Source organism: Phoxinus phoxinus (genome assembly GCF_949152265.1).
Source record: "Phoxinus phoxinus genome assembly, chromosome: 1".
Classification (NCBI taxonomy): Eukaryota; Metazoa; Chordata; class Actinopteri; order Cypriniformes; family Leuciscidae; genus Phoxinus; species Phoxinus phoxinus.
In genome coordinates, this window is record NC_136876.1 from 48672590 (window position 1) to 48744678 (window position 72089).

Below are 72089 nucleotides of genomic sequence, written 5' to 3' on the forward strand. Positions count from 1 at the left end.
GGATGTCAGTCAGACAGGTTTCAGCGCAGCCAGCACGCCCCCAGCGTTTGAGAGCAGAGACCACTGCTCATTTTTTCAAGATTTTGATAGCTTATTTTTTGTACTTGCCGGCTTTTTTATCATTCAAATTTGGCTGGGTGGCTAATAACACATTTTTATGTGACATGACAAACTCAGAACACATACTTAATTTTGACTTTACAGGGACTTTAAATTCAGCTTCACTACACTGAAGCTATACCTCCCTGGGAAATGTAAAGCTTAGCTTTACAAAAGCTTAGCTTTACAAAAGCTTAGCAAAAGCTCAGCAAAAGCTTAGCAAAAACCTTAGCAAAGGTAGCTTACTACATCTAAGATATTATTTTTTATAATTCATTTGATCATTTTTAAACATCATGTCAGTCAAACAGATAGGCAGGCATCATTTACCAATTGTTTATTCACAAACTGTTCCAAACCAATAAAAAAATAAAATAAAATAAAAACATAAATATTTAAAACCATATAACTACGGTATATAAAACTATAACAAAACCAGGTGTCGAGAGTGTGTGCATCTTTCCATTAAGCAAATTTCTCACGTGTCAGCCCAAGGATTGAGATTGGTACGTGATGTCCATGTCTGGAGCAAAATGTGTTGGTAATGCCTAATGCACCTAAAAGCTGGTTGTAGGGCCCTATGAAATTATTATTTATTAATTTTTTCACATTCCAAATTAAAAAACATTTTCCATTAAAATTGTTCTGTATTCTGTTTTTATCTGTTTTAATATTTTGGACTCCCATTTTAATGGTTAAATAAAATTTTAGTTTAACCCTAAACCATGAAACTTATACAATTTAACAATCATCTATTAAAATATTAAAATTAATTAAATTTAGGGCACTGTGACTTTTAAAAAAGAATTTACCAAATTTTGTATTCTTTTTGTTTTGTTTTGTTTTCTTGGTTCCATTTTAATGGTTTAATTACATTGAAGAAAGTTTTGCTAAAATCATTACATTTTAAATCATAAAAAAAGTTATTACAAAGGTTAAACCAACCTTTTATTTTGACGGGTTGCCGTGTAGACCTGTGTGTTTTTATGATATGACGATAGTTTTTCTCAAATCAAGCTAAAATGCTGCTGAAGTGACTCTCAGAGCGGCTGTGTAGATAAAGTTCATGCATTAATGTCCTCATAGGCTGAAAACATTGCGAGCGTCATGCATGCCTCAGTGTGTGGTAAATGAAACCGCGCGTTCATTCAGGGACACGCAGAACATGCATGATTCCGATTTAAATACTCTTTATGCGAATATTCACAAACACTATCGCGATTTTATTTCAATTTAGTGGCCTACTTTTCATCCAAGATATGACAATTCCGTGAATTTCCGCGTTATACAGTAAATTATGTTTTTATGCCTGGATTCCGTGATTCTGTCCGTGTTTTTCCGCATCGTGGGAATGAGATATGGTCCTATTGCCAATCGCCGTAAAAAACATGAAGTCATCATCACTTACTGATTCAGGATCAGTGATACTTAGCAGTTGTATTTCCAATTTGAGCTTGAACTTTAGAAATGCTTGGGAAAATGTAGCTTGTGTGTAGTGTGAAGCGCTACCGAGCTTCGCTACTGAAAAGCTATTTGATTCAGAAAACAGCAATGCTACCACCACGCTACTGGTAAATGTAGTTAAACTAGTAGTGTCACTACTTGTAGCGACGTTACTGCCCAACACTGCACACACGTCAGTGTAATTCACTGCGCGGTTCGCCAAGCTTTAATTTGCTTGCATGTATGGCGGTAAATAATACGGTGATATGATCATGCAGTAACTACAGGTATTTATTATAAACAAATAGTGTTATAACATAACCAATTAAAAACTCAAAATGTCAGCTCTATTACAAATAATTTCGATCGGTTTGAAAGGGGTGGTTTATCAAGAGAACATTTGATCGATTGAAAACTGAAGCTGAAAGGACGACGTAGCCTATGACGCGCTGAACAAGCTATTCTGTGTTGCTATGCAGTTGCTAAGGTACTCATGGTGGTTGCTAAGGTGTTGCAATGCAGATGGGTATTATATTCCTAGCATTGAAGTCAATTGGGGCCCATCAACTGTTTACCAACATTCTTCATAATATCTTATTTTGTGTTCAGCAGAAGAGAGAAATTCATACAGTTTTAGTTCAACTTCAGGGTGAGTAAATGATGACAAAATGTTCATTTTTGTAAGTAAACATTTTTATTCAGTTGTTGTGGGCACTACAACAATCCAGTTTTTTTATAGTCAAACTCGTTTCTATGTTGAAATAATGAAGATGTATGGCTCCTGTCTGGCCACTCCTATGAAAATATCCACTGTAAAAAATAAAACATAGATTTTATTTATATTGAATTAATTAAAATGAGGCAACAGATTACAAGCAATATTATTAATTAAATTTAACAAATTTGAATTGAGTAATAATTAATAAAATTAATTCCTTAAATGTTAACCATTTAAAATGAGTAAATTTTACAAAATATATGTTATTGCCAATATTGAAGACACCTGATGTTAACAAGCAGAATCACTGAAGGAGAAAACCATAATTAAAGTCACCATTATAGAGATCATTTTGTGTTTTAGTTGGGCTCTTCACCCTTAACTTATTAACTTTAAGTTTTGTTTGGCTGGTATACATGAGTTATAACAGCCAGAAGAACAAACAGTGATCTGATGGTGTTGGTTGTGATTTAACATAATCATTAATTCACAATCATTTGACCTGAACTGCTCTGCCATTGGTTGAGAGTGAGAATGTGTTGCTCACTCACAGTGTATAAATATGAGCAAATGACTGACATCTGTTCAAGAGTGTTTCCTCATTCCACAGGAGAAGTGTCTCAGAAACTTGAGAGTGTTTCTGTCACTATTGAACATGTACCTGCACTGGATAATGTTTGCTCTTGTCTTAATGAGTAAGTACATATATTTGTCAATGATACAACTCTACAATAAGGTTACATTTGTTAACATTAATTAAAGAATAAGGCATCACAAATTACATCAAAAAACTTTTTTTTACATTTGTTAATCTAGATAATGTTAATTTTGTAGATATTGTTCATTCATGTCTATTAATAATATAACCAACGATAATTTCAACGATCTTTTTGAAATTATAAAAATGTATTAGTATAGTATTAAATGCTGCAGAAGCACTGCCTAGATAGCAAGCAAACATTCCCGGCAAACACAGGTGACGTCCTATATGGGGAGGCTGCAGACCTGGAGCCGGTAGATATACGACCCAAGCAGTTTTACGCCCCTGTTGATCCTGATGCGTCCAGTAGAGGGATATACTGTGAAATAGATGCAGCTATTCAGTCGGGGTTCACTCTCTTCACTCAGCCTACATAAGACTATTTGTTTTTGTGAATTGAAAAATTAAAAATACACATAGTTGGATCAACTACGTGTTATGACAAGTAATGATATTACCTACTGCAGTCATAGGCCTATTCACCGTAGGTTTTTATATGGAGACTAAGTGAAATATGTTGTGAATTTATATAAAGTTACATTTAGATATTAACCATATTTAGACCATTAGACATACAGTACCGTGTAATCATATGGATCCTCGATTTAATATCTGCTGTACTATTCTCTATTGGTCGTCATACAGCTACAAAACAGTGTCCTACATACGTGGTAAGATAAATTTAAGCCAGATCGTCCTGAACTTTTTGGTAAATTCTGGGCAAGTTTCATCTGCATAAAGACAGAACCATCCAATGTCAAAACCTTTAAACTCAAAGGTTTCTAAAACAAATAATATCCTTGAGTCTGTCGTAAAGAACCTTGAATTTTTTATTGACAAAATGTAATATTGTATTGATTTGTGTAGCCTAATTCAATCTCTTTTGATGTCCGTATACCCCCCCCCCCTTGGTTTTTTTTCCCTCTTCTCACTGTTAATGTCTGTATCCTTTCATTTGCAATACAATATAAATAAATAAATTGATTAATTATTGAAAAAAAAAAGATTAAAACATACCTCAATTCGTGTCGCTGTACAGCCTCCCCCTACTAGACGCATCAGAAACAACAGGGGCGTAAAACTGCCAGGGGCGTAAAACTGTTTGGGTTGTATATCTACCGGCTCCAGGTCTGCAGCCTCCCCCTACTCGTGACGTCAGGAAAACGTTGGACTCCAACTAATCCAACGTCAGTCAGACATTATATTTAGGTTGAAAATGAAAGTCAGGTTGACGTCTAAACCCAACGTTTGTTTGGCGTCAAGCTCCAACGTCAGACAGATGGTGAATTTTGGTTGGAATAAGCACCGCAAAAAATGTGACATGCATGGCAGCTAGGGCTGGGCGATATAGCGGAGCGCGGGGCACAACCTAACGCGGGGCTAAATGTAACACGGACCTTTCATGTAGTTACTCAGGGTCACGCGGGTTGTGTTTACGCTCTTTTTCTCTCGCTGCCAGAAGACGGTCTCCCGTGGATTTGTGAAAAGTTTTGGTAATATTTTGTGAAGATACGGGACAAAGAGTGTTTTGACACCATCTAAGTATTTTTTTTCATCATACGTATTTTTCTGTTTCTGAGTTGTGTGTGTACGTCACCAAATCTAACTTTATATTGCCTTAATCACTGTCTTGTTGGCTAAAACATGGCACCATTTTGAAACATGTCAGCAACTCCTAGCAACTGTTAGCTAGGTTTAAAATATTTTTTACACAGCAGGGTTAGTTGTAGCACAGTGTTACAACTAAGCCGCCAAGTGTTCACGATATTGTAGGCTATGGGATTTGTTTACTATATTGATCACTTGTTTATTTATTAAAAATATTGCCTGTTTTCATGTAATAAACACGTTAAAATGTGATTTTAAGCTTGTTTTTATTATTACTGTTACTATTAATAATAATAATAATTTTGCATGCAAAACTGTGCAGCCCTTTCCAATATCTCTATCCATGATATTGATCCATAATAGAAGGATGATTGGATGAGGGATGTATGGATATCTATCTATACAGATGTACAAACAATATCAAACTATACAGATAAAATAGTACTGAATTATGTGTGTTACACACAAGTGTTACAACTAACCCCGCATATGGGGTAAGTTGTAACATTTGCACTTCTGTCACTTTCAGTGCAACTGTACGAAAATGGAAGGTCCTAGAAAAAAACTTTAAGTGTTCATTTGTAGCAGAGATGTGTATGTTTCTTGTGTAAAAAAAAGATTAATCTAACCTAATTATTTTTTTAAATAATTGAGCCAAAACCAAAATGCGTTAGGTTGTGCCCCGCTCTCCCCTATCGCATGACATTAGCTGCGTTTACATGGACCCTTATAATCGGATTGAAGGCTCAATCGGATTGAAAAACCTTCATGTAAACACCTTAATTGATCCGATTGAGCTCGATCCGATTGAAATTTCGATCGAATTGAAAGGGGTGGTTTATTCCTTTTGTAATCCGATCAAGAGAACATGTAAACACTTAATCGGACTGAAAACCAAATCTGAAAGGAATGCGCATGTGCAATGACAGCTACCGAGTTTATACAGTAGCCTACGATTGCGACTCGCATTGTCAATGGTATTGGTGCTCTCACCCATGGGCGTCAGTTTGGTTTGAAATGTGCTGGGGACAGAGACGCATATTTTTTTTCTTTAAACACTTGCATTTTCCTATCAACAGTGGAAACAACTTTAAATACTCAATCTTTTCTGGTCATACAGAAAGGACCAGAGTAGGTCGCAAGTACTTTTATTTGGGTAAACTCACAAGAAAACGTTTTGCTTTTGTAAAATAAAATAAAACAAACAGGGCGCGCTATAATTATCTCCATGCGTGAACTGGAGCGCGTCTCAATAATGAACTGAAATACAGTGTATAGCCTCAAAAATATGATGAATATTTCTATATAAAGCTCGAAATGTCCACTTTTAAACTAAAAAATTTGAATCGAAAGCAAATACCGGCTGATTAGGCTGCAATCCATATGAAAGGTGCATTTCTCTCTAAAGGCGCATCCACTTTACAGCGGAGATGTATATAGATATGTTTGGAGCCGACACTGATTTAGAAATATATATTTTATTAATAAACAATAAAAATGCCTCATTGTTTTTTCAGACATATTATCATTAGTCTGCTTTTGCTGTTGTGGCAAGATTTGTGCTTGAGCGCGGAATAGGCTATATTCCTCCATGCACTCAGTATTTAAGCAGAAATTAATATAAACGTGAGAAAAAATAAAACAAGCTCCACAGAACATAAAATATTAATTTTATTTTATTTTTCGTGTTCGCATTTATGAGGAAAAAACGATGTTACGGACGTGACAGTTCTCGGTTACGGACGTGACTGCTCTGAAATCGGCACTAAAAGATGCTTTAAAACATTCACAGACCTCAATCAGAAAGCACAAAGCCTTTCTTTAAAGTGAATTTCGTTTTGTATTAATTGTATCTTAATTTTAATCAATGTTTCATCAACCAATTGCCTGGATTTAATAAATAATAAGTAAAGCAAATAATAGCTATATCACGCTCGTCGTCTCCTAATTAGCAGCTGGAGTACGTAAATGTTAAATCTGATAAAAAAAAATAAAAAAAAAGCAATGGTAAGAGGGTGGCTGTTATGCGCATCGTGGAACGGCGGCGGGAATCGTCTAGTGGACTGATTGTGCGTAACTGCGCATGTCTAAAACGATCAAATCAGATGTAAAGCTTGTGACATGTAAACTCGCACATCAACCCGATTACTTTATTTGTCGTCCATGTAAACACCTTGTTCGGATTCTTTAATCGGATTGATTTCATTCGGATTGAGCCATGTAAACGCAGCTAGTGTTAGGCGCATCTCGTCAGTAAAGCCGGTTCCTTGATTAGTAGTAAATCACCATCACCTGCTTTCAGATGTAGTGGCATTTACTACACAGAGCCGTAGTTAACTGACAAGCTGAGCAATATCGCATAATTATCGCGGACGTATCGCCTGCGATAATTAATGCGATATGGCTCAGCTTGTCAGTTAACTACGGCTCTGTGTTGTACAGGGGTCCTCAACTCTGGAGCGCGAGATCCACTTTCCTGCAGACTTTATCTCCAACCCTAATCTAACACACCTGAACAAGCTAATCAAGCTCTTAATGATTAATACAACGTTACAGGTAGCCTACACAACAAAATCCACAATGTTAAATCAACATTGCTCAAGTACATATTGTCCAATTCTACAGAGTGTTATTAAATGTTGATGTCTTATTGGTAAAAATATAATGCCACCATTATAGAGATCAGTGTTTGCTTTTAGTTGGCCTGTTGACCCGTCACTCTCAATATTATATTATATTCTGCAACAACGTATATGATGATTTAAAAGCAGTAAAATCTGAATATGTTAGCATATCATTGGAACCTGAACTTATTGAATGTATAATCACTAATCAGTGTTTTGTCATTACTACATTTGAGGGGTTTGCATTGTCTACCCTTTGAAACTACAGCATGGGAAATAAGTTCGGCATCCATCATTTATCGTGTGGAATTTTAAAGCTGTTAAGTGCATACAATATTTTATTCTGCAGTTTTTACCGAACTCACAAACAGCAAAAATCAGCATACGAATCTCAACAATGGTGAGAATAAACAAAAAGTTTCATGATGCAATGCATGCTGGGTATCACAATTTGAAAAAAATCCCAGCATGCACTGCAGTATGGATAATTATTGTCACCACTGTTGAGGATTGTATGGTAAGGGTTGATATAGTTGTGCATTTTTAGCACTGACAATTAATTATTATACCTTTTTTTTTACACAATTACTATACCTGAACATCAGTCAATAACCAAAATGAAATAATTTTGTGACAAATGACCTTTAACTAATCTCTTCATGAGTTTCATTAAAAAGTCTTGCACGCAGAAAAGCATATTTGTATTTTGAACTTTTTGTTCAGCAAAGCTCAAATGTTTATCATGTTACACTATTGCAAATGCTTAAAGAAACTTGCTTTGGACATGAAATGGGTCACGAGACCAACTAAAGCAAACATTGACCACCATAATGGTAGCACACTTTTTTGATCACTTAAATATCAATTCCGTAGACTTGTGACAAAAATAAAGTCAGTCTGGTTATTAATAAGTGAAGTTGGTAATGCTGTTTGTGGAGTTTATTCCTCTTCTGCTGATATCTTCACAGATTTAATGTTTTCTTCATTTGATTTCAACTAAGGCTGTGGCTGAAGTCAGTTGTAGTTCTTGTGTTCCTCTTTTCTTCAGTGATTCTGCTTGTTAACATCAGGTGTTCATCACTAATGCTCGAACATCACTTAATTAATCATATAATTATCTCATTAACTTTAACACTCCATAGATTGTCACAATATGTACTTGAGCAATGTTGATTTAACATTGGGGATTTTGTTGTGTACCTGTAATGTTGTATTAATCATTAAGAGCTTGATTAGCTTGTTCAGGTGTGTTTGATTAGGGTTGGAGCTAAACTCTGCAGGAGAGTGGATCTCGTGGTCCAGAGTTGAGGACTTCTGGTGTAGTAAATGCCGCTACATCTGAAAGCAGCTGATGGAGATGTACTACTAATCAAGGAACCGGCTTTACTGATGAGATGCGCCTAACAATGTCATGCGATATATCGCCCAGCCCTAATGGCAGCACATTAAATCTCTGAAGATCTCAGCAGAGGAGGAGTCAACAACTCAAACAGCATTACCAGCTTATTACTAACCAGATTTACTTTATTTAATATCCGTTTTAATGAAATAAAGTTGTATTTTAAAGTCACCATGACGGTGGATAGCATTTGCTTTAGTTGGGCTCTTGACCCTTAACTTTATAATACATATTTTACTCTGGCTGCTTTATTTTTATGTTGATAAAGCACATTTGATGTGGCAAAATAGTCTAGAGAAAATGACATCAAACACTGAAGCTTCGCACAGACATGCCCCTTCAAACAGAGCATTCAAATCGGAGTCTAAAATCAGACTAAGACAAATGCCTTAATTCTAAATTATCATACTATCATTATAAGGGTTCTACAGGAAACATTATAAAAAAATAAAATAATCCAGTCTATGACCCCTTTAACAACACTAATATTCATGTTGATGTTTTATAGAATGTGAGTTTAGTTTGAAGTCACCATTATGGCGATTGTAAAATAATGCGACTGACAAAGAGCTTCAGTACCGAGCCAACTTTAATTTTTTGTTACATGAATGGAAGTTGATATTGTGAGCTAGCAGGAATTTCAAGTGCAAAGAGTTCATTTAAAGTTTGTCATTTCACTGTTTTTACTCAATGTAGTTTCAGCTATATAAAGTATTTAAATGCAGTGTAAAGTTTAATTGTGTATTAAGAACTATCATTGTTTTAGTGGACTCGATTAAAATAAGTTTAGAGTACTCATAACTATTGTTTTTTTATAAACTTAATTGAATTGAGGTAATCAGTTTCCTCAAATAAAATGAGTTAGCTTAACTTGTTGGGTTTTACAGTGTTGTGCTGTAACTTTTAGGTGATAGCGGATCTAAACTAGTTTTTTTTAGTACAGGCTTAACAACAGCATGTTTAAAAAAAAATAGGAACAACACCAGTTAAAAGTGAAGTATTAAGCATCTCAACAATACAGGGGTCAATGGAGTCAAAAGCTTGTACAAATAGCACAGTAGGGACAACATCCACATGACAAGATGAGGGTTTCATAGAATGTAACAGAGAGATGATATCATGAGGTCACAGGTGTAAAAGTGGACCAACATTGAGCAGAAGACAAGTCACAGGCAGAGTTCTGAGACAGTGATGATGAGATGTTTGCCCGAACATGTCTGATCTTATTAATAAAAAAGTGAGATCTGATTTAGATAACACAGTTGCTTGAGGGCTAGAAGGACAGTCTATTTGATTAATGGTGTCAAGTAATATTCTGGGATTGTGCTTATTATAAGCTGAGAAAAGAAGCAAGTTCTCACCTTTCTCAGCATCTCATTCAAGGTAACCCTTAGTTCTTTAAGGTGGAGCCTATGAACCTTGAATGTAGACGCTCCACACAGCAAAATCCCCAGTGTTAAGGGGGATTATAAACTCTCAGAGTTTATATGAGTCCACACTCAGAGTGTTATAAGTAACACTGAAGCAGTGTTAAAGTTAATGAGATAATTAAGTGATTAATTGAGTTATGATTGAGCATTATTGAAAACACCTGATATTAACAAGCAGAATCACTGAAGGAGAAAACCGTAATTGGTATGTGACCATTATGGTGATCGGTTTTTGCTTTAGTTGAGCTGTTGACCCTGAAGTCACGAATGTTTAATTTGTTTGGCTGCTGTACTCGAGATATTACAGCCAGATGAACATATAGAAAAAGTCATCTGAATGTTGTGTTTTAAAGTAATTATTATTTCACAATAATTTAAACTGTATCACTGAACTCATACAGGCCCCAATTATTGAGTCAGATTTACTTTATTAATCATAGCAGCACTATACTTGAAAAGCATAATATTGTTTAAAGCATAATATTCCCATCATGCACAAAATGAGCTTATGTTCAGAGTTGATCTGTTAATCACCATTGTTGAGATTTATACGCTAATTATTGATGTCTGTGTGTGCCTTCCTGACATATTGTTTAAAAAAAATTTTCGTAATAGATTTGATCTTTTGAATTTCATTGAAAAGGCTAAACTGTTATGTTCTACAAGAACAGTGCTATTATAATCCATAAAATAAGCTTAACACAGAAATTTTGCTCTCAATGATTCAGGCCAACTAATGATTACAAACACAACCAAGATCCACCTGATCAAATTCTCTCTTTTTTCATCTGGCTGTTATAACTGAGTTTCAGCAGCCAAACTAAATCTAAAGTCAAAAAATGTAAGGGTCAAGAGCCCAACTGAAGCAAACACTGATCACCATAACGGTGTCTTAAAAAAATAGATTTTCTCCCTCAGTGATTTTGCTTATTAACATCAGGTGTCTTCAATAAAGGTCAATCATCACTCAATGAATCACTTAATTATCGCATTAACATTAACACTGCTTCAGTGTTACTTATAACACTCTGAGTGTGGACTCATATAAACACTGAGCAGTGTTAATTTAACACTGGGGATTTTGCTGTGACAATTTCTCCTAAAATTCTGGACTGCTTCATCAATCCAAGGACAAGTTTTTTCTTTTGGAGACAGTGCTTAATTTAACTGGTGCTACTTTATCTAAAATAGATTCACTGCTCCAATGCTCATTGCTGTGTAGATCTGGCTCAGATTGCCGCCATCATCATCTTGGTCCTCTTCAGAGGGGGCGTCCTCTTTTCATGCACACTTTAGCAAAGTGATTGGGGGTGCCGCACGAGCAGCATGCTTTCCCAAAAGCGGGTCACTGGTCCCGCCCACGTCTGTGTTGAGTGCCACAGTATCTGCACTCGCCTGTCCCTCTCATGCTCTGTGCAGGTTTGATGGTCTGCTCAAATGGCCTGCTGGTAGGCCGCCGTCGCTGTCTCTCTGCCACAATAAGGCTTTCCCCAGGCCTAGAGGTGTCTAGCGCCACAGTTTTCAACTTACTGTCCATAATCTCTGCAGCCTGGCAAATCTAAACTGCCATTGCCATTGCCAAGTCAACAACTCCAGGAGACCACTTGTGACTGCCGGGGTGTGGTTGCACCCTTACTTCATCTCCAGGCTTCAGTGCTGCACAAGGGTCGTAGTAAAACTTCTGAATGCTTTTGCTTTCGTCTAGCCGCCGTTTATCTTTGAGAGGGTCGTACGCTGCTGGTGTGAGCAACAGACGAGCAGCAGGCAGGTTGTTACGGGGGTGTCTGCCCATGAGTATTTGAGCCTACTGACTCAATTGACCCTTCGCAGGGAGCTTGATTGACAGTTTATCTGTTTATCTGACCAATCATACTTCGCCATCCGCCATTTTGTTCGACAAAACAGTCAGGAGAGTTAGCAGATTAACATGGGACGATTTGAACTTGAGAAGCGGAGTGTACTGACGCCTTTCCGCGGTTAAAACAACATTCCTCCTGATGTTCATTCATGTTTATTTGATGCTATAAATGAACTAGAAGGAAGATATGATCGGTTCACGAGCAGTTTTAACTGAGGCTCTACAGCGATCTGTCAGACACATTAAAGAGCCACAAAACGGTATTTATGGTTTAAATTTCATAGCTTGTCGGACATAGCGACAGTAACTAAGAGGGGCGGGTCTTTGCGAACAGTCAATTGGCATTGTTCTGTACTGTTAACCCTTGCTGTAAAAAAAGGCCAATTTCTGACAATGTAATACCATTTTCCATTAAAACAGTAATATACAGGAATATACCTACAGGAATATACTGTGAGTTAACAGCGCTCAAAGTCGACACTCAGAGGCAGTTTTCCCAATCTCACCCTATACCCTCATTCACTATTCCCTACACTAGTTCACTAATATAGTCCACTTGACAGAGTGAATGAAAAGAAGTGAGTGAATTGAGACACTGATGAAACACCTGATCAGCAGAATCACTGAAGGACAGAGAAACAAGAACAGAAAAAAAGAGAAACACAAGAACTCATTTTCAAAAACTATTATTTATTTCATACATGTAAGGTCTTGTTGAGAATTAACAGATATTTAGTTGTTCATGTTTTATTGAATATAATAAAGTTTGTAGTCGTCATGATGAAGATCAGTGTTTGCTTTAGTTGGGCTCTTGACTTTTCGATTTAAGTTACACTCCGTCTGCTGTAACTGTGAGTTAGTAAAACACATTTGTGATGGCAAGAAAAAGTCAAAAGAAAGTTAATCAGGTGTTTATGGCTCTTGTGATGATACTGTGATCGTCCTAGGAAGTTTCAGACCCATTGTTCTCTTCCTGTGAATTTTACTGGGATTTTATGTTCATTAATCATATATCTGCGATACAATATTAAATGCAACAATATAACCGTAATCATTTATTATGAAGAATATTGAAATTCTATAGTGAATTTAATGATTTTGAACTCCTGCTTGACACACACAGACATCAACAATCAGCGTATGAATCTCAACAATGCTGACAATAAAAAGTGTCATGTCGCAATGCATGCTGGGTTCCAGGATAGTTTAAAACTCCTAGCATGCACTGCAGTATGAATAAATTAATATTGTCACCATTGTTGAGAGACGTGCTGTTTTTTATATCTCTGTGTTTCTACAAAGACAGTGTAGTTCAGATTATTTTAGTTGTACATGAGATGTTAAATAAATAATCATAGTTACTCATTGCTGTAGTTTCACAGTGCTGTTAAAGGTGGGGTATGTGATTTGCAAAACGGCCGGCAGATTTTGAAAATACACAACTCAAATTGTCCTACCTTCTTTCCTTTGACTCCACCCATTCAAAGAACATGAACATGAACATGGACATGGACATGGAGGGGGGGATGGTACGACCGATTGATTGACGCACTTACTGTCCAATGATTCTAGGTGGTCTTGGAAATAATTGGCTGGATTTTTTCGAGTCCTTCCCGTTCCACAGATGATTAAATTGCTTAATTTGTATATCAGTGCTTCTAACTCAGTGGCTGTAAGTGGGATAGGAATAGGATTTTAAGTGATTTTGAAAAAATGCCCAAAAAAGAGAATTACATACCCCACCTTTAATACAACACTGGTAATACAGAGTTAAACTCTGAATTAGAGTAATGAATGAACCGGCTTTATGATCATTGTGTCATCATATTCAATTTAACAAGTAACATGAGTAACCCCAGAGTGCAGTCTGGACGATGGGGTGGGGCGACACTTCGGGGCGGGGCGACACGTGTCGCTCCGCCCACCAACAATTTCATTGGTTTATAATACAGCAATCTTATTGGAGTAGACACTTGAGGCATGAGCATTTCTTTATGTACGAGTTTATGAATGATCTTCTACGCAGTTTGGCCGTAGGCTACTACGCATGGCGATTTCAGTAACGATCAATTAAATAATGTTTTAATACGAGTTAAACAGTTAATACGACTTAAGTTAAATGAAGTTACTGTACAACAAACAATCCCTTCAATGCAGACCGCCGTGTAATATAGCCTATACGTGCTGCTAAATCTGGGGAACGAATTCTTCATTCGTGTCCACGATATATACCTAGGTCTATATCAAGTGAAGTCAAGTCAAAAATGTTTGTATAGCGCTCAATTCACATCGTTTTATAGCAGCTTTACAAAAAGTAATAGGCCTAAGCATTAATATTGAGCAGTTTTAGAGCTGGTCGATATAAAGAAATATGTTGCTGATATAAATCATATGATGTTTTAGATTTAGCTAAATTATATTTATTAATTTACCGAGCAGATAAGTCAATGCCACTTTAAGTGAGCAATGATCATGACTGCATTACATTACTAGCATTGCAAGGAGAGATAGATAGTAGACAATATTTTCCGAATGTCATGCAGGGCTCCGTAATTTTACATCATTAATTTATGCTTCTTCATTTTCCCATTAGGATTGGTGAATAAAAACAAACTCGGGGTTGTACACTACATAGTGATAATTCACTGTATTTCAGTAAGACACAGTTCCGAAAGTGACAATTAAGACAATAATAGGCTACCAAATAATACAAGCCCTGGCCATTGTTTTTTTTTTTTTTTTTTTTTTTTTTTTTTTTTGCGTAGCCTACCATCCCAGTCAACACTTTGATCTCACAGTGATCTCTCCATATGATCACAATGTGAGGTCACAGTGAGTTAAAAGTGTAACCGCACTGTGCACTCACTGTGTGCTCATATTATGGTCACAATATGAGCTCATCCCAGCTAAAAATGTTATTGGACGTGGACTCCAACATCATTCAGATGTCAAATTTTGGTTGAAAATTAAAATTGGGTTGACGTCTAAACATTTTTCTGATGTCAGGATCCAACTTTATTAAACAACTCCACAAATAGCATTACTAGCTTCACTTATTACAAAAAAAAGAAAAGAAAATTTGAGAAAATCTCAAATTGTAAGCCACCATTATGGAGATTAGTGTTTGCTTTAGTTGGGCTCTTGACCCTTATATTATTAACTTTAGATTATGCTTGTCTGCTGTTACTGATTAATAACAGTCAAACGGACAAAGAGAAATTGTGATCTGATGGTGTAGGTTATGTTTTGGCATAATCATATTGTGATCTGAAATGATCAAAACATATTTAGATAGTTTGGTTTAACTTGTTAATACAGCGGCATGTTTCTAAATCACATGATTTTCAGTATTTTTTATATAATCCAACTATAATTGTTCTGATCAAAAACACAGACATCAATAACCAGCCTGTGAATCTCAACAATGGTGACAAGAATAAAGCATGTTGCAGTGGCTGCCACCAATCAACTCATTAATGGCTCCCATCATGCATTGCGGAATTAATAAATTATGATCTGATTTGTCGAAGTAATTTCCTTTTCCTAATTGAATATTTTGCTCATCACCATTGTTGAGATGCATAGACTGAATCTTCATGTCTGTGTGTGCCTAAAAGGAAGGTTCTTTTTTTTTCAAAACAACTTTAAAATAAATTATTCCGTATTTATTTATCAAAAAATCTTGATATTTATGTAGAATCACAGTTATGCTGTAATGAACAACTTAAAACTAAATCAGAAATAAGGGTTCAGTGATCAAGTTCAAATTATGATTGTCATAACATAACCAATAGATCACTTTTTTTCTTTATTCATCTGTCTGTTATAATAACAACAGGCACACAAAATCTAAAGTTAATAATATAAGGGTCAAGAGCCCAACTAAAGCAAACACCGATCTCCATAATGGTGGCTTACAATTATAATAATGTTAGGGGATAATGTTCTATCAATGTAATCACTAAACATTTTTAAAATGTTTTACTTTTTAGGAGAACATTCTGGTAACAAAAATAAAATTAGCTACAGAAACCATAACATAATATAATGCTCTCAAAACATTCATAGAACAATAACATTTCTAGCTGGGATGAGCTCATATTGCGGCCATGAGCACACAGTGAGTGCGCTGTGAGGTTACACTTTTAGCTCACTGTGAACTCACATTGCTCACGTTGTGACCACATGATGAGATCACTGTGAGATCACCGTGTTGACTGGGATGGGAATTTAAAAACCTGCAGTGCTGAAAAGTGAAAAAAAAAAATCTACTAAAACAGATATTATTATGTCGATCTATAGCAAATATGATTATTTATGTGCTCAATTTAAGTAAGTAATTATTTGAAGTAGGCTACTGTTAGGCTATAGGCCTATGCACAGATTTACAGCGGTGATTTTTTTTAAATAGTTAGGCTACAGCTATAGCCTATGCCAGTGTTAATATTTGAAACTATTTTTAACAGGTAAACATCAAGGAAATATGAGTTTGCCATTAAACATTTTATTTGCACTTTGCGCCAAAAAATGCAAGCATTGGAGAACAAATCTCGTTAAAAAAATCAACAAAAAAACGGTTGTGCTTTAAATAAAAAAAAATTAAATTTAAAATGTAAAATCAGCTGCTTGCGTTCGGGTTTGTCCGATGTCTTTCCTTTAATACAGCGATTTATCATAATTTGCGTAAAATCCCGAGTTTGAGCTGATCCACCGACCCTGATGGAAATATGAAACCAACTCTATTAAGTAGGCCTATACTGAGGTGCTGTCAGCAAGCGTTCGTTTTTAAACAATAACTTTGTCTATTCTGTGTCTTAACAAAAAACATTAGCCATTAGATCTTAACTAAAATTACTATGGTAAACCGATAATAAGATACGATTAGAGTTAGCATTTAATATTTCTTTAATATGGACAAATCATTCACAAAAATAGTACATAAAGAATGCGCATGCTCAAGCTTGAATCATATAGGCCAATCAAATTGGGGGTGGGCGGAGCGACACGTGTAACCCCGCCCCAAAGTGTCCAAAGGAGTTTTTTTTTTTTTTTTTTGAGGAGGGGTGGGGGGTAGTTTTGCTATTATTTTATGATTTAAGGTGTCATTTACCAACGTCCTTTTTACACACTCCTGTGTAGCAGTCCAGTAGGTGGCGGTATATATCGTAAAGATATGATCCGCCAATAACCAGAAGAAGAAGAAACATTGATGTTTTGTTGCATGTTGCTTTATTTTACAGATGGTGACTGTGTAGTTTCTGGTCTAGTGGAAATCTAATTATGTACTTAAGTTTTTTAGTGGTTTCAAATGAAAGTTCACAATAATACTTTGCTCGTGTATCTAATGCATTCTATATTTTAGTTAATACATTTAAATGACAGTTGGTCAATTTAAGGCAGTCGGTTTCTTCAAGTGAAATTAGTTTTAACTCAAGGTTTAATTTCGTGCATTTTTACAGTAACAAACTGTATATTACAGTAAAATACTGTAGATTACAGTAAAGAACTGTACTATTAACAGTAAATTACTGGCAACAGTGTTACCAGTATTTTACTGTAAAAAATACCTGGTAAGGTCTAACAGTGTACAAAATGTATTTTAACAGTAATAATCTGTAAGTTATAAAACCGGTATATACTGGCAACACTGTTGCCAGTAGTTTACAGTAAAATGTAGTTTTGTGGGTCACCTTTGTGCTGAAGAGTAGAGCCTGTGCTTCAGTCCAGCAGAAGGTCACTGTCTACAGATGGTGACTGTGTAGTTGCTGGTCCTGTGGAAATCTCTTAAATTACAATATTTTTTTAGCGGTCTCAAATGAAATAAGTTCACAGCAATTCTTAGCTCATGTCTTTAATGCATTATACATTTTAGTTAATACATTTAAATGACACTGTTGGTTTCTGCAAGTTAAAATAGTGAACTCAGGTTTTAATTTAGTGCAGTTTTACAGTAACATACTATAGATTACAGTAAAGAACTGTACAATTAACAGTAAATTAAGCGGGTCTAATTTAGTTGCAGCTTTGGCACTTAACCAGATGAGGTCGCTGTTACTGAATCTTTGAGTAATGAACATATTATCAAAACAATTTTTCTAAGTGCGTCAGTGCTTTACACTGTAAAAAAATTCCGTAAAAATACGGTACAATGTACCATATTAATTTGAAGGAATTTTCTGTATTTGTCTTTTACAGGACTTTTACCCGTATTTTGAATTACGCGTTGCATTGTGGGATCTAGAACCTAATCGGCGCGAAAAGTTTGAGACGCAACCGCCATTACACACGCAGATGACCGCGGCCAAAGTTGCTTTTTAAAGTCGGATTTCGGATGTGTGGAAGTTATTCTGACACTTCTGTGGTAAAAAACTAAAATTATATTTAGCTAAATGTCAAATAAGCTGTTTACGTAACGTTATTTAGTTGCCATCCGGCTTGTTAGGCAAATGAATGTCGGAGCCGTCGTGTTTATCATGTTATGCTTATCGTCACACATTGAAATATTATATTTCACACTCGTGGAAGTTCCACTGGTTGTATGTGTTATAGTGTCCTCGTTGTAACTGGTTTATTGGCTTTTATTTAGTCGGTGATGCAGTTTATTTCGTGCCGAGCGCACCCGTTAACCAGGATGAAGTGCAGTAACGTTACTCGTGTTTTTGGAGCAGTTTAATGGCTTCAAACAAAAGCTAGCAGCTACCTGATGAATCGTCGAGAAAAGGAAAGGCCATTTAAGACTTTATTTAAAAGGCATGAAGATACAACGTGAAGACTGTGTGTGAAGATGCAGTACAGCTGGATCAAGGAAAACACCACATTTTCTGCCAAATGAGGTACGTTAATGTTATGTTTACGTTAGACTTTTTATTGTCTTGTTTTTGTTTTAGACGACACACAGACATTAACGTTATACACACACGACACATATTATATGACTTTAAACCCCTAATAATGACCTTGACAGAATAATTTACATTTAACATGACTGCTATTATACTTTATTATAGTTTGTTTCATAATTTCTGTTGTTTTCTTATCTATTGACAGGACTTTGCTGATGTAACGTTAAGTTACTGTGCATCCCAAGCACCACCCGGCATGCTTATGGGTTTGTATTTTGTTTTATTAGTATTTTTATTATTATTAATCATTATGAGTACTCAATATTGGCAAAACACATTTAAATTTAAAGTCTGAGGAAAAATGTTTATAGAAAAAGTTGGTTGCTGAATAACTGTTACCCCCTTCAAAGATTTTTACGCTTATAGGTCAGTAGAAAAACATTGTATTAGGAAGATTTAAACAACTGTTTTTGGAGTGATTTTTCTGAAGTGGTCGTGTAATGTTTTTCATTTTTTGTAATATCTTATTTGTTTAAGGTGATGGGATTTCAGGATTGCTGTCATTCAATAAGTTATTGACCACATCACCTACCCTATTGAGGCAGTGAGCTACAAAATGGCACTTATCTTGGAGTTCATAAAGGTAAGCAACACATTTTTAATGAAATTATTTATAGAGCATGTTGTTGTGTTACTGTTTATAATTGAAAATAATGAAACATATAAGGTATAGTTGAGCAGACAAGCTAACAAAACATGCAATTGGAGTCCACTAGAAACAGAAGTCTTAGCATTTAATACAGTGTTTGAATTTTAAAGAATTAGGGATGGCAGTTGATAATTTAACAAACGTAAAATACTGTACGATTGTTTTTCAACCTCAACCTGGTCTGCATGATACTTTGTAGTTCAATTTCCTTCATTTAATTTCATGTGTAGCTAAAAACATTTTTTTTTTTTCTTCATATGCAACTTTCCTGTGCAGAAATCCTGAATGAAGGTCGAAAAGGCTGAGATGAAGGAAACCAAACGTCTACACATTGCTCCAAGACTGCTGAAGTTCCTGTATGAACAACTGAAAATCCATGTAAAGTTTAAAGGGATAGTTCACTTTGAAATTAAATTTTGGTATGTGTTAGCTCAGTGGTTCCCAAACCTGTCCTGAAAGACCCACAACACTGCACGTTTTCTTTGTCTCCCTAATCAAACACCTGATTCAACTCATCAGCTCATTATCACATGGGTTAATGAGCTGATGAGTGTAATCAGGTGTGTTTGATTAGGGAGACAAAGAAAACGTGCAGTGTTGTGGGTCCTTCAGGACAGGTTTGGGAACCAGTGTTTTAGCTTATCTGAAGTGCATCTAAGATGTAGGTGTCTTTGTCTCCACAGTAGTTTAAATTTTGATAAATTTAGGTCAAACCGTTCTTGTCTGTCAGTCATAATGCAGGTATATAGGCACTGTCTCCAAAAGCATGCAGAGAAAAGTCCAAATTAAAAAATTCCCCATCGTAAGTGCACATTGATGGCCTAAGACACGAAACAAGCGGTTTGTGTGATAAAACGAACAGTATTTATATAATTTTTATCTCTGACACAACAACGTCCAAGTGATCTGTTTACTTAGTCTGCGTAAGCGCCGGAATGCTCCGGAAGTGGTCTCCCGGATGAGTTTGCGTGAGCTTGCGTAAATGTATTTTTTTACATCGGTTTAAACATCCCGGATAGGCGCAAACTAGTACCATTTCTATTAGCTGTCCTACCTACAATCTCTGTTCTGTGCATAGGTTCTGGTGTAAACAATGAGTGACGTTTGATTTTTATTGTTTCAAATGAAACAATAAATCATCAACATTTGTTAATTCTAAAACATCTAAACCTCTGTTAATTCTCAGGCTGAAATAAAGTCAGTCTGGTTAGTAATAAGCTGGTTATGCTGTTTGTAGAGTTGTTTATTCCTCCTCTGCTGAGATCTTCACAGATTTAATGTATTTTATCTTCAGTGGATCTAAGGCTGTGTCTGAAGTCAGTTAGTTCTTGTGTTTCTGCTCGTCTCTTCTCTTTTTTCTGTTCTTGTTCCTGCGTGACACGTCACATTTGATGTTATTTCATTTCAACAATTATGTTTCTTCTTAGTTTTTGTTACCAGGTATGTACATTTGGGGTTTATATTACATCATATATTGTTTAATGAATGTTTATGGCATTATTTGGAGTCATGTGTGTGTCACCATGATGGTGTTTTGTATGTGTGTGTATGACACTGTGCACCCTCTACATGTCTACCTGTATGTAGATAACTAGTGATGACAAAAATTGTACCGCCATCATGTGGCTTTCTTTTGTACTGTCTGTGTTATTTGGGTAGTTATCAGTATCTTATGAAGATACGAAGTAGGTCTCATTATTTCAGTGAAATTTAATGATAAATGTGTATTATATTTCTATTTTAATGATAAACAATGTGCTACTGTTATGTTTTTACAGCAGATTTTTGTAGTGTAAGAGCAGTGCAGAACTGCAGTGCTGCACAATATGCTGAAGCTAAAAAGGATCTTTTTGTACATCTCGGCTTGGACAAGAATGACTATCAGAATCCCAGAATGTGGCACTTGATATTCAACCACAACCCTGCCAACAACGCCAAGGTCAACCCTGACGACATTTATGTGGACATATATGTGTCCTCCATCACAAATGTGGTGAGTCCATCATGATTTATCTTCTCATTCAGGTCATTATGGGATGTCAAGCAGTTGTAGTGTCATCTCTCAACACATCTTTTTTATCTGCAGAATGAAAAAGCCCAGAGTCTCACGACACAGGTCAAAATTATAACAGTAAGTGCTTTGAAAACCTATTTTATTCAATAAGTTATATATATATATACACACATATGGGTAACACTTTATAATAATGTTCAGTTGGAAGTCATTTATAAGTGGTTAGTTAATTATGAACTAATCATTTACGAAACATGACTATTCGTTCATAAATGATTAATAAGTAAAATTATTTTTTGTATGTTTTGTAAATTCCGTTACAAGTCATTTAAAAGTGATTAGTAAATGATTAACTAATCAATCAATCAACAAAATATGACTACGCGTTTCATAAATGTTTAATAAATGATGTTAAAAATGTTTGTTTGTTTTGCTCACATCGAATGATGTGTAACACATTTACAAGTAATGAATAGTGTATGTACACTTTAGATTAGTGGATGCAGAAAGTGTTGTAAATGATTTATTCATGCGTTTACACATCATTGTGTTAAACACTGTTACACAGCAAACACTCCAGTGTTAAATTAACTCTCCTGGGAGTTTATATGAGTCCACACTCAAGAGTGTTAAGTGTTAATATATGAGTGTTAAATTAACACTGAAGAGTGTTAAAGTTAATGAGATAAATAAGGGATTAATTGTTGACATTATTGAAGACACCTGATGTTAACAAGCAGAATCACCAAAGGAGAAAAAGCACGATTTAAGCACACGTGTGTGTTTAAGTGTGCTTTAGTTGGGCTCTTGACCCTTAAAGTTATAACTTTAGATTTGTTTGGCTGTTGTAACTGAGTTAATGTGCCAGATGATCAAAGAGAAAAAAATTATCAGGTGGTGTCAGTTATGTTTAGAAGTAATCAATATTTGGCCTGAACGAAATAACTAATTTAAAGCCTAAAATCTGAGATAGGTTTATTTTATTGATCACTGCAGCACTGTGTCTGTAAAGCATACAATTATCAACATTTTCAGTGTAATCTTCTTCTTATAAGTTGTTCTGATAGAAAAGAAAGATGACTTTTACATTTCTTTACGTTTAGGCACACAGACATCAAGAATCAGCCTGTAAATCTCAACAATGGTAACAATAATAAAGTATGTTGCAGTACATTCTGGGTGCCACAAATCAAAACTCATTATTGGCTCCCATCATGCATTGGGGTATGAATAAATTATGATCTGAATTGTCTTAGTAATTTCCTTTTCCTAATTGAATATTCTGTTTGTCACCATTGTTGAGATTCATACACTGATTATTGATGTCTGTGTGCCTAAACGAAAAGAAATGTAAAAGTGATCTTTCTTTTTTGTCAGAACAACTGTTAAGAAATTCTTTGGACTATATTGGAAATTTCAGATCTTATGATGTTTAATCAGGGTAATCAACAATATTAATATAATATAAATAAGGATATCAATGAGTTCATTTAGATTTTCTCCTTTGGTGATTCTGCTTGCATCAGGTGTCTTCAATAATGCTCATTCATCACTCAATTAATCACTTAATTAGCTCATTAACTTTAACACTATTCAGTGTTAATAAAATGTTAGTATATCACTTGCTAATCATTTATGAATGTTTTGCAAATTATTAGTTCATCATTGACTAACCACTTATAAATGACTTACAACTGAACGTTATTATAAAGTGTTACCCAAATGGACAGTATCTGTCTTACAATCACTCTAAACGATTGTAACTTTTCAGGCATGGCGAAATTCGAATATGACATGGAATGCTGCACATTTTTGTGGAATTCACACATTTGCAGCACCCAAAATGACGTTTTGGTCTCCAGACATTGCTATAAAAGAAAGGTGATTTTTTTTATTATTCATTAAATCAGAACCGTTTATTTTGGCTGTTTTTGCGTTTTAGTGATATATCAGAAAGGATGCAAAATGATGGCTAGAATAATAGTAACGGCTTAAGAAAAGGAACACGTCGACATTTTGGGACTTTAGCTTCTTCACCGTATCCCCCAGAGTTAGATAAGTCCATACATACCCTTTTCATCTCCGTGCGTGATTGAAATCCAAATGATCAAACTAATAAATAAAAACTTCTAAAAAAAAATATATAATTCATGTAGGCACACACGACATCAATATTTAGCGTATGAATCTCAGCAATGGTGACAATGCAGATCATCTCTGAACATAGGCTCATTATTTATTCATGTAGCAATGCATGATGGGAGCCATGGATAGCACCCAGAATGCACTGCAACATGCTTTATAATTATCACCATTGTTGAGATTCACAGGCTGATTATTGATGTACGTGTGTCTGAAGAAAGCAAATAAATGTATTTTGTGTAAGACCAACTTTTCAGAATTTCTTTGTATTATATTGTAAACGTTAAAAATATTATGTTGAACAAGGACTGTGCTGTTATAATTTAAAAAAGCAGACCTAACTCGGAAATAATTGTAAAACAATAATTATGTTATAACACAACCAGTACCATCAGATCACATTTCCAATTTGTTCATCTGGCAGTTATAACTCAGGTAACAACAGCCAAACAAAATCTAAAGTTAATGAATGAATGGTCAATATCTAAAAACACTGATCTCCATAATGGTGACTTACAATTACGGTACCTTATTGTAAAGTGTTACTGACATTGTTAAAGGGATAGTTCACTTTGAAATAAAATTTTGGTATGTTTTAGCTTACCTCAAGGGCATCTAAGATGTAGGTTTCTTTGTTTCCGCAGTAGTTTCAATTTTGATATTTTTAGGTCAAACCGTTCTTGTCTGTCTGTCATATAATGCAGGTCTATGGTCACCACCTCAAAGAGCATTTGGCAAAGAGCCAAATTAAACAATTCCCCATCGTAAGTACACATTGATGGCCTAAGACACGAAACGAGCGGTGTGTGTGAGAAAACGAACATTATTTATACATATGTATCAGTGGTGGGCATAGATAAAATTTTTAAATCTAGATTAATCTCACTGTAATATTGGAATTATTCTAGATTAATCTTAATCTTAATTAGATTAAATCTAATCTGCTACCCAAATAATGACTAAAAGTAAGTCTTTGAGAATGGATTTCTCAAGCCAGGTGGCACATTAGACCAGGGGCTCATCTCCTGTTTCCAAAATGCATCACAAACTGCTTGAGAAAGCTGTTCTACTATGATAATTGGTGATGAAAACGGTCACACACCGGACGAGAAGCGGCGCAGCGCCACGTTTTAAAAATTAAAAAAAATAAAATAAATTAAAACACATTATTATCTATGAGTGTACACACCGGCGGCGCCATTCGGCGTCTGTCCACGGCGCCCAGCAACAGGATTGTTTAAAATCCTGCCGCGCCACAGAGCGCCATTTACATAGTTTTATATTAAATTTACATTTATTTGTCTCAAATCGTCGTTAATGTACGTTAATGTGGCGCTGCGCTTCTCGTCCGGTGTGCGACCCCCTAGTCTTGTCGAGGTTTCCATTGGGAAGCTTCTTAAAAATAAAATTTCCCTGAAGCAAACCCGGAGGCTTCATAGCTGCATCCAGGTTAGCACGTCACGTTTGATGTGGTACTTTCACAGTAGGCATTACACACAGGTTCGAAGACTCGTTCTCGCCCCCTACAGTGCAATTCGCAATACATCTGCGCTAAAATATCAAGGTGAAAGTCATCATAGCTTGCGTAGTATAGACCCAGCTCCCAACCCAACTTTGAGAATAGATTAACGGCGATATTTTTTTTATTACCCGATAAGAGTCTCACGTTAACGCAGCATGTTAACGCGATAACGGCCCACCACTAATATGTATATATGTATAAGTCCGCAGACTAAGCCAGAGCGCGCGCTCACGTCACACACCAGGAAGTGCGCGCGCCCTCAGATCACTTGGACGTGGTTGTGTAGAAGAGTTAAAAACGATATAAATACTGTTCGTTTTCTCACACAAACTGCTCGTTTCGTGTCTTAGGCCATCAACGGTTTGACCTAAAAATATCAAAATTGAAACTACTGCGGAAACAAAGAAACCTACATCTTGGAAGCCCTTGAGGTAAGCTAAAACATCAAAATTTTGTTTCCCTTTAAAATAATTATTTTGTAATTTACAAAATAGGATTACACAGCAAAATCCCCAGTGTCAAAACCCATAGGGGTCTAAGGTGTTTTGGGGGTCCTTGAGATGTTTTGACATGCCGCATCAAGAAAACTGGACACTTTATACGTAACCAGAACCAACACTGAATATTTGGAGAACGTTCTTATAACAAAAATTTGTTAGCTGCACTCTGAGAACTTTATTAGTAGATTTAATGAGAATCAATGTTTATACTGTGAATTCTATGTTCTTTTATTTTTATCTTTGTTCTAAATTCTATTTAATTTATTTCTGTTAAATACACCTGATAAAATAAAGCATGGTTTATTTTATCTGTAAATTAAGTTGTGTACATGTAATGTGTATCTTCCCAGCAGGCACAGGATATAGACTCCAACGTCGGTCAGACGTTGGATTTTGGTTGAAAATCAAAGTTGGGTTGACGTCTAAATCCAATGTTTGTTTGACGTCAAGCTCCAACGTTGGACAGTTGTTGAATTTTGGTTGGAATAATCCAAACCAAAAGGTGAAATGCATGGCCGTACACTTTTTACCAGCTTCACTTAAAACTAACCAGATTTACTTTATTTAATTTCCGTTTTAATTAAATCATTATTTTGTATTTTAAAGTTACCATGATGGTGGTTAGCGTTTGCTTTAGTTGTGCTCTTGACCCTTTATTTCATGATATAACATTTTGTGTGACTGCTATAACTGTGTGTTTATAAAGCATAATGGTTGTAGCTACAGAAGCCATGAGATCAAGTGATATTGGCTGTTTCTTGATGATGATAATGATGACATCGACGTTGATATCATAATGTAATTGCCTGAATCCCTGGTCTTTTAAGTGTCTAATGCTTTTATATAGATTATATAGAACTTGTTGTTTTAATTTTGTTTTATTCATAATAGAATTAATTTTATTTTACAGCATATCTAGCAGTGTGGCTATCTCAACAATGGTGAAAATCAAACAAAATATCCTGATAATCAGATCAACTCTCAGCATAAAACAAGCTACAAAAAATCCAGCTGCATAATTTATTAATGCCGCACTGCATGCTGGGAGATATGGGTGAGTTTTGATTGGTGGTACCCAGCATGCACTGCAGCATGAAGCATTTCATTGATTATCACCATTGTTGAGAGTCATAGACTGATTTTTGATGGCTAAGTAATAATGTAGAGGAAAAATTAGACACAAATTTAGTAATTCAGTTAATTAGTTGATGATTTCATCATTATCAATAAACATTCAACATAACCCTGATTTTAATTCCTCAAAGTTTTTTGCCACAACAAATGTGCTGTATAAACAAAGTTTTGGCACCCCAAGAAAATATAATACTAGTTAAAAGTCAAGGATCAAGAGTCCAACTAAAGCAAACGCTAACCACCATCATGGTGACTTTATTTAATTCCCGGTTTAATGAAATCAAGTTGTATTTTAAAGTAAATCTGGTTAGTAATAAGCTGGTAATGCTGTTTGAGTTGTTGACTCCTCCTCTGCTGAGATCTTCAGAGATTTAATGTGCTGGGTTAGGGTTAGCCCTAACCCAGCAATAGCCCTAACCCTAACCCCTGGAGCTTGACGTCAAACAAACGTTGGGTTTAGACGTCAACCTGACTTTCATTTTCAACCAAAATATGACGTCTGACTGACGTTGGATTAGTTGGAGTCCAACGTCTTCCTGACGTCACATTGACGTCCTGTGTTTGCTGGGTTAGTTATTATTTTTAATAAAGAAAATAATGACAAAGGTTTTCTACTTTATATTTTGTTACACTGTAAGGCTTTGATTTTAAAATAGGGATATTAGTTTGGCAGTAATGCTCAGTTACTCTAAAAATAATACAACCAACATGAAAAAGAATCGTGATAAAATCGTGAATCATGATTTTTCTGGAAAAAATGGTGATATTATATTTTTGCCATATTGCCCACCCCTACTTACTGTATTGCAATACATGTGAAAAGATGGATGCGACAGCTTGAGCAGACTCCCAAATGTGCTCTACTATGGACTATATGTCAATATTAGGGTTTGTGATGTCACTAACACCCTGTAGACACATAGCAGTGTTAATTTAACACCGGGGATTTTGCTGTGATCACAATACTAAAATCATCATTTTTAATCATAGTTCTCTCCAGATGAACATCACAATGACCTTTTTTTTGCCTCTTTTTAATCACATAACCAACCCTCAGATTTGGTTTTAGTTTGAATTCCTCTAATATTCAATAAGTATTAACTTTTTTTTTAATCCATTTAGCATTCAGACAGAGTTTGGAACAAAGAAATCTCTGAATGTGCAGTTGCGCGATTGGGGCTTTTTACTCACATCTGAAGTTTTATCTCTGACCACGGCCTGCAAGATGGATCTCTACAGGTTTCCCTTCGACACCCAAATCTGCAATATAACATTTCAGTGTTCAGCGTATTCAAGTACATCTGAAAACCTTGAATCAGTGTTGACAGACAAACGAATAAATGAAACTGAATAAATTATTTTAAATTGTTTGACTTTATAATAAATAATATATATATTTTGTTTTACGTTTGCTTCCATAGAAACGAATCTTGTAATACGTCCACTCACAGATGCAAATGAGGCTACATTTGCCTCTAGGGAATCCTTTGAGGCCCAGGGAGAGAGGGAACTCCTCAGCACAAATATCTCTAATTCTCAAGCCACCATTTTTTTGGATGACATGGATCAAATAATATATCAGGTACAGAGCACAAGAATAATTTTACTAATAACTGCAGACAGGAGATCTCCAAAATGGGGCAGAACCTCCAAATTGGTGCAGGGTCTTTTGGCAATTTTGGTTGCCAGTAAGCCTGTAAATGTTACAAGATTACAGTAAATCATCAACTACAATTATACTGTAAAAAAGACAGCACACCTGTAAAAGCAGAAAACAAGAGCAGCTGTGAATTTACAGTTCTTTACTGTATTATTTACAGTATGAATTAAAACCTGTAAACTCATTTCATTTGAGGAAACCGATTATCTTAGATTGGTCAATTGACATTTTATATTTATACTGCAATCTTATTTCATTTGAGTCCACAAAAAACAATCTTTTTAAAACAGAATATTAATTTAAATGTGTTAACAAAATATCAATTTAATTCAATCCTCTTGCAGATAATTGGTAGTTAACAACAGCACACACACATAAGTTAAACAATTGAACTAAAAGAGCATCAATGCATCAGCAAATACACAGTCACTGCCTTTACATAAGGCAACATGCAGCATAACATATGAATCTCAACAATGGTGACACATGAAAAGCTTCATGTCGCAATGCATGCTGGGCATCACCATAGTACAGAACTCCCAGCATGCATTGCAGTATGCATAAATTATGCAGCTGAATTCTTATTTTCTTTATTTCTTACCATGTGCTTTTATTTTTGTTGTTGTTTTTTGATGTGACTTTTTAGTAGCTTGATTTGTGATATTCAGAGTTGATCTGTTTATCTATATTTTGTTTGTCACATTGTTGAGGTTCATATGCTGACTCTTGATATATGTTTGTTCCAGTTATTTTAAAGGTTTTGTGAATTGTGTATATGTAAAACATAAATTACCTGATAATATCACAATTTAACATCATGCTGTAGAGCTGGGGTCCACTTAGGAGATCCAGATTTGGGTAATGCATTTAATCTCAGTCAGTAAAAAAACAATGTTGTTTTTTGGCGAGATTCACTTTCCTGTAGAGTTTAGCTCCAACCTTAATCAAACACACCTGAACAAGCTTATCAAGTCTTCATTATTACTACAACATTTCAGGTACACAGCCAAATCCCCAGTGTTAAATCAACACAGTTCAGTACATATTGTCCCAATCTAAAGAGTGTTAAAATTGTTCAAGTTAATGAGATAATTAAGTGATTAATTAATGATGATTGAGCATTAGTGATGAACACCTGCTGTTAACAAGCAGAATCACTGAAGGAAAGAAAAACACAAGAACTACAACTTACTTCAACCACAGTCAGATGAAATCCACTGAAGAGAAAAGAAGACATTAAATCTGTGAAGATCTAACATAGACAATAATGAACAGAGGTTTAAATCAGTGGTTCCCAAACCTGTCCTGAAGGACCCACAACACTGCACGTTTTCTTTGTCTCCCTAATCAAACACACCTGATTCAACTCATCAGCTCATTATCACATGTGATAATGAGCTGATGAGTTGAATCAGTTGTGTTTGATTAGAAACACTGCGGAAAAGAACAGCTCCCTATTCCCCCTTTCTCCCACAACAGTATTTTCTACTGCACAAGAGGCGTGGTCAACCGGCATAGTTCAAATGACTCAGTACACAATTGGATAGTCCTTTAACCAATCAGCGACGAGAAAACTCCAGCAGGAAACGTGTCAATAAACGTGTTGGTTTGTAGCATTGATCAGTGGTTTGCAGAAGCAGTAATGGCATCGAGCAATTTTTGCAGGTTGTGCAAAAAAAAAAAAAAAACATGAGTGTGTGGTGAGTGAGTGGTATTTACAGCCCCTCGAGCAGTTTGTTTGTTAAACTGAAGAACCTATTGAGCATCGTCGAGAGGTTAAACGGAATTGGATTGATGGTCGTGCGAGAGACATGTAAATCAGAGTGTGCGCTTCTCTATCGTCATTGGGTTAAATAGCGCGCCAGTTGGATAAGCCCGTTTGTGATTGGTTCCCGCAAATTTGGAAAGCAAGCAAGAGAAATAAATGTACACTGCCGTGCATTTCACCTTTTTATAATGTTTTTTATTCCAACCAAAACTCAATGTCTGTCCAACATTGGAGCTTGACATCAAACAAACGTTTGCAACATCAAGCAACCTTTTTTCCTGCATAAATAAATAACTAAATGTCTCCTGCCCTCTTTTATTTTATTTATGTATTCTCTTAGTGTTCTCAATGTTACAATGTTTAAGTCCATCGTAATGCTAATCTCTCTCTTCATTGCAGATCACCATAAAAAGGAACCCTGTACTGTATGTCATCAACATTATAGTACCAGTATTTGTCTTCTTTGTGCTGGATGTGATGTTCTTCTTCGTTGGCACAAATGGAGCAGACAAAGTGACCTACAAAGTGACTTTACTTCTGTCTTTTTCTGTGTTGCTGTTGATTTTTAATGACACGCTGCCCTCTACATCTAGACGAATCCCTCTGATTGGTGAGTCTAACATTGACCTGATTATTTATATTACTTAATTTTTTTAAGAATACAATCTTATAATATAATCTCAAATGAAGTCACAAAATCAAACAATATGCATTGAACCTATAGTCTGGTTATCACCAGACCAAGCTCAATCTTTTAAGATTGAACATTGGTCTGGGGAGTCTGCTCTGTATTTCTACTGCACAAGAGGCGTGGTCAACCGGCATAGTTCAAATGGCAATTGGATAGTCCTTCAACCAATCAGCGACGCGAAACCTCCAGCCAGGAAACGTGTCAATAAACGTGTTGGTATGTAGCATTGATCAGTGGTTTGCAGAAGCAGCAAAGGCATCGAGCGATTTTTGCAGGTTGTGCAAAAAAAAAAAAAAAAACATGAAAGTGAGTGGTATTTACAGCCACTCGAGCAGTTTGTTTGCTAAACTAAAGAACCCATTGAGCATCGTCGAGAGGTTAAACGGAATTGGATTGATGGTCGTGCGAGAGACGTGTAAATCAGATGTGCGCTTCTCTATCGTCATTGGGTTAAACCCGCCAATAGCGTGCCAGGTGGATGAGCCAATTTGTGATGGTTCCAGCAAATTTGGAAAGGAAGCAGGATAAATAAATGTACAGGTTTCCAGCCTGATCTGCAGGGCGAAATCAAATCGCCGGCAGATCAGGCTGGGTTTACCCAGTCTATTAAAGCTACAGTATTCCCTTAAAATGAAGTAAAGTTGAGAATGTAGTGATTTAAGGCAGAACCAGTTGCAAATCCTCCTCAAATCAAATTAAAGTTGACGCCTCCTGTCACACCATGACCTGTCCAGCAGAGGGAAACAGAGCACAAGATCAACATCCGCCTGACTTCCTGTTCTTTATTTAAAGGTACACTGTGTAGTTTATTTTATAAGCTAAAATCAATGTCTTTATTCATAAATATGTCGTCATTGGTGTAAAATTACCTCTGCCAATGATCTGACTTATCCTCGTAAGTGAAGAATTTCTTATCTTTATTTACATGGGGTGGGCAAGTCCAAGGAGGCTTCCATTTCGTTCCGCCATTTTGAAAAACTATAATATCAGAGAGGGACAAAAAGCACTAGCCTACCTCAACACGTTTCTACAACGCCAGCGTAACGTGACTGAAACCAGCAGAAACAGACAAGGAGATCAGAGAGGCGCTTGTCACTGTCCCAGCAAATCTGAAAGGCTGCACTGCACGGTACTTCATAATGCAGGATCATACTGAATAAAGAATGTATCACTATAACCCAGATAGCAACATTATTTCGGCCCAGATCCGGCCCACATCTGGCACTTGTGACTACTTGGACGATTGGCTGATTCTAGCTCGAGAACACTCAGAACTCATAGAACACTGGACCATATTACTCGAACATCTCGAGAATCTAGGTCTCAAAGTCAATTGGGTCAATTTAAACGTGATCATGCAGGCAATTGCCCCGTCTACTAGACGGCTCTATTCCTCGAAATGGTCTGTGTTCTCTAGCTGGTGCACAGCTCGTGGCATATCACCCCCAGACTGTGGGGTGACGGAGGTTCTCTCCTTCCTGCAAGAGCTACTGGATAAGGGCGGAACCCCATCCACGCTCAAGGTTTATGTAGCGGCCATAGCAGCGTTTACTAAACCGACGCTTGGCTAGTCACTTGGAAGGAACGATCTGATCATCCGCTTCCTTAGAGGAGCTAAGAGGCTGAATCCTCTCAGTCCCCTTGTGGGACCTTTCTACAGTTTTGGAAGCCATGAAAGGTGCCCCATTCAAGCCAATCTAATCAATAGATATCAAACACTTGTCTTTCAAGACAATGTTTCTTCTGGCTCTCGCTTCGGTAAAGCGTATAGGGGACTTGCAAGCACTCTCAGTGAGCGCGACGTGTATTTGGGGATTTGGGCCAAATGACTCGAAAGTCATACTCAAACCAAGGCACGGGTACGTTCCTAAATCCCTCAACACACCGTTTAGGGCACAGGTGATTTCCCTGTCGGCCCTGCTGGTCTCTAATGAGTAAGACGCGAGCTTGCCTTGCAGGATATCTGTATGGCGTATAACCTAGAGGTTCCCGCCTTGCAGGCTAAGCTGCTTTAATACATCAGTACTGTCTGCCTCGATGCTATCGGCTCAGAATACTGAAACTGCTTGAGCGCCGTTCGCTGATCGATAAATTACTCTATGGGCAGTGTGTAAGACCCATAATATCCATCAGTCCAGGCCGAGTTTTTCGCCCTGACTGTGTGGGACACTATTGATATAATTATTATAGGATGCTACTTATTACGGGAATGAAGCTGTTCGAGCCCCTTTTCCCGGACTCTCTGCGAGTCCCTGGTGATCATGCACTATATGAGTCCCGGGCACCTGCCCTTGGGACTTTGGTGTTGGATCTCAGCACGCACGGCGTTTTACACTGTGTTCCCCTAGCGTAAGATATTACGCAGTACGAGAGACCTCTCGTAAGAGAACGTACTTGGTTACTAACGTAACCTCGGTTCTCTTTAGAAGAGGGAACGAGTACTGCGTATCTTTGCCGTGCCTGCAACACGCTCTGGTTCGCTTCGGCGATGAAAAATCAGAGTCTATCAGCCTGTCGAGCTGTATTATAGGCCCAAGCCACGGCGGTTTCGGCGGGGCGTGACATAGTGGGCGCAAAGCGCCCCCATTGGATCTGACATCACGAGGGGCCTCTCTCGATAGGCTGCTGCAGTTGCCGCAGGGCAGCCAAGAGGCGCGCGAGCCGTCTTGCCTATGTCTGCATGCTGCCGCAACACGTTTTACATTATTTAAAAATTAAGGATAATTTTTGGCTTCAATATCTTGTGGAAAAGAGATTTTCCCCTAGCTTAAGCAGTACTAGTTCCCTCTTCTAGAGAGAACCTAGGTTACGTTAGTAACCGAGTACGTTTTCTGTATTTACAGGGGTTTACTGCAGTGGGATTTTCTGTCTCATTGGCATCAGCATTCTGGAGACAATCCTTGTGAATTATCTGATGACAAAAGGAGTTAAGAAGAGATCAGCAGTGGAAACAACAGCTGTTACTGGCAAGTGTTGAGAGCATATAATTATGAACATTTTCCTGCATTATTTTAATCACAAGTTAAAGGCACAGTATGTAGTTTTTCACCACTAGAGGGTCGTCTATTCAAAACAAAGGCGTAGCTTGATGATGCCGAGATTGAGCGGGGAATATTGGGAGTTGTTGTCTTTACCTCACAGCCGGTGGAAAAGAATCCGATGGGTCTCGGGCAGAAATAATATTCATGGTTGAGATTATTAAGGTTACTGTAGTATGAAACAGAGCAGGGCTGAGTGCTGTGGGAGCGGAACAAGGTAAAAATATCATGTACTAAATTAAAACTCAAGTCAACACATTTCATTTGCAGAAATCAACTGCCTTAAATTGACCTACTGTCGTTTAAATTTATTAACTAATATGTATAATGTCAAATGTTTTATATTCGAACCAGAGTCAGACAGTGATCGAGAGACTCAAGAAGAAGTGACAACATGTAGAAGCAACAGGACATTTTTTGAGTGGTTAGTTGGTGAATTTATGTAGCTTATGTGTAGTTATCTTCTAGTCATTGATTAGCATATTTTGTCATGACAATCTATAAATCGTGTTCCCAGAGGAGGGATTTATGTAAATTAAAGAGAGTCAGTAAAATTATCTGAACTTCCAATTACTATTTGAGACCACTACAAAAAATTGTATATATATATATTTTTTATTTGGATAAGCAATTACAAAGTCACAGAACTTGGTAACATCCAGTATATTCTCAATGTTTCTAAATCTTCTGAAGAACAGGCTCTATTCTTCAGCACAATGGTGACCAAAAAAAAACTACATTTTAAAGTAAACTACTGGCAACCGTGTTGTTAGTATATAACTGTTTTTTAACTTATAGTTTATTACTGTTAAAATACATTCTGTGGATATGTCTTTTTATCTTACACTGTTGACCATTTGAACCCATCAGGGAAACCCACTCTAAAGAGTAAAAGGTAACATTGACGCAGTGTTGCAGTGAGATCATTAAGTGAATATGTGAATGATTGTTGAGCATTAGTGATGAACACCTGCTGTTAACAAGCAGAATCACTGAAGGAAAGAGGAACACAAGAACAGAAAATAGAGAAACACAAGAACTTCAACTGACTTCCAGCCTTTACACATTATTACACTTATTAATACCCAGTATTATTTCATTTCCGTCATAAATCTAAAGAAGATGTTGTTGAGATGTTTCATTGAAAATGTTTGGTTTTATGTTACCATTATGAAGATTAGTGTTTGCTTTAGTTGGGTTCTTGACGGGTGTTGAAATGATTGAAACAAAATTTCAGGAACACCACACTAACATATAAATAACATTTTACTAACTGGGCATTTTTATGATATTTTATGTTATAACTCAACGACTCTAGAAAATGTAGTTGTTAATGATAATTAAGGTGAAAAAAAAAAGATTGAGGAACATCATACCATAATTTTTCTCTCACAGACTGTGTAAGAGACCAGCAGAAGCTTCGAGACTCAGTTAGAGATCAGAATGAAGAGAAGTATTGTACCCTCGACCTTCTGAAGCAGATCCTTCGTGCTGCAACTAACCGAAACCAACGAAGGAAGACATCTCTATCCTGGACCGCATGGGCAAGAATCATAGATGTGACCTTCTTGGTTCTTTACATAATCACTATTATTGTGTTTGTTTCTGTGCTTATAAATCGTTGGTTTCCATAGAGATGTCTTCTATAGCACACAATACTAACTTTTATTCAGAGTTTATATTAGGTTGTATAGAATTTAACACAAAATCATGCATGGGCAAAACACAAAGATTCAGATTTTTGGGGTTTTCACCTTTGCAATGCTTTGTTCATTTTGAGTTCTTTAGTGTGCACACTTTAAGCTTGCATTGAGCTATTTCCTCAAGCTACTTCTGTTTCCTTATGCTTGTTTCTATTGAGTTACCGTGAGGTGGATTGGAGGGGAGATCCAGACCAATCTGAATTTGTGTGTGTGTGTGTGCGTGCGTGCGTGCGTGCGTGCGTGCGTGCGTGCGTGCGTGCGTGCGTGTGTGTTCATCCATCCATCACAGCGGTCTTGAGTGATAATAGGCCGAAGTTTGTGTAGTAGATATTTAAGGCCTGATGTTCTGCCCGCCAATACTCACCAGAAGCAACGTCACACGGGATAAAGGGAACAAAACTTGATTTTTATTGTTTTTTTATCTATATTATCAACATTGGTTGTTTTGTATTATTGTCTGTTTTGGTTGTTATTAAATTTACTTTGAATAGCTGAATTGAGGATACAATGTCTTGTTTAAGTGCATGGGGCCACGGTGTGTATTCAAATATTTTTTGTTGGAAATCCTGTGTCCTCATGCCTTACTATCTCCCGCTCATTGAAAACTGTCGTTGGACCGATTGGGCAGGGCCTTAAACTTGCTACATAAACCAACATTACAAAATAAACCAGCAACACAAACTGCTAAAAGTAAACCAAAAGCTAATTTTAGCAGCAAAGATAAAACCAAAAAGTAAAAAAATATGACATTGTTTGTTTATAGTAATTTTGGTCTTCAATACTGTACACTCACAGCAAAAACAATCTTTTTTTTTACAGTACAATAGCAAAAACCTGACTAAAATTGTACTGTACTGTACAGTAGGTTTTTCAAGAAATTTCTGAGAGTACGGTTCGACACAAGAGAATGTTATATAATTATTAACCTGCATACTGTAATCTCACATCTAAAAGTAACAGTATCTTTTTTTTCTCAGAATATACTAATTTGACAGGTGGAAGATTTTTTATTCTTCTTCTGTTTATCTGCCAGACACGGTGGCAGAGTTTCATTAAAGCCACATTAAAAGGCTCACTCACTTGTGTTTGCAGGTAAACACATGGACAATACCTTGAAATTTGATAATCCATCCATTCAATTCATGCATTGTAATTCCTAACACTGATTATACAATTTTTGCTGCTCCTGCTGTAAACAAACAAACCTTTTCTTCCCATTTTGCCTTGGTTGGAACATATTTATATATATATCGCCATATACGACCATGGCTAGTGGAATGTGTTTGTTGATTCAATGCCATTCATAACATTCATACAATGCCATCATCATGACAGCATCATGCATTTATGACAGAGTTGATTTCCCTGAAGCGATGTGGGCTTATGTGTCTCGCTCAAGGGCAAGATCATCCCTGAATGGCCAACGACTCGCATATACAGATCTGTGTACAGATCCATCACTAAAGGGTGGGTGACAGCTGTATTGACAGAGTTTTATTTTATTATTATTATAGTTTAATTGAGATTATTATTATTTTAGTAAGCACTTCCACCAAACATGCTGATGAAAAAAATGTCAAAAAGGTTGTAAACCATGTTTGTCCTTTTGCCTTTGAGCAAACATACCTGTGGAGAATGTACTGTCCCTATGAGATACCAGCGTGACATTGAAAATAGCAATAATGATAATAATAATAAAAATAACAACATCAAATTGTTATTTTTTTGCCATGTAATTTTGCTTTACGTGTCTATAAGAATCATTCATAGCCCACATTTTAATTCAGCAGGAAGTGATTGTGAACAGGTCAGTAGAAAGGTCTCTTTAGTGTCCTAAGTTACTGTAACTCTGACCTTAATTGTCTACCGCCTGTAAACCGTTTGTTAGAAGTCTAATAAACTGCTGGCGCTAACATGTTCTTTGACAATAATGCAATTCAACAAAAATAAAAATCTAAAGTTAATAGTTTAAGGGTCAAGAGCCCAACTAAAGCAAACACTGATCGCCATAATGGTCTCCTAAAAAAATAGATTTTCTCCTTTGGTGATTCTGCTTGTTAACATCAGGTGTCTTCAATAATGCTCAATCATCAATTAATCACATAATTATCTCATTAACTTTAACACTCTTGAGTGTTCATTTAACACTCATATTTTAACACTTTACACTCTTGAGGCTGGAGCCAAATAAACTCACAGGAGAGTTAATTTAACACTGGAGTTTTTGCTGTGTACCTTTTAAAACACGTTCCTCTAACGTCAAGAAAACTGGACATTTTCACATTCCCGGAACCAACACTGAACGTTTGGAGAACATTCTTATAACAAAAGTCTGTTAGCTGGAGGGTCATTGTGTAATTTCAGAAGGTTCTTTTGACTTTGAAAACCCCTGTATTATATTAACTGACTGGTCTGTTGCCCTGTAGCAATATGAATAAACAACACATAATAGTTTTGGTCATTTGGTCATCTGTGAGCGGTAGCTTTTCTCTCCCTGCAGGAGTGTCATCTCCTATTACATGTAGAAATGCTCCAAAGATGATTGTTTTAAGTGTAGTCATATATTTAGACAAACATTTGACTTTTTACATGTTTAAGGCATTATTATTCCTTTCTGTGATGCGAGTCCCCAGGTGTAATGTCAACCTTATTGATTCTCTATAAATCAAATATTTTGACCATATTTGGGAGGTGGTGCATGTTTCTCACAATGCTTAAATATGACCAAATAGCCGATATCTGTTCAAGAGTGAATCCTCATCCTTTAGCTGAAGCATCAGGCGGGATCTATTGAGCATGTACGTACTCTGGCTAATGTTTGCTGCTACCTCAGTCTGTAAGTACATTTTCAAACATATTTCTAATTGAAAACACTTTACAAGTGGTTAAATTCATTAACATTAGTTAATGTATTAGTGTCTTACCATCACTCAACATTTAAATGTCTTTAACACATTTTATTTTGGATATATTAAAGTTCAAGAGAACTTTACACCAAGAGAAATCTGAATTCCTTAAATGCAACACACATTATTAATTCAATGCAATAACCAATTAATAGTGTTTAATGATATGCTGTTTTAAACATTTATAGTGATAGGAGGTACACTTTTTTTTAAACCCATAAGTGTTAATCCTAAAAGAACCCCCCATTTTATGTTTCAGCTTTTCCACGTGGGCAAAATGCATTGAATGAACTCAATACAGTAATACAATAATACAGCTCAACATGAAATAATACAACTCAACATGAAAAATCTATCAAAATACACAAATATAGGCGACTGTTTCACATCTCTTAGTTAACATATGGCGCTTTTCCACTGCATGGTACAACTCGGTTCGGCTCGGTACGGTTCGACTCGGCGCGGAACGGTTCGGCTCGCTTCGCTTTTCCACTGTGTGGTACGACTCGACTCGGTACGGCACGGTTCGGTTCGGTTCGCTTTAGCTCGGTTGCTTTTCCACTACAGTTAGTACCGCTTCAAAGTGGGTGGAACTGATCGTTAATAGTTGCGGCCTCTACTGACTCGGTAGTCACTTTTTAGTTTTTTTTATTTTCTCTACACCGTTGGTCCGGTGAGAGGTGTAGTGGTAAAAAAAAAAGGTGGGTAAGCTATAAATTCTGGTGGTAAGGTGGGCCACTGCCTACGGTGTATTTATATCCTGATGACATCGCTATAGGCTATCATTTGATGGTAGGCCTACTACCAAGGTTATCACTGGTTGTTCCCTCATCATAGGTCACACAATCACTATTCAATTAATACATTAATCTAAGTTCTTGTTAAAAAGACTCAAGAAGGAATAATATGGTTGAAATCTATAAAGTTTACAAAATGACAAAACAGAGAGAACAAAAATATTTTTAACCCGTAATTACAAAACGAAAACGGTTGTTGTATTTTTAAAAGGCAAAGTTGAACACCAAAATTTTAATTTGAACTGTAGGCTACACCAAATGCTGCACAAAAAAATAAATATTGACGAATTTTTGTTTATTACTTTTTGCACCTTAATTAAACATTTAAAATATTCACAAATTAATATGGATTTTGTTGTTGTTATTAGAACCTGGAAATTACATTATTCCCGCAGTGCTGAATGAGAAGAGCCATATATCTCTGGAACCACAGCCTACAGAAAGGTGATTTAAAGGCTAATGATAATAAATGTGTCTGAAAAAAATAACGAGGCATTTTAATTGTTTATTAATAAACTATTGTTTTCTAAATCAGTGTCGGCTAAAAACATATCTCCATCTCCGCTGTTAAGCAGATGCGCCTTTAGAGAGAAATGCACCTTTCATACGCATTACATAATCAGAAGGTATTAGCTTTCGATTCGAATTTGTTCGTTTTAAAGTGGACATTTCAAGCTTTAGCCTATATAGGTTATATTTAGTTTCAGTTCTCGCGCTCCAGTTCACGGAGATCATGAAAGCGCGGCTGATTGTTTTATTTGATTTGACAAAAGCACAACGTTTTCTTGTTATTGCGAGTTTACACAAATAAAAGTAGTTGCGAATAATGTATTATTAGTTTCTGTATGACCAGAAATGATAGAGTATTTTTAATTGTTTCACTTTTGATAGGGAAATGCAAGTGTTCGCGCCCGCGCGTCCGTGCCATGCAGTGCGCGCTCACACTCCGCTCCACAAACGCTTGGATATGCGTCAAAATCTTGTGTTTATTTGTGATAATCTTAGGCTAGCCCTGTATTATTATGGTCTAACCCGTGCGGCTACTGACAGTAATGCAGCGCAATATAAAAGACTTTGTCTTAGGTTTAACTTCTGAAACTAATAATGAACAATATGAAACTAGCCTAAAATGGCTTAGGAACTATGCTATAGAGGTGGATAAACGCAATTTGGAGGTGGATAAACGCTATTTCAGAATTTTGGGAGGTGCCCAAACGGCGTTTACGTGCGTTTAGCCTCTACATCCTTGGGTCCGGTGGTAGCCGTGTGCGGCTAAGAGCTGTGCTACTTCTTGGAACACTTTTTCATTCCGTATTGCCCCATCCAGCTCTCGCTGGATCCGCTCCTCGGCAACCAACGAGAGGAACGTCTGCACCTCGTCCACTGACCACGATTCAGCCATTTCTTGTTTGATTTTTTTTTACTTCTTTTGTCAAGTAAATACTCTAAAAACAGGTGCTACCACGTTGGCTGTTGTCTGGCTATTTAAATCTAGCGGATTTAGTCGTGTCTCGTATCGCAAATACAATGACGCTGAAGTGACGATTGTTGTGGAAATTATCAATATTAAAACCTGGATGAAGGAGACAAAGTCGATTCTCAAAAGATTAAACAAAGTATTTTATTTCATGCATGAAATAAGACGTTCCCACACAGACAGCGTCTGATATGAGAAGGCCCATGGCATTCTCACACAGACGCATCTGACATGAGAAGGCAAAGGCCAGTCCCCTTTGCTAAGATTATATACCCCCAACATATCCTGAGTGGGCTGCATCTGTCAAAAGATTTGTCTCGTTTACCTTAAAAGGAAACGTCTGTATACGTCTGTGTTCAAGATCTCGTCTAACATAAATTCTATCTGGTCAGAACAATGCCCTGCCTGCACAAAAACCCCCCGCTCTCAGCCACTGCTCTTTTTTCACACCTATTGCCTATCTTTAGTTCGAACAAAACTACACACACATATATTCTTCACACTTTGGAGTACAAAAGGTCACTTGGAGTACACATAGTCTTTTGCTACTTAGTTCTTCTTAGAACATATTGTTCTTGCAAGCCTATTCTAACTTTTATAAAAAACTTAGTTTTATATCTTTAATAATGTGCTTTTGATTATATTCCTTTAAATGCTTATGAGTAAAAATTAATCTTCATTGTTAATAAAAGTTGTACCCATCTAAAAGTAAAATTTCCATTACACGATTCTGTCTGACCAATCAGTGATCTGCAGTGTTTTCATGTCACATTTAGTATCGGTACGGTACGCTTGGAACCTCAACAGAGGTGGTACCATTTAAAGCGAGCCGAAGCGAGCCGTGCCGTACCGTACCATGCAGTGGAAATGCGCCATAAGTGAGCCGTACCGAACCGAGCCGTACCGTACCATGCAGTGGAAACGCGCCAAAGCGTGCCGTACCGAACCGTACCGTACCATGCAGTGGAAAAGCGCCATTACACATCACATTTCTAAGAATATTATGAATTTTGAACTTTACTATTGGAAATTGCATCGATTTAATTGAGAAAAAAAATATGATTGAAACCTCAATCACTTTTAAACTGGACACGCATCATCGCTGAACATTTCATTGACATCTCAAGTGTCAATTTAGCAATATTCAATTTGAAATATAATTAGCAAAATGGCAATGTATTTCTGTATCTAAATTTACATTTTCCATACTAAATGTGCAATGTTTGGAGCGAAATGCTAATTCAAATTCAATAATATAATTTATATTTGCTATTTCCTACACTATTTTTATTTTAACATATAATTTAAACATATATTTTAACGTTTTATAAGTTGCACAATGAAAATGAAAATGTATGAAAAATGAAAAGTCCGTGTACCTTCGGATAATTTGTTTCTGTGTTGCAAGTTTTTTTTTATTCTGAAAAAGATAAGTTCACAGGTTGTAAACTCCTCAATCCAAGTAAGTTGTGACTGTTCGTGACTCTCCGGGTGCTTCTCAATTCTTATTTGTGCATCCTCGTTTCCTTTCCTCGCTTCCTTTCCTCGCGTCTCAGCTCCACCCCCTGGAGGACGCGAGGGAAGGCTGCAAGGAAAGGAAATGAGGACAGAGGAATCGAATTAAAGCTTTTTTATACATTGGAATACTTGATCACTGGAGCGTCACTTCACAGCTTCATCAACATTGCTCAAAGGATCTGCCCTTGTGTTGTTGAAGTTTGGTTATTTAAGAAATTCATAATAAATAATAATAAAGCAAGATACCCTGTTGAAATATGTGACGTGTGGTTTTTATATAAACTGCAATAAAATTATATAACTATAAAATTATTGTGACCGATGTGAAGGGGGAGGAGAATTTACACGTGCGTCACGTTTAGTCAATAAAACACTTCCGCATAGGATACACCTGTGTGTCCTCGCTCATAGCTCCTCTGGAAGCCTCCTCACTCCTCGATCCTCGCCTCCTCACGGTGCAATTAGAGAATTGAGATGTCATTCAAGATGGCTGAGCTCGATCGGTTTCCGGGTCATAGGATGGAGGACGGAGGAGCGAGGAGACAAGGAGGGATATTGAGAAGCACCCTCCGTTTGTTTGCCATGCTGCTCTCTTATACAGATGTATTTCCTGCTTCCTGTCAAGAAAACTGGACATTTTCACATTCCCGGAACCAACACTGAACGTTTGGAGAACGTTCTTATAACAAAAGTCTGTTAGCTGGGTACCGGCCATCTGGCGATTGACATCGTTTCATATTCTCAACAACGCAGAGTTTTTCTCGCATTTGGTGCTTGGCGAGTGCTAATTTTAAGCCCTGAGCTCAATATTTTGTCTGTGTCTAGATTTAACAATGTCTCATAAGTCTTTGTTTGTTCAGTCATTTTAAACTCTGACGTGTTTTTTAAAAATGCCAACACATGTCACATTTGCCCCTTAAAATGACATTTAATCCAATTAGGAGCATAATCGAATATTCTGTTTACATCAGCAACAGTTTAATCACTCATTAATGCCTTAATCACATTATAACTATGAGATTGCATGTAAAAGTAGCCACTGTTTCTTGGGGGAAATATTCTGGTATGTAACAGAAAGTCTCATTTTACACAGTGTGGGTTTCTGCTGCTGAAAACTGCAGTGATAGAGAATATGCTGCAACTTATAAGGCACTTTTCGAACATCTCGGCTTGGACAAGAACGTTCAGACGACCCACATGCGGCCTTTGGCCTGGGGCCCTGTTACCCGTGTGTATGTGGACCTGTATGTAACCTCCATCATAAATGTGGTATGAGTCCAGCATAATTTAACTTCTCATTTGAGTCATTATGAATGTCAAGCAGGTGTAGCATCACTTAACACCATTTTTATCTACAGAATGAAAAAGACCAGAGCTTCTCGACACAGGTCAAAATTATAAGTGTAAGTGTTTTAAAAAACAAAATTTCTTCTTATTTCACAAAGTTTTACTTGATTTGCATGGAAATATCAAGGATCTTACCCTTGGAACCATTTTGAACTTTATATTCATAACTTTCCAGGCTTGGGCAAATGAGAATAAGGACTGGGGTGAAGAGGATTTTTGTGGAATAGAGACTCTAGCAGCCCCAAAAGACATGTTTTGGACCCCAGACATTGGAATTGTTGAAAGGTATAAGCGTTACTCCAATCCTGCTCTTGTAGGGAAGCCCTAATGTGTGTGTATGTATATACATAAGTTTTTGTTTTAGTTGGTCCAATAATCCGCGTATGAATCTCAACAATGGTGACAATCAACAACAACAAAAAAATATTCAGATCAACTCTGAACGTCACAAAAAAGCAATTGTTGATTGTCCCCATTGTCAAGATTCATATGTTGATTGTTGATGCATCTGTGCACCTAAAAATACACAGCTCAAAACAATTCAGAATACCAGATTGTTATAATACTGATGGAAATATCACACTGCTACTGTAAATCACTTGCAATTTACAGTTAATGTCCTTAGATAATGTACTTGTTTTAGCAGTGAATCCACCCACCACATGACCAGCATCTTTTAGCATTATTATGACTCGGAGCCTGCAGCAACAGTCCCACACCCAGAGTCCCGCATTCTCAGACCCCTCGTTTTCCGAGACAGCGCCTCCTGCTGTTCGGAAGATCGTATAGCACCCACACACAGAGTCCCGCGTTCTCAGATATTACGGTCTCGGTTTATTTAAAGTTATCCAAATAAATATTTGCGTTCCCTGCTTAATGCATGTGCCAAAAAAACTTATTTTGTTCTCTGAATAACAAATTAACCAGTAGTTATTTTTTGAGCGAGGGTGTAATTAAAAGAAAATTACTGATGGAAGGGATACAATTACAGATTGAACTATCTTCTGAAAAATATTATGTGATATTATATTGCTACAATATAGCAATTTTTTTTATTTATTAAAATTCCAATTTTTCTTTCAGTTCAACCTATAATGGTTTAATTAACATTCCACGCTAACATTACAAAACCTGTTTTTTTATATTTTGAATGCGAAGCAAAACTCAAATAAGAATAGACAAAACACCAATAATAAACAATTCTGTACTTTATTTAACGATCACCTAAACATCATCTTGCTGTAAACAGAGCAAAGAAAAAAGGAAGAAAGAATTGTGTTAGTGACTTTACTTTTCGTCTTCAATTGCATTACAAAAAACTCCTCATTTATGAGTCGCTTTGGATAAAAGCGTCTGCTAAATGAATAAATGTAATGTAAATGCATAAGGTAAAATAATTACTTTCTGGTAGGCAAATGTTTTTTCATTATTTTTGCAATCGCTCTGTCAAATTAGGTAGTCTACATAAATTATATAAAGTAAAATAATTACTCCGGCATTAAAGGTCCCATGACATGGGGTTATTTTATTATTTTATAATGTTTTCTGGGTTGTCCTTATAATGTTAGTATGTTTTTTAGATCAAAAATAGTCATAATTTAGAAATAAAAGGCATTTTTTAGCCTTATTTTAGCCTCTGATTTGAACGCTCTGTTTGAAGGGGCGTGTCTGCTGTAAGATTCAGAACCGGCCACTGCTGTGATTGGCTGACATCCCAGATAGCAGACCGATGTCGATTCAACGTTGATTTTTAGTTGTAAAGGTTAGTATCAATCATCAATCAAATTTCAACGTTTAATCAACAGTTACGTTCAATCAGAACGTTATTACACCGAAAATAAAACATTGATTCAACATTGAAATGCGGTTGAATGGCGTGTCTGACGTTGATTCAACGTTAATTCGATGAGCAAAACGATGTTGTTTCAATGTCACGAGAAACGTTGTTTCCACATTGATTCGATGTCAGTTTGCTATCTGGGATGCTTGCATATAAAATAGCTACGTATTACATGTGAAACTCTCTCAAATACTTTTACTACAGTTATTATACATTTTTACTATTACAGCTATCGAGATTAGCGAATCGTCAGAAGTTTTTAAAGTATTTAGATCTATTCCCATCACATAAAATGTTGCCGTGATGAGCATTGAGCAGATGACAGTCTGTTGTTGATCGCGAGAATGAAGATCTTATCATGGCAACGCAGTTTCTGCACTCTCTCTGCTTTCACCAATGCAAACACGACGATGTAAATACAGTAAGAGCTTCATGTGCAGTGTAACGTGCGTCATTGATTTCATAACGAGTTTGGCAAGTGTCCAGATAAACTCGATCGTGCTGTGTGGAAAGATTGTTCTTTGATCGCTTTCTGTATATAATTTATTCACAATTTAAATACGATTATTTTCATCCTACTAAAATAAACGATGTGAAGTTGATATTTTAGTCACTGCCCAGTAAACAATTACCGTCTTTCAACGTTGAAATATGGTTGAAAATATGTCGGTCCGCCTTGGACTGGTTTACGACGTGATTTCAACTAAGTAGTTTTGGCCGGACTGTTTGACTACGTGTTTTCAACTGATCATCTAAAATGTTTTCAACTGATAATCTAGGATAAGTCTGTTATAGATGCTAAAACAACAGAGAAAACAAACTACCAAACCATGTTCATTATTATCTCAAATAAATTTAAAGAGTTTTACATATTCCGTCAAAGTTATAAAAAAAATTTAAACGTTGAGAAGTCGGACAAATTTGACGTCTTTTCAATTTTCATTTTCAACCTTCAGTGGACCGTAATTAGACGTTGAAAATTACGTCTATTCAACGTCTAATAGACGACTTTTTGCTGGCTGGGTGGCTTGACTTAATGAGGCATAAACAGCAGTACTGAACGATTTTGAGAGAAAGATTACCTGTCTGAACTTGAACAATTACACATCAGAAAGTGTTGCTTGGTTGCTCGATCAATGTATTTTCAGACGTTCATCGAGGCCAGCTCTGTATTGACCCAAGTTGAAGAAACAGTCGTCGGTGAAATGTTTGCCGCAGACATGCAAAACTTTGGGGAGTTGTGTCGGCGCATTTCCAGAGACAATGAAGGTCAAACGGTAAATCTGATTAAATAATTAATGATGACATTCTTTGATATTAACACACTTAATGTATTTAATTTGTCTACTTTAATGTCAACTAATTTTAATAATTTTTTTACAATGGCTTGTCTACAAAAAGTCCAAGGTTAAAGGCTAACGTTGCTATCAAAATATTTTCAGGGAAAAAAGGCCAAAAAACATAGCCTATTAACAACTCAAATTTTGTTATAAACTATCTTTACAAATATTAAATTGACTATTCATATGTTGGTGTATCAATGAGCTATAAAGTATTTTGATTAAAAAAGAAATCGAATGAGAATGATTCGCTAAATAAAATTGACGATACTCACGTTTCGGCTTAAGTTCTTCACATGTTTATCTGAGTCAATTTGATAGGAGGCGCTGTCTCGATAAACAATGGGTCTGAGAATGCAAGTTTTGGAGCCTTCAGCTTCATAGTACTCTCTTTTTGCCATAACACGTGTATCAGAAACACACAAAACAGTTAGAGAAAAACTAATATTAATGGGTCAAGAGCCCAACTAAACTAAACTAAACTCTGATCTCCATCATGGTAACATAAAACTTTATTATTTTCAATAAAACATCCACATCTAAACCTCTGTTAATTTATTTAGATTAGCCGCTGCTGGCAGTCAATTGACCGTTTTTCACGATCAGTAGTGAGTAAGGAGATACATATCCCTGAATAAAAGTTTGAATTAGTATCTGATCCTCTAATAACATGAGAGAGATTAAAGATTGAGTGAGTAAAACAACAAGCAGTTCAATCAACCGTATCACAGGTTGAACTGCATTAGACTGTCATAAGTATTCACATTCTTTAAAATCTCACTCTTCAACAGTTCCTCACACAGCATCAAGTCAAGTCATCTTCATTTATATAGCGCTTTTAACTATGTAGATTGTTTCAAAGCGGCTTTACAGTGATAAACTGATAAATGAAGGTACTGTAACAGAGATTGTTTTGGCTTTATTGCCAAACAGTTAACTGGTCCCATTGACTTCCAAAGTATTTTTTTTCCTACTATGGAAGTCAATGGGACCAGTTAACTGTTTGGTTATCGACATTCTTCTAAATATTGTCCTTTGTGTTCAGCAGAAGAAAGAAATTCAAATAGGTTTGAAATAAATAAAATTGAAAAGAATTTTCATTTTAAAATGAACTATCCCTTTAATGACTTCTGTTGTCTCAAGCACACCTGATGCAAATAATCAAGGGCTTCATTGGTTGCACCAGGTTTGCTTGAGCTAGAACACATTAAATATATGTCATATTTGACTGTTGTTAGAAATATGGATGTCAAAAGAATCATACAAAAAGTTGAGAGAAGATATCATCGCCCTTCACAAACAAAGAACAGGATATAAAAATAGAGCATCTGTTATGATATTGTAATCTTGGAACTATGGGCCGAGAGGCCATGTATTCCTGAAATAAACTATTCTGATGATGACATCATTTTCATTTTAAAGTGAACTATCCCTTTAAAAGTTGCAGTTTCAGTTGAATTTGGGGAAACCGTTTGAAACATCTGATATGTCGAGCTATTGCAATTACTTTTGTTTGATTTGTTCATTGCAAAACCCTGAAAGTCTGTACATTTTGCCAAGAAACCTGATTTGCAATGGGGGTTGAATCATTTTGATAACAACTGTATCTTAATAATAATGAAATGTTTTTGCCTCTCACACAGATTCTCAGAAATCTCTACAGGTTGTTTCTGGTTGTATTTAAATACCTGTTGTCTCTAAACATATATTATCATTATTATTATTAATATTTGTTTTGTTTTGGTTCTGTCTTCCTTGATTGCCCTGTGATCTATTTTCCTTGTTTTATTGGTCATAATGTTCACCTGTTATTTCATTAGTTCCCTTTGTTTGTTCCATGCATTTAAACCCTGAGTTCCCCTTTTTTCTCGTCAGTTACGCTGATGTTAGAGATGTGTTTGAGTTTATTCTGCCTGTTTCATGAGAGATTGATTTAAAGACTGTCTGTTACTTCCTCGTCTCCATGTGCTAGTACAACCGTACCATGAGATTATTATTATTTTATCCATTTAGCATCAAGACAGAGTTTGGAACAAAGGATTCTCCCTATGTGCAGTTGACCTGCTATGGCTTCACAGTCTCATCTGATGTTTTATCTCTGACCACGGCCTGTAAGATGAACCTGTATAGGTTTCCCTTCGACACCCAAAGCTGCAATATAACACTTCAATCTTCAGCGCATTCAGGTACACCTGAAACACATCAATCAGTGTTGACAAACACATACAGGGAAGATAACATGATTTCTTCTTATAAACAGTTTGACTTTAATTTCAATGAGTGTAATTCTGTTCCCACAGTAAATGAGCTTGTAATGAACACACTCTATGGTTCTGTATGGCTGACCCACGAGTCGAAGGAGACCTTTCAGGCCCAGGGAGAGTGGGAGCTCATCAGTATAAACATGACTTCCTCTAACAGCACTTTGATATGGGGAGTCCAGAATCAGCTGATATATCAGGTACAGAGCAGTGTAAAAGTAAACAGCACAATATATGCAAAAAGAAATAAATGATTAATTGTTTTTTTTTTCTATATTTGAACCCATAAAGGGAAAGAGCTAAAAAAATATCTTAGAAAATAATGTATTGCTATTATCCAACACATTGTATAATTGTATTCAAATAATACAATTATAGGTTCATCTTCTTTGTATTTTTTTTTATGTTTTACAATCTGTTGTATTTATTTAAAGTCAACGTGTAAATGGTGTTATTCAGTGGGTAATACTTAGAAACTACACTAGGGGGCGCAAATAGGTTGCAAGAAAATTCCAAACACCCAGGGGCAGTTTCCCGGACAGGGTTTAAATTAATGTCCCTATGTGTTTGGTATTAAGTTAATGTTGTTCATTAATAATTATTAATAATGCCCTGTGTCTCCTTCTAGTGTGGGAACCAACTTCTCTGAGTAGCACCCATATATAATTTACATGTTAAAGGTGCATTAAGCAACTTTTCATGTTAAAAATACCCGTTTTCTAACCCATACATGCTTAACATTGCCTGATGGGCTGAATAAGCCCTTCTCTGATCACTGAGATTGTCTCTATAATCCTGTAAAGTAAAATAAATAAGAGGGATTCGGGCCGGAGTTTGAGACTGGGCGTGACGTCATGCGCGTTCACGGCACGCTCACATAGTCTGGCAGGTTTGTGTATTCGCCGGCATTCTCCGCAGAAGATGGATTGTAAGAGACCTGCTTGTAGTTCATTTCAAACACCAACGCAAACTCCACGTAAGATAAAAAAAAGAAAACTTTTGTCTAGTGCTACCAAAAGGGCCAAATTGGACTCAGACAGGCGTCGGAATAAGACGAGAGTAAACATAGGGAAGGCTTTCAACAAATGGAGAGATCTCTGGTCTGCTCTAGGACTCAAACGGGATTTATAACGTTATTACCTCTGAAGACATTATTATTGTAAACAAAAGATTTGCGGCTGATGCTCCTTTGGTTATGAACAGCTCGTGCAAGCGTGCGTGTGATCATATGGGGAGGCTGCAGACCTGGAGCCGGTAGATATAGGACCCAAACAGTTTTACGCCCCTGGCAGTTTTACGCCCCTGTTGTTCCTGATGCGTCCAGTAGGGAGATATACTGCGAAATAACATCATTAAATCGACGCTTACACATTAATAACCCGTCCATACACTTGACAATTTTGTGTTTTTTGTTCATTTAAATATAAACGCTACAGTGTAGATCTGCACGGATTAAAATAGAAAAATAGATGCAGATATTCAGTCGGTGTTCACTCTCTTCACTCAGCCTACATAAGACTATTTGTTTTTGTGAATTGAAAAATTAAAAATACACATAGTTGGATCAACTACGTGTTATGACAAGTAATGATATGACCTACTGCAGTTATAGGCCTATTCACCGTATGTTTTTATATGGAGACTGAGTGAAATATGTTGTGAATTTATATAAAGTTACATTTAGATATTAACCATATTTAGACCATTAGACATACAGTACCGTGTAATCATATGGATCCTCGATTTAATATCTGCTGTACTATTCTCTATTGGTCGTCATACAGCTACAAAACAGTGTCCTACATACGTGGTAAGATAAATTTAAGCCAGATCGTCCTGAACTTTTTGGTAAATTCTGGGCAAGTTTCATCTGCATAAAGGCAGAACCATCCAATGTCAAAACCTTTAAACTCAAAGGTTTCTAAAACAAATAATATCCTTGAGTGTGTCGTAAAGAACCTTGAATTTTTTATTGACAAAATGTAATATTGTATTAATTTGTGTAGCCTAATTCAATCTCTTTTGATGTCCGTATACCCCCCTTGTTTTTTTGTGTTTTTTTTCCCTCTTCTCACTGTTAATGTCTGTATCCTTTCATTTGCAATACAAAATAAATTAATTAATTAATTTAAAGATTAAAACACCTCAATTCGTGTCGCTGTACAGTCTCCCCCTACTGGACGCATCAGGAACAACAGGGGCGTAAAACTGCCAGGGGCGTAAAACTGTTTGGGTCCTATATCTACCGGCTCCAGGTCTGCAGCCTCCCCCTACTCCGTGTGGTCCATGAGCGTGCACATCTCTGGCTGCAGAGGTGGCATTGTTCTGCAAAAACTCAGAATCTTGCGCTATGCACATTAAACTTGACAATTAAATTGTAAACTTTGCATTTTAATTGGAAATCTGTCATTATTGTTACATTAATGTTATTAAAAAATGCTTTATAGAAGCTAAAGTTGCATTTCTTTTTCCCATTTCAGTAATGAAATTACAGTGAAACTCGAATGCCTGTTACATTTTCAGTTTTTATTTGTAAGTGCACTGTGAAGATTCAAATGCTTATTGAATTATGTAATTTTATTTTTTAAATTGGCCACATTTTGCATTCACTTGTGATTTAAAAGGCTTTAGATGGACTTGCTTAATTGATTCTTCTTGATTTAGTTTCACTGCTGTAACTGTTAAACTGTTTCTGTTCTTATGTGACAGATAACTATCAAGAGGAGACCTCTACTGTATCTCGTCAACTTCATGCTACCAATATTTTTCTTCCTTGTGCTGGATGTGACCTCCTTCTTCATTGACACAAGTGGATCAGACAAGCTGAGCTTTAAAGTGACTTTACTGCTGTCTATTTCTGTGATGCTGCTGATTCTTAATGACACGCTGCCCTCTACGGCTGATAGAATCCCTCTGATTGGTGAGTCTAACTTAAACATGATGATCATGGCTTAATTTGTTAAAAATGCAATTGCATAATTTAGGTTTTGTAATTGTCCCGACTTAAGGATTGTTTAACAGCTGCAACAGCGCAGAACCATGCAGCATTTCTTTTTAGACTGTGACTGAGTTGTAATCAATACAATTACATTTGTAATATTCGGTTTACACAAAAGCTTATTAAAGCTTTCCAGCTAAGAGCAGAAAATGGTCAAAAATCTATATTTTAATTAGCTGTCATGACCCTAACTATTTTATTTATTTATTTTTACAATTTTAATGTTCTTTGAGGATTACAAGTCAAGTCAACCTTTATTTATAATGCGTTTTTTACAATACAGATTAATTCAAAGCAGCTTTACAGTGATAACAGGAAAATAATGCGACAAAGTTTGTCTCAGCTGTACAACAGATCTAGAAGAAAATAGTGTCACACGTGGTCCAGTTTAAAGGGCACCTATTATGACATTTAAAATGTTCCTAATGTTGTTGTGGGAGTCCCCAACAACAGTTTTACATGCATGCAATGACAAAAAACACTTTTGTTTTCGTATAATATGCATTTATTTTTACCTGATTTGCTCACCGACTCCCAAATGATTCGTTCAACGACTCGTTTTTCAAACCCCTCCTTTGCGCGACGCTAATCTGCGGTGATTGGTCAGATGACCCAGCAGTGTTTACAGAGATAATACTTATTTTTAACACGGAGTACAATGATGCTTTTATCAATTAAATTGTATTATAATAATGATTATAGTCCACTGCTTTATAGTTTGTAGTAAAAAACGAAAAATAAGATAAAGAATTTAATGTTATGTTAGCGAGCATAGCCCAGTTCATATTGTAAAAGCACAATCAGTCTTTGTTTGCGTTAGCCCGATGCATAAACATAACGTTTTTACAAAAAAAAAATGCAGTTACGTTACTACGAGGTATTACTCTATTCTTTAGACAACTCCGAAAACAACGACAAACACTTCACATATCTCAATACAATTGTCATTGAAGACCTAGAAGCTAAACGGTGCTTACACAACAAACAAAATAATTATTAAGCATGCTACATAAAATATAAAAGCAAAAATGATTAATAACACTTACAGGTTGTGATACGGAGGAGGAAGCTGATGCAAATACACTTGGAACTGAACCTTCCTTCAATATCAGCCGGCTCGCAAATCCAAGTTTGATTGCATTTAAAAAGCAATCGTCTTCAAAATGACGCAAACAAACCACAAGGCTCGGACTATACTTCTGTGGTATAGTGAATTGTAGCCACTTAGTCTTCAAATGCTCCTCCTTGGGCAGATGAAAAAAGTTTGCTTTTGAGCCGCACTTCAGAACACAGCGTCTCGTCGCCATGATATTTTCCCCTGGCCTTGGAGCGCAATAAGTGGGGGGATCGTATTCAAATAACTTGACAAGTTGACGTCATCCCAGCTAACAGACTTTTGTTATAAGAACGTTCTCCGAACATTCAGTGTTGGTTCTGGGAATGTTAAAATGTCCAGTTTTCTTGACGTTAGAGGAACGTGTTTTAAAAGGTACACAGAAAAAACTCCAGTGTTAAATGGACTTTGGACTCCATGGATTGGAGTTTATTTGGCTCCAGCCTCAAGAGTGTAAAGTGTTAAAATATGAGTGTTAAATTAACACTGAAGAGCAGGGGTGTCGAACTCCGTTCCTGGAGGGCCAGAGCCCTGCAGAGTTTAGCTTCAACCCTAATTTTTTTTTAGAACACCTGATCAGCTAATCAAGTCCTTCATGCTAATTTGAAAATTGCAGGTGTGTGTGTGTGTTGAAGCAGGGTTGGGACTAAACTCTGTAGGGCTGTGGCCCTCCAGGAACTGACTTTGACACCTGTGCTGAAGAGTATTAAAGTTAAAGAGATAATCAAGTGATTAATTGAGTGATGAATGAGCATTATTGAAGACACCTGATGTTAACAAGCAGAATCACCAAAAGGAGAAAATATAATTGTTAAGTCACCATTATGGAGATCAGTGTTTGCTTTAGTTGGCCTCTTGACCCTTAAACTACTAACTTTAAATTTTGTTTGGCTGCTGTATGAGTTACGACAGCTGGATAAACAAAGAGATAATGTGATCAGGAGATGTTGGATAGAACATTTTCATCATTTGACGTGAGTCATTAAACCTATAGTTACATTAATGATTAAAGCAGCCCTCTAATTACTCTCTTACATTGTTGATTAAGGCAGCTTTCTAATTCTACAGCATATGGTTTTCAGCTTTTCGGTACGATCAAAAAAAAATTTAACTAATAGTTGTTCTGATAAAAAAACAAACAGACTTTTAACCAGTTAATTTGTTTAAACACACTTGACATCAATAATCAGCATATGAATCTCAACAATGGTGACAATAATAAAGCATGTGCATTCTGGGTACCACCAATCAAAACTCATCCATTGGCTCCCATCATGCATTGCTGTATGAATAAATTATGATCTGAATTGTCTTAGTAATTTCCATTTCCTAATTGAATATTATTTTTGTCACCATTGTTGAGATACATACACTGATTATTGATGTGTCTGTGTGAGACTAAGAAAACGATTTTTCACTTATTTATCAGAATATTTTTTATAACAAATCTTTTGGATAAATGTATATCGTCAATGGATCTTATGATGTAGATTCACTGTGATGCTATAATCAATAATATTAATCTAAATCAGAGAATAGGCTCTGAATGAGGTCAAATGATTATTATGTTAAGACAGGATCACCATCACTTGATCACCTTTTTTTGTCCATCTGTCTGTTATAACTCAGTTACAACAGCATAACAAAATCTAAAGTTTAACATGTAAGGGTCAACTGCCCAACTAAAGTAAACACTGATCTCCATAATGGTGACTTAAATTCGATTGATTTTCTCCTTCAGTGATTCTGCTTGTTAACATCAGGTGTCTTCAATAATCCTCAATCATCACTCAATTAATCACATAATTATCTCATTAACTTTTACACTCTTGAGTGTTAATTTAACACTCATATTTTAACACTTTACACTCTTGAGGCTGAACCAAACAAACTCACAGGAGAGTTAATTTATAACACTGGAGTTTTTTCTGTGTACCTTTTAAAACACGTTCCTCTAACGTCAAGAAAACTGGACATTTTAACATTCCCGGAACCAACACTGAATGTTTGGAGAACGTTCTTATAACAAAAGTCTGTTAGCTGGGATCTAGTCAGAGAAAAAGCTTCGGCCTTCTAACGATTCATAAAAATGACTCAGAGTCGACTCTCACTTTTGAAAGACAATAACTTTATATACGGTGCACTTTCATATTTCAAACTTTGCAGGATGTTTTTGTTCACTTAGATCTATGTTACACACTACATGAAAGGTAAATTTCAAAATTCCATAATAGGTGCCCTTTAAGTAAGTTCAGGGATGGTTATTTTTTGTTGTAAAAAAAATATTAATTTAGTTAATTTATATATACAGCCGCTCTGGAGAAAACAGTGATGTCATTGTCCAGCTCAGTTCAGTTCACATAATGGTGAATGCAGGCAGATCAATAATATTGTTGAATATTAAATGTCCCTAACTAAGCAAGCCACAAGCCAAAGGTGACAAAGGCGACAGTGGCAAGGAACCAAACCTCCATCAGGTGACAGAATGGAGAAAAAACTGATCTGGATACGGCCTGGATGGCTGACTACATGTGTTGTGGTCGTGTCTAGGCGCAAGTCCTCCATCTGATCTGGATCCGGCCTGGATCCGGCTGACTCCATCATGTGTTGTGGTCGGGCGCAGGTTCACAATATGATCTGGATCCGGCCCGGATGCGGCTGATCACATCATTCGTTGTGGTCGTGTCTAGGTGCAGGTCCACCATCTGATCTGGATCCGGCTGATTACATCATGTGTAGTGGTCGTGTCTAGGCGAAGGTCCACCGTCTGATCTGGATCTGGCCCGGATGCGGCTGACTACATAATTCGTTGTGGTCGTGTCTAGGCACAGGTCCTCCATCTGACCTGGATCCGGATGACTACATCATGTATTGTGGTCGTGTCTAGGTCCACCATCTGATCTGGATGCGGCCCGGATATGGCGGACTACAGTAAACCTTGGGATAAACAGAGATACTAATATTAGCATAGATGCCATTCTTCTTATGATGTATCGAGTACGTCGAGTTATAGGAAGTGTTCCCGTTTCCAGCTGACCTCATTTATGCAACATAATATATATATAATCGCCAGGCGTTTTTTTTTTTTTTTTGGCCTGGTGTTGACTTTTCACACAGATGCATCTGTCTTCTTAGTTCTTATTTCTTGCTTCCTTGATTTCTGGTCCTTGTGTCATTTGGATCACTTGTACCCCAGTGTACAAGTACTGTATTACATCATCTGTGCCTACAGGCCATAAACACACAGTAGAATAAATACACTGTGGAGGTCACATGATAAAAAGGTTGTTAGGTACATTTCAGAGCAGGAAAGCTTTTGCAGTTATAGTTTGCTGTCTTCACAGGGGTTTACTGCAGTGTGATTTTCAGTCTCATTGGCATCAGCATTCTGGAGACCATCCTTGTGAATTTTCTGATGGCTAGAGGAGCTGAGAGCAGATCAGTGGAAACAACATCTGCTGTTTCTGGCCGAGATGGTAAGAGTCGACACAGCATCTGATTATGATATTTGATAACACTTTATGATCTCATACCTGAATATTTACTTCAACAGGAACTAATTACAACTCCAAATCAGAAAAAGTTGGTACACTGTAAAAATTGTTGGTACACTGTACAAATTGTGAATAAAAACAGAATGCAATGTGGAAGTTTCAAATTTCAACATTTTATTCACAATACAACATAGATGACATATCGAATGTTTAAACTGAGAAAATGTATGATTTTAAGGGGAAAATAAATTGATTTTAAATTTGATGGCATCAACACATCTCAAAAAAAGTTGGGACAAGGCCATGTTTACCACTGTGTGGCATCCCCTCTCTTCTTTTTATAGAGACAAGTTGACAAGTTTTATAGAGACAAGTTTATAGAGACAAGTTGCTCAAGTTTAAGAATAGGAATGTTGTCCCATTCTTGTCTAATACAGGCTTCCACACAGCAAAAACTCCAGTGTTAAATTAACACTCCTGGGAGTTTATATGAGTCCAGACTCAAGAGTGTAAAGTGTTAAAATATGAGTGTTAAATGAACACTCAAGAGTGTTAAAGTTAATGAGATAATTAAGTTATTAATTGAGTGATGATTGAGCATTATTGAAGACACCTGATGATAACAAGCAGAATCACTGAAGGAGAAAATCTCAAATTGTAAGCCACCATTATGGAGATCAGTGTTTGCTTTAGTTGGGCTCTTGACCCTTATATTATTGACTTTAAATTTTGCTTGTCTGCTGTTACTGATTATTAACAGTTAGATGAACAAAGAGAAAATGTGATCTGATGATGTCGGTTATGTTTTGACATAATCATATTGTGATCTGAAATAAACAAAACATATTTAGATAGTTTTGTGTAACTTTTGCTAATACGGCAGCTCTCTGATTCTAAAGTGTATGATTTTCAGTATTTTTAATATAATCCAAGATATTTAATAAACATTGTTTTGATCAAGAGACTTTTAAATCACTTTATTTAGAAACACAGACATCACTATCAGCCTGTGAATCTCAACAATGGTGACAATAATAAAGCATGTTTCAGCGGCTGCCACCAATCAACTCATTAATGGCTCCCATCATGCATTGCGGAATGAATAAATTATGATCTGAATTGTATTTTAAGTAATTTCCTTTTCCTAATTGAATATTTTGCTCATCACCATTGTTGAGATGCATAGACTGAATCTTGATATCTGTGTGTGCCTAAAATAAATATGTATTTAAAAAAAAAAAAAATTAAATAAATTATTCCATATTTATTTATCAAAAATTCTGGATATTTATGTAGAATCAGAGTTATGCTGTAATTAACAACTTATATCTAATTCAGAAATAAGGGTTCAGTGATCAAACTTAAATTATGATTGTCACAACATAACCAGCAGATCACCTTTTTTTTCTTTGTTCATCTGTCTGTTATAAATAAATAACAGCAGGCAAACGAATTTTAAACTAAATAATATAAGGGTCAAGAGCCCAACTAAAGCAAACACTGATCTCCATAATGGTGGCTTACAATTTGTGATTTTCTCCTTCAGTGATTCTGCTTGTTATCATCAGGTGTCTTCAATAATGCTCAATCATCACTCAATTAATAACTTAATTATCTCATTAACTTTAACACTCTTGAGTGTTCATTTAACACTCATATTTTAACACTTTACACTCTTGAGTGTGGACTCATATAAACTCCCAGGAGTGTTAATTTAACACTGGAGTGTTTTCTGTGAACATTGGAGTTTTTGCTGTGCAGTTGCTCAACTGTCTTAGGTCTTCTTTGCCGCATCTTCCTCTTTATGATGCACCAAATGTTTCTATGGGTGAAAGATCTGGACTGCAGGCTGGCCATTTCAGTACCCGGATCCTTCTTCTACGCAGCCATGATATTGTAATTGATGCAGTATGTAATTATGGCACTTGAGTGGAACGCTCCTGTTTGCCAGATCTTGGCCACAAGCAGACCATAGCAATGCCACATGTCAGCCAAGAGCAAAGAAATAAACTAGAACAGGACCTCACAAAGTTTGTGTATATTAAATATGGAGTTATTTCAACATTAATAAGCCTGTTAACAAGCAGAATCACTGAAGGAAAGAAGAGAACAGAAAAAGAGACGAGCAGAAACACAAGAACTACAACTGACTTCAGTCACAGCCTTAGATGAAATCCACTGAAGAGAAAAGAAGACATTAAATCTGTGAAGATCTCAGCAGAGGTGGAATAAACCATAACCATAACATAAGTCACCATAACAGTGATTAGTGTTTCCATTAGTTGGGGTCTTAACTCTCACAATGTCTTTTGACATTTTGGCCTCTGTGACAGTGTGTTTGTCAAACACATTTGCAGCAGCAAAGAAAGCTTAAGTGAAATGAGATCAGGTGATGATAGTTATCTGTTGATGGTTTAATAACCATCATGAAATAACTTGTTTCACTGATGTCTTTGGAATCTGACAATTGTGTGGATCCATTCTTATTATCAAATCACAAACATGCAAGTGAGACCATGTAATCACATGTAAACAAACCACACCAAAATCACATGTGGAATTCAGTTGGTTATTCTAAAAGTTTCAGCAAAGATTCCCTATTGAGGAATTTTATATTTAGACAAAACACAAGAGATATATAAATATATATATATATATTTATCAAGAATAATGTTTTGTCTTTCCTCTCATAGACAGTGTAAGAGACCAGCAGAATCCCCCAGACTCAGTTAGAGATCAGAATGAAGAGTCTTGTACCCTTGACCTACTGAAGCAGATCCTTGCTGAGTGTCGGGCTACAACTCAACAAAACCAACGAGAGAAGACATCGCTGTGCTGGACCAGAGTGGCAAGAATTATAGATGTGACTTTCCATTTTCTTTATGTAATCACAATTATTGTGTTTCTGTCTGTGCTTGGGAAGGTTTGGGGACTATATTGATTTCTTATATAAGATGGAACACAACTTTCCTGCAGAGTTGATCAAATTCAGCTCCCTGTAAGTTACTGGAAATCCTTACGACTTTGATTGGTTCAGGTGTGTTTGATTAGGGTTGGAGCTGAACTTGAGGGCCAGAATGGATAACCCTTGGATTTAGGCTACGTTTACACGTGGACGGCTATTTTCATAAACGGACATTTCACCCCTCTCCTTTTTCAAAAACAACATTGTGCACACCTGTCAGTTTTCAGAAAAGTGTTCGTTTACACAAACCTGTGTACATGCCGTCCTTCAAGAGCATGCCAAACCTGTAGGTGGCAGTGTAACGAGAAGCTCAAGTCCACGTTAGCCAATCAGAATCCCGAAAATAGTCACAAACTGTGACATCGGCTGCCTAAAACTTAGTTTTTCTAAGTTTATGTGCAAAGGTGCAAACAAAGTTTTACAAAATCTCCACTCTGGCCGGAGTTTTTAGAAAGAAACGTTTTCAGACGCGAATTCTCCATTTGCGTGTAAACGAAGGGCACAAACGAAGGGAAATGTCTCCGTTTTTCAAAATAACCATTTACGTGTAAACGGGGCCTTAGGCTAAGAGTGTCCAATCCTGCGCATGCCACTGTCCTGTAGAGTTTAGCTTCAGCCCCAATAGAGCAGAGTTTGAGACACTGTTTATGATTATTATTAATGTTAATTTGATTTAAAATCTTCATGATCAGAATATAATTGGTCATGTGTAATACATTTTATAGACTAATCTAGATAGGCTATGTAACTCCAAAAAATGGCAGCGAATCATAGCTTGTGCATTGAAACTTGCCATTGTTTATTATTAATACTATTGGCTCTGCTTGCAATGTTCCTCATTAATCAATTTAAATAAAACTGTGCGCAGAATGAATACACCTTAATAAAACAGAATAACAGGTCTTCCTGGATGTGTGAAAGTCTTCTATGAACCAACCACTTAGTTTATGTAATTTGAGCTATTTAAAAAAAAAACTTTTTTGAAATAATTCACTGATAAGATGACATACTGAGATTTGAGAAGCATGTGTAATGGAGGACAAATATGAGATGTGCTGGTAAACCTCACTCCCCTGGCTTCCAGAGGCACACTAGCGACTGACTATTGCTTGCCTCCCATGCTGGCTGTTGTCAGTTTAATCCTCACTCGAAGCAGAACCAGATGCAGTGGTGCCGTGACCCGGGTGGAAGTGAGGTTTAGGAGTTCAGTGTAATGCAAGTAAACGAGTGTGAGCGGTGCAGGTAAATCTCACTCCCCTGGGCTCAAAAGGCACATTTATTTATTTTTCTGTTCAAGTTTTGGGCTTTTTAACTTTATTTAATTAGGACAGCAGGAGGACATGGAATCATGGGAGAAAAGACTGAGGATTTTGTCCAGACCTTGAGCTTGGACTCGAACTCAGGCAAAGCAAAGCGTCGTCAAAATAGGCTCAAATGTTTGTGCTCCGTTTGTGCTGCTTCGGTTTTTCAGATATTAAAATAATATTTTTAGGTAATTCTGAGGTCACTCAGCCCCCCACTTGCTCCAAAGTCACCCAAAATAGTTTTTTTTTTTTTGTGCTTAGTTTGTGCTGTAAAAAGTTTAGTTTGTGCTGCTTCGGTTTTTAAAATATTAAACATTGAATTATAGGTCGATGACGTCACTCAGCCCCAACTTTTTATTAGATTGTTATTGGATTTTATTAGATAATTAAATGTTGATTAAGCATTAGTGATGACTGGAAGAAAGAGGAATAAACATTTAAAGTCACCATTGCGGTGATCAGTGTTTACTGTATTTGGGCTTGTGACTGTTGTGTGTTCAGAAAACACATGTATTGCATAAGAGGAAGCTGAGGTAGAATGACAGCAGGTGATGTTGACGGTTAATTGATGTCACTGTGAAGAGTTACTGATAATATCTGAAGTCTAATCACTGAACAAATATGTGTTTTGTTATTAAGGTGAGACGGCAGGCAAAAACAGTTTTTTTTTTTTGACTATTTTGAGATTTTGGGTAAACTTGTCTTCAATAGCATGTCTTCTTTCAGACTTGTGGTGAAAAAAAGTCCAAAATACACATTTAGGTCTTTACTTTACTACACTGTGTCTATTTGCGTCTGTAGATTTCTCCTAAATTCAACAAAAGTTGCCGTTCTAAATCAACACGCTGCTTGGCGATCCCTGTCTTCACCCTGTCATCACACATACCGTTGGAAAGCTCTCTCTCTCTCCTGTACAATGTTGTCAGATCCAAATATGGTCATTTCCTTTTTTTTTTATCAGCAACCAATCACGAAAATATAATGGAGCATTTAACTCTAAAAGTGAAATCTCATTGGCTGATGTCAATTTCTGACAAGTGATTCTCAAAATGTTTTTTTTTCTCATACTCTGAGCCAGAATTCTCCACTTCAGCAGCACTTACACACACCAAAATCTACAGTTGTATTCCTATCTATATTCCTAAGGTTTTTACAGAGGGGTTTGTTCATATATCATTCAGATTCTGATTTATACAACATTTTATCCCCTAAAAACGGGGTGAAAATTTATTTTTTTATGGCTGTTGACAGTTTTTTCTGATTAATGGAGTGATAAAAAGAGATATCCAAACCCCCCTCTGTAAAAACCTTTGACTCTAATATGTCAACAAAATTAAACAAGAATTTTGAATCTGGCTTTATCCAATGTTCAGATTTATCTTCTGGAAATGTATTCAAATTAGCGCAAATTTAAAGGCTATGTTGCAGGTTAGAGTACCCAGTGAGCCAATGTATAGAAAAATAATGTAGGAACTATATTTAAATATGAACATATACTATAAAACGTATATAAAACGCTATTTAGGCTTCTGGAGTCATTTTTGTGAGAAAATTTTACTTCCGCGTTTGAAAACCGCCAAACCGGAAGTGGCGTAACATAAGGGGGAGCGGTCAAAGTAAACAATAGGAAAGCAATGGATCGCAATGACAGTTCGGACATATAATTATGTGCCTCATATGAAGCCAAGAGAGTAGACAGGTCAGGATTAGACAAAACAATGGTCAGAGGAGACGCATTGAGCTGTGGTGTGAGGAGAACAGGGCAGGAGTCGGGTCTCGATGAGAGAACAGTATTACTAGCTTATAGATTTATTCACGTTAGCCGACGATGTATAACACTAGGCTCAGATCACAATATTGTACAGATTATTATCATGTATCAGGCAAAAGTAAAGCTATTATTTATACCCTTACCTGCATGTGTTGTGTATGTCAGCCATTAGGAGACAGTTTCAAGAGGAAGAGGGACTTTATAAAGGCTTTGAAAAGGTTTTTCAGGCAATTTGAAAAAGGAATATTTGGATAGAGTTTTTTGCGCATTTACAGTCACTTGACTTAGAAGACGTGGTGTATTTGGGGTCCGTGTAGCCTACGCAAATAATAATAATAATTATCATCATTATTATAACATTTATTAGGCAACATATTTAGAAGAATATGCCACTGCATCGCGCGAACACTTGCATTTTCATATCAACAGTGGAAACAACTTATACTCTATCATGTCTGGTCATACAGAAAATAATAATACATTATTCGCAACTACTTTTATTATTGTAAACTCACAATAACAAGAAAACGTTGTGCTTTTGTAAAATAAAACAATCAGACGCGCTTTCATGAACTCTGTGAACTGGAGCGCGAGAACTGAAACTAAATATAGCCTATGTAGGCCAGTGATGCGCGGGTCAATGTATAAACAACCCGCACCCGACCGACGTTTTCAACTAACCCGCGCATCACTGATGTAGGCTAAAGCTTGAAATGTCCACTTTAAAACTAACAAATTCGAATAGAAAGTTAATACTTTCTGATTATGTAATGCGTATGAAAGGTGCATTTCTCTCTAAAGGCGCATCCGCTTAACAGCGGAGATGGAGATGTTTTTTAGCCGACACTGATTTAGAAAACAATTGTTTATTAATAAACAATTAAAATGCCTCGTTATTTTTTCAGACACATTTGTTATTATTAGCCTAACTCACCTATAAATCACATTGCTATGGCTCTTCTCATTCAGCACTGCGGGAAAAAAATATAATTTCCAGGTTCTAATTTTGTCTTAGAAAAATTGTAAAATCAACAACAACAAAAAATCCATATTTATTTGTGAATATTTTAAATGTTTAATAAAAGGGCAAAAAGTCTCTCTCTCTCTCTCTCTCTCTCTCTCTCTCTCTATATATATATATATATATATATATATATATATATATATATATATATATATATATATATATATATATATATATATATATTGCGCAGCATTTGGTGTTGCCTAGGCCTACAGTTAAAATTTTGGTGTTCAACTTTGCGTTTTAAAAATACAACAACCGTTTTCGTTTCGGGTTAAAAAATATTTTTGTTCTCTCTGTTTTGTCATTTATAAACTTTATACATTTCAACCATAGTATTCCATCTTGGGTCTCTTTAACAAGAACTTAGATTAATGTATGAATTGAATAGTGATTGTGTGACCTATGATGAGGGAACAACCAGTGATACCCTTGGTAGTAGGCCTACCATCAAATGATACACTGTAAAAAAATTCTGTTAAAAAACAGCCAAATTTTACAGTAACATACTGTTTTTCATTAAAATTCCTACAGGAATATACTGTGAATTAACAGCGCTCAAAGTCGACACTAAGAGGCTGTGTTCCAAAATCACACCCTATACCCTCATTCACTATTGCCTAGTTCACTAATACAGTCTACTTGACTGAGTGAATAATTTCATAGTTAATTCAGTTAATTTTCGAAGTTAATTGAGACACTGAGGAACACCTGCTGTTAACTATCAGAATCACTCCTCTATCAGAACAAGAGGAACAGAAAAATCTTAGCAAAAGATCTTAGCAGAGGAGGATTAAACAACTCCACAAAAAGCATTACCAGATTCACTTATTACTAACCTGACTTTATTTACATCTACAGAAGGACTTGTTGAAAGGTGGCAGAGGTTTAATGTCATTTTATTTTCATTTGATGTTACCATGATGGTTATCAGTGTTTGCTTTAGTTGGGCTCTTGACCGTTGAACATTAGTTTTTCTTTGGCTGCGGTAGCTGTTGTCTTAAAAATACAATTTGCTATGGCGAAAAAGCTGAAAGAATACAGTATCATATGACTATGGCTGTTTGATAATGGTCTCAAACATCATATAGTGGCCCAATTCACTGATCTCATTTGTTGTCTAATAATATTATTGATGTTTTAAATTTTTGATTTTGGTGTTATAGTATTTTACAGAATGATATTTTTCTGAAATTTGGCATTTAGAAAATATGACGGATTTTAAAAAGTTTATACTAAGAACATTTTGAATTTTCAGATCAGCCAGACACACACACACAGACATCAAGAATCGGAGTATGAATCTCAACAATGGTGACAATCAGAAGTGTTATGCTGCAATGCATGTTGGGTACCAGCATAGTACAAAAAAATCAGCCACCACTCCCAGCATGCATTGCAGCATGAATAAATTATGCAGCTGAATTGTCTGGTTATTTTCTTTAATTTGTACTTTTTGCTTTTATTTTTGCTGTTGGTTTTGTATTGACTTTTAGTAGCGTATTCTGTGATGTTCAGATTTTATGTTATCTTTTTTGTTGATTGTCACCATTGTTGAGATTCATTGGCTGATTCTTGATGTCTGTGTTTGTCTAACTGAAACCATAGTTCAACATTTTTTTATGAATTATGAGTTTAAAAATCATTCACAACCGATTGCATTGCACTACTTGGTCTTTTGCGTTAGTTTCACAGTGTAGTAATATTAAATTAAACTGTGTTAAAAAACACATTTTTGATAAGTAATTAGAAACTGATTGAGATCAGAAAACAAACATTATGTGATGACGTAATATTCAAAACACAACCAGCAACACCAGATCTCAATTTTGTTGGATTTGCTTCTGCCACAAAAAATGTGTCTTATACATACACAGTTAAAGCAGCCAAATAAAAACTAATATTAAAGTCAAGGGTCAGGAGCCCAACTAAAGCAAACACTGATCTCCATAATGGTAATGTCAAATGAAACAAAACAACATCTAAACCTCTGTTAATTCTCAATAGGAATTTCAGTAGACGAAAAAATGAATTAAGTCAATCTGGTTATTAATAAGTGAAGCTGGTAATGCTATAGAGGTAATGCTGGTAATGTTTTTAGAGTTGTTTAATCCTTCTCTGCTGAGATCTTCAGCGATTTCATGTCTTCTGTGGCTGAAGTCAGTTGTAGTTCTTGTGTTTCACTTTTTTATCTTCTTGTTGTTTCTCTGGCCTTGTCAGGTTTTCATCGCTAATGCTCAATCATCAGTTAATTAATCACTGAATTATATAATTAACTTCAACACTGCTTCAGTGTTACTCCAACACCCTGTAGTGTGGACATACAAGTGTTCATTTAAAACTGAAGATTTTGCAGTGGGGTTTAAAGGGTTAAATGTGTCAAATAAAAAAAAAACAGAGTGAAGTGTAATTTAACGGTAATCAACTGTAAATTAATTTACGGCATAAAACTGTAGAAAAACAGCATTTTACTGGCAACCAAAGCTGCCAGTAGATTACTGTAAAATCAAGGAAAAACAGCAATATTCTGTAAAATTTAACAGTCAGGTTTACTAAACAAAATAAGTTAATTTCACTGAAATATTAGTAAAAGTTCATAGAAAAAAGTTATGCGAAGTCAATAACTGATAAAGAGAGTAAATATTAAACTGAAGTGTTTTATGTGTTTTGCACAAGATGATACAGGAGAGATCTTTTAGTTTAATTAATGAGTTTTGTGGGTCACCATTGTGCTGGAGAGTAGAGCCTGTGCTTCAGTCAAAGATGAACAGAGTAACACTGATGTTATGCTGCCCGTTGCTTTATTTAAACGCAGGAACTGTGTAGTTGCTGATGCAGTGACAATCTCGTTGCTAAATACTTTAGCACATACATGTGTGCTACTGTTCGCTAAATGCTAACTGCAAAGATTTTAGTTAATGTCATGTTTTTAATTCATTCACGATTACACATTAGATGTTTGCAGTATTATATTAAGAGATGTTCATTTTCAGTGGACTCAAATGAAGTTCACAATACTATCAGTTTAAATACTCGTTTTTAAACTTGAACTGTTTGAAGCAATCGGTTTCCCAAATGATACAAGTTACCTTCCATTGTATTTTACATTAACATACTGTAAAAAAGGAGAGCTGTATAATAACGGTAGAGGCCTGTAAATTAACAGTACTTTGCTGGCAACCACAGCTGCCAGTAGATTACTGTTATTTTACAGCGCAATTTTTTACAGTGAATGTCATCAGGATACACACACGTCGTGGTCCACCAGAATTTATAGTTTACCCACCTCTTTTTTTTACCACTACACCTCTGGTGACAATGAATACAAAAATAATCACAATCACAACTGTCTTACTGTATACAAACTTTATATGTAGAAACAGCCAACACAAACATTAAAATTCGGAGTACAGATTGGAAATTAACTTAATATATTATATTTATAATAAGTGTCGGCTGCAGATTAATAACAAACACATAAATGCATTACATTACAAGTTTATGTAGGATATGTTAATTAAATTAAGACAAGGCACATTAAGACAGGTACATGTAGCTATGCATTTTGTAAAACAGAAGTAGTGATCACTACAATAAGTGATCACTGACGGATCCGTGACCGTCATGTTTCCCGCCGGCGGCCAAAACACAATCTGACGGCGGACCGGGCGACCCGATGAAGGAGCCGGGACAGTGTGCACATATCACCGTCATCATATAACTCCATGTCGCCGAGATTATAATAATCCGGTCTTTAGTGAACGCTACACACTACCGCGTTTTTCAAAGCAGATGCAGAAGTGAAGTCCCGTCTCTTACCCTGCACAAAACGCGCACGGGAGATAGTAACGTCCTTTTTCTTGTTCGGATTCTTCGGAAACCTGTGGACTCGATGTCCTGACAGGCCATAATTCACAATCATTTACCACGACGATGATTAATTGAAATACAATAACCACCAAAAACACACTGAATCACGACCGCTTCAACTGAATACCAACCTACTCTGCACTGAGCAAACGCAGACTCAGAGCCCGGCAGCAAACGACTACCTCCTGTGACGTAATATGACGCGATGGTGAAAAAAAGCGTTTTTTCAACACGGTAAAGGAAACGGTCCCGTTTTCTACTAAATTTGTGCCCTTATGTCTTGCAAAACGATTTTAAATCCTGCATTTACTTTTCATATGGTATTTTCATACAAAGTTATATATTAATTTTGAAGAAAAAAAACCCCTGCAAGATGCCCTTTAAACATAAATATAAAAAAAAACTTGTAATACAAAAGATATGATTGAATCTGCTCGGAAGAACATCGGAGTCGCCCCAATCTCGATTTGTAAATATTCAACATGTTGATTATGATGTGGGGAGAACCCTGAGGACAAACACGCGCACGTTCTGGGGATTATCACGTGAAACGAAACAATACCAGAGAATGTCTAATAGGAAGAGAATTGGCACTCTCTGGTTACTTCTAGTTTCTGGACTGGCTCCAGTAACACGTCTCTGTCCACGCGGGGGCGCGTGCAGAATGAATGGAGGTCTATGGAGATACCCCTCAAAATCTACTTTTCTCAGGATATAATTTTTTGTCTAGTAATTTGAATGTTGTATTCGAAAGGAGATGCAAAGAAATTACACATTGCTGGGTGTTAGATTTTTTAGAGTCACTTATTTGCTTTAAAAAGTCTTTAAAAAGTCTTTAAAAATGTCAATGACGTCATACACATCGTACAACTTACAGAGATACTGCTTTACGGCAATCCTTCAGTCACTTTGGTGCTTTCGCTCTATGCACTTTATTTTCTCTCGAGGCATCGGCAAAACAGCGGACACAGGTAAACACACAACACAGCGGACACAGGTAAACACACAACACAGCTGACACAGGTAAACACACAACACAGCGGACACAGGTAAACACACAACACAGCTGACACAGGTAAACACACAACACAGCGGACACAGGTAAACACACAACACAACTGACACAGGTAAACACACAACACAGCTGACACAGGTAAACACACAACACAGCTGACACAGGTAAACACACAACACAGCGGACACAGGTAAACACACAACACAGCGGACACAGGTAGACACACAACACAGCGGACACAGGTAAATACACAACACAGCTGACACAGGTAAACACACAACACAGCAGACACAGGTAAACACACAACACAGCGGACACAGGTAAACACACAACACAGCGGACACAGGTAAACACACAACACAGTGGATACAGGCAAACACACAACACAGCTGACACAGGTAAACACACAACACAGCTGACACAAGTAAACACAACACAGCGGACACAGGCAAACACACAACACAGCTGACACAGGTAAACTCAACACAGCGGACACAGGTAAACACACAACACAGCGGACACAGGTAAACACACAACACAGCGGACACAGGTAAACACACAACACAGCGGACACAGGTAAACACACAACACAGCGGACACAGGTAAACACACAACACAGCGGACACAGGTAAACACACAACACAGCGGACACAGGTAAACACACAACACAGCTGACACAGGTAAACACACAACACAGCGGACACAGGTAAACACACAACACAGCGGACACAGGTAAACACACAACACAGCGGACACAGGTAAACACACAACACAGCGGACACAGGTAAACACACAACACAGCTGACACAGGTAAACACACAACACAGCGGACACAGGTAAACACACAACACAGCTGACACAGGTAAACACACAACACAGCGGACACAGGCAAACACACAACACAGCTGACACAGGTAAACAGACAACACAACTGACACAGGTAAACACACAACACAGCGGACACAGGTAAACACACAACACAGCTGACACAGGTCAACACACAACACAGCGGACACAGGTAAACACACAACACAGCGGACACAGGTAAACACACAACACAGCGGACACAGGTAAACACACAACACAGCGGACACAGGTAAACACACAACACAGCGGACACAGGTAAACACACAACACAGCTGACACAGGTAAACACACAACACAGTTGACACAGGTAAACACACAACACAGCGGACACAGGTAAACACACAACACAGCGGACACAGGTAAACACAACACAGCGGACACAGGTAAACACACAACACAGAGGACACAGGTAAACACACAACACAGCGGACACAGGTAAACACACAACACAGCGGACACAGGCAAACACACAACACAGTGGACACAGGTAAACACACAACACAGCGGACACAGGTAAACACACAACACAGCGTACACAGGTAAACACACAACACAGCGGACACAGGTAAATACACAACACAGCGGACACAGGTAAACACACAACACAACTGACACAGGTAAACACACAACACAGCTGACACAGGTAAACACACAACACAGCGGACACAGGTAAACACACAACACAGCGGACACAGGTAAACACTGTAATATAAATGCCTTATGCTTCGGACTCCTGGGTCCGTATGAATCAGCTCGAATGATCTATAGGGAATTTTAATAACTAATCATGAATATGATTAATATTCTGCATATTACTTTACATTAAATTATCGAAATTGAAAATGTATAGATTATACGAATATATGAATAATCGATCACAACGTCTTATAATTCCTCATTCATATCAATAATCTTATTTAATTTCGATTATGAGATAACCTTTAAGGGAAATTCATGTAATGATCAGATAGGTGTTTGTCCTGCAAAAACCGTCAAAGATCACCCATCAACCTCTCAGTAAAGCTATCTCCTTATAACCTCCAAGAAACATTAATTTTCTGGCCGTGAACATTAATTTTCCTGTGTTTATAAAATTAAAACTAGTAAATAATAAGAGCTCTGGCAGCTCTTGGATCTTTTAATCTCATTGACGTTTGTGGTTTTACGAGCATTTTTTCACAGACACAGTCTTGAATATATTGTTTTAATAAATGCAAACTACAGAATATAACGGATTACACATATTGATTATACACCGATTATATCTATGTACATAATTTACAGTAAACAATACAAGACACGAATAGCGGATAAGAGAGAGAAGTTGAGAGAGAGAGATTTCTGAGGAGGGGCGCTCTGGGGCCCGCGCTCGATTTGATTGCGGGACAGAGAGAGAGAGATAAAGAGAGGATGGGAGAGAGAGAGAGAATGGTCACGTGTGACCATAGAACAGCAAACATCACAGACCTTTGAGAGAGACATCAATCAAAACAAACCTTAAAACATTAACACTCGTCAGAGTTTGATACTTGCAAAAAAGGTTCGTTTGTGTGTGATGAGCTGTGTCCAGCATGCGCGTGTTCTCGTGTCTGAGGCGCGTTCTCCCGTGTCGTTTCGGAGCCGGGCGCGTGCTCGTTGCCAGAGCACGTTTCCGCGGGAGCTTTGAAAGCTGGTTGAAAGTGAAGTTGCTGAAGGAATTCAGGCTCCGTTCGTTCGACTCGTAGGTGGAAACGAACAAAGTGGAATTTGGAAATTAAACAAAAGAAACTTTATAAAGAAAATAAAAGCAGGGAACTCCGTGAGGGAGTTTAGATCGGAGACGTCACATGATGAGCAGTGATGAAGGCAGGGAGCAGAGAGCAAGAGACGGGAGGAGCTTTGGGCTCTCTCTTTTAAAGGAATGTAAGGATAACGCCTTCTCATGGCGGATCGTCCAATCACCTTCAGTGATCTGAGAGCGGGAGAGTTTTCTTTGTCCGCTGGGAACATCCCTCTTGCTCGGATTACCACAGCTTTTGACTTAAAACTTTTCGGCCCCAGAAATATGAAATGTGTAAAACAATATACGTTACTGCATTCTGCTATCGGAATTCGACTCCGTTAGATTTAGAGAATTACAAAGATACGAAACACATCATATTAACATTAATAGGAATACAAAGTTATATTATTATGCATTAGTATAGACATTTAAAGTTCGATTAATGTTACACTAGGACATATATATGCTTTCCTATGGTTTATAAACACATCTTAACACATAAAATGGCTATATTTGGTACATTTTAAGGGTGACTTTATGGTGAAAGTCCTTTCCTTTGTCTGAGGCCATGTGGTGTTTTGGTATGTGTGTGCTCCTAATGCAAAGGAATGGTTGGTGTCATATTACATGTCTATTTGTGTGTGTGTGTGTGTGTGTGTGTGTGTAATGGAGAAAGAGACAAAGCTCTCGTCCGGTCACACAATGAATGAAGTGTTCGCGATTCCCTAATTTGACCAGATGGCAGTCAATGTTGCTA

General features: G+C 36.7%; 2 protein-coding genes and 1 long non-coding RNA gene across 4 annotated transcripts; all 3 read left to right on the plus strand.

Annotated features, from left to right (window-relative positions):
- Nucleotides 1–2863: 2863 nt before the first annotated feature.
- Nucleotides 2864–36178, plus strand: LOC307003645 (5-hydroxytryptamine receptor 3C-like). Of its 2 annotated transcripts, XM_079622347.1 has the most exons (9): nt 2864–2955; nt 21269–21483; nt 21577–21621; nt 23276–23385; nt 27925–28097; nt 28224–28384; nt 30630–30840; nt 33765–33887; nt 35355–36178. In XM_079622347.1, exons 1-9 carry the CDS (start codon nt 2916–2918, stop codon nt 35591–35593), a joined length of 1317 nt encoding a protein of 438 aa, XP_079478473.1. In that variant the 5' UTR covers nt 2864–2915; the 3' UTR covers nt 35594–36178. The 2 variants fall into 2 exon arrangements, with proteins under 2 accessions (XP_079478473.1, XP_079478474.1); XM_079622348.1 differs by lacking the exons at nt 23276–23385; nt 27925–28097; nt 28224–28384.
- Nucleotides 18152–20017, plus strand: LOC307005937. The gene is made up of 5 exons (XR_013799361.1): nt 18152–18300; nt 18526–18772; nt 18987–19047; nt 19319–19424; nt 19767–20017. It is a non-coding gene; the product is annotated as an uncharacterized lncRNA (long non-coding RNA).
- Nucleotides 36179–43557: 7379 nt separating the features above from the next.
- On the plus strand, nt 43558–59695 carry LOC307010341 (5-hydroxytryptamine receptor 3A-like; the record flags this gene model as incomplete). Its single annotated transcript, XM_079634941.1, has 9 exons — nt 43558–43629; nt 43719–43763; nt 43883–43992; nt 48901–49073; nt 49188–49348; nt 50035–50124; nt 51858–52068; nt 56605–56736; nt 59448–59695. 9 exons carry the CDS (start codon nt 43558–43560, stop codon nt 59693–59695), a joined length of 1242 nt encoding a protein of 413 aa, XP_079491067.1.
- Between the last annotated feature and the right edge of the window lie 12394 nt (nt 59696–72089).

Excerpts from the sequence above, each read along its gene's own strand:
- LOC307003645 (XM_079622347.1), top strand. The coding sequence starts at position 2,916 with ATGTACCTGCACTGGATAATGTTTGCTCTTGTCTTAATGA. Across the intron at positions 2,956-21,268 it reads GTTTGCTCTTGTCTTAATGA|CAGATTTTTGTAGTGTAAGA; the intron begins GTAAGTACATAT and ends ATGTTTTTACAG. Across the intron at positions 30,841-33,764 it reads TAGACGAATCCCTCTGATTG|GGGTTTACTGCAGTGGGATT; the intron begins GTGAGTCTAACA and ends CTGTATTTACAG.